The sequence below is a fragment of the Sinocyclocheilus grahami genome, unplaced genomic scaffold, assembly GCF_001515645.1.
Source record: "Sinocyclocheilus grahami isolate Dianchi unplaced genomic scaffold, SAMN03320097.WGS_v1.1 scaffold476.1, whole genome shotgun sequence".
Taxonomy (NCBI): Eukaryota; Metazoa; Chordata; class Actinopteri; order Cypriniformes; family Cyprinidae; genus Sinocyclocheilus; species Sinocyclocheilus grahami.
In genome coordinates this window covers 1,383,638-1,442,886 of record NW_015505655.1, presented here as the reverse complement: position 1 = coordinate 1,442,886, position 59,249 = coordinate 1,383,638, and the positions used below count along the sequence as shown (strand labels likewise).

Here is a 59,249-nt window from a genome sequence, read left to right as displayed (position 1 = left end):
GACGTATAGCACTGATGGAGTTTTTAAGTTACGTTTTTATAGTCCCCACAGTGTATGGTTTTGGAAAATGACATAGATAAAGTATCTATTGGTTGGTTTTTGAGTCATATTCACTATGCACTTGGGACAGTCTCATCAGCATCAGCTATCTGGACGGTCCTGTAAGTGCACATCAAGGAAAAAACCTCGTTCTTGATACCAGCTCTTATAATAATGTTTGGATGCATCAGAAGGAATTGACAGCCAGAATGACAGACATAAAATTCAACCACAGCATTCTTTTTCATATTTAATGTTCGGTTTGTGCTCGCAAGGATTTCTCCACCAGCTAGATGTAATGCACAGTCTGACATGAAGGCCTTTTCATTACTGTCGCCACAGATACAACACAAGGCTTTCAGACATGAGACATTCTTACAGTTTGTCATCAAAGATGGATTGGATTCTTCATTTCTCAGGAGAGAAAAGCAAGAAATGCACCCCATGACGTCATCATCTGTATTGTTGTTGGTATTTCTATAAAGGTTTTCAAAAATGCAGTAACTGAAAGTCAACTAGTTTCTTTGCTGTATATTGAATAACCTTTTCACATTCATATCACTATTTGTTACTAACAGGGATGTGTGCAATTCAGAATTGAATTGAAAATGCCTCTGTTTAGAGCCTTTGAATTTGATGTAGCAAAGAGATGCAGAATTGAAGTTCAAATTTGAATATTAGGAAATGGAATGAAAATGAAAATCTGTACAGTAAGCTAGAAACGAAAGGTTTATCGAGACAGACCTTGAATGTTGGCATAAATTCTTGTTTGAAAGCTTTTTAAAAAAAGATTGAAGTTTGAAGGTTCATAGGCTTAACAGATACAACTTGTGTAACTCAAAAAAGTTTTTTTTTTTTTTTTTGCACATTTGTAAATAAACTCTTTTCATATGCTAATTTGATTTTGTATTAGTAGGCAGTGTTAAATGTCATGTTCAGGTTCTGTTTTATATTAAGTTCAAACTAAATTAACTTTCCTATTGTTTTCATACTTGCTGAAGGTAATGACTGAAAAATGCTTTGACCAATAGCGTGCAGGCATTGTACATAATCAACCAATCGTGGCGTGTGAGAAGGAGGGATCTACAGAGAACGGTCAAAGCAATGCAAATACACATACAAATAGCATATACGTATAGGAACGAGCAAGTCAATAGGAAAACAAAGTCAAAACTTTGTTTAGAAACCACGGCCAGGACACGTCCGGGAAAAAGAGGACGTATAGCACTGATGGAGTTTTTAAGTTACTTTTTTTTTTTTTTGCACATTTGTAAATAAACTCTTTTCATATGCTGATTTGATTTTGTATTAGTAGGCAGTGTTAAATGTCATGTTCAGGTTCTGTTTTATATTAAGTTCAAACTAAATTAAGTACTACACTAAATAGAAATCAAAAGATAGATCCCCCCGGTAGAAATAGTTGTCCAGGGGCACCTATATCAGACCCAGCCCATTCCTGCTCTTTGGAAACAGCACAGAATGCCTTGTAATACAGGGGGATGTTAACGTTTGAAGTTATTTGAGCTATTTGATGACTGGTTCTCGTAGCCTGTACTGCCTAGGTGATGAAAGATGAAAGAAAATAGTTGTTTCAGTAGTGGAGTGAGGTTTTACACTTTTATGAAAAATTAAGACAAACATTATTTTCTATTGGAAGAACATGCACTGATGAATCATTGGTAATAAGTCCAGGAAAGTGTTTTAAAGGAATAGTTCATGCAAAAATAAAACAAATTGCTGAAAATGTACTCGCCCCCAGGCCATTCAAGATGTAGATGAGTTTGTTTCTTCATTGGAACAGATTTGGGAAAATGTAGCATTACATCACTTGCTCAGCAATGGATCCTCTGCAGTGAATGGGTGCCGTCAGAATGAGAGTCCAAACAGCTGATAAAAACATCACAATAATCCACAAGTAATCCACACCACTCCAGTCCGGTTCTTGTGAAGCAAAAAGCTATGTGTTTGTAAGAAACATTATTCTTTATGGTGGTTTAACTTTAAGCTGTTGCTTCCAGCTAAAATAGGAGTCCTCTATCCATAACATTGCTTTCTCCAGTGCAAGTCACCTCGTCTGAATCAGAAAGTTGCGGGAAATATGCACAGATCAAGAGAAAACAGTCCAAAACAGTTCTAAACAAATATGTGGGTGGATTTTGATGTGAGAGGATAACAGGGGATGAACTTTTTCACTCAAGGAAGCATTATTATGGATTATGGACTGATATTTTGGCTAGAAGCAACAGTTTAAGTGGTTTAAAGTTAAAATGTCTTAATGATGGATTTGTTTCTTACAAACATGCAACTTTTCATTTCACAAGACATTAATTGATGGACTGGAGACGTGTGAATTACTTGTGGATTATTGTGATGTTTTTATCAGCTGTTTGGACTCTCATTCTGACGGCACCCATTCACTGCAGAGGATCCATTGATGAGCAAGTGATGTAATACTACATTTCTCCAAATCTGTTCAGATGAAGAAACCAACTTATCTATATCTTGCATGGGTGAGTAAAGTAAATTTACTTTTTTGGATAAACTACTCCTTTAAGAAATTAAATAGGGAAAATTTTGAGCAAATGGTTAAGTGTCTCAGGCAGCTAAAATAAAGTATTGCTCACAGATTCATGTGCTCATGTTTGATCAACTATAATAGATTTTCTACACTGAGGATGTTCATGAGAGAGTCAATTGGCTGCATGTGCTGTATCATATGTAAGCCAAGTGTTGTGCACTTCATAATTTTATTGAGCTAATGGCTGTTTTTCAGATTTTTTTAGAATGTTTACTTTAAATAATTTATTTTCTAACATAGTGTTTAGACTAATTGTTTGGTAGTAAGCTGTGTTTACAAGTTGTGTGTACTTTAATCAGATGAGTGTAAATGCTCCACCTTGTTGCACTCCAAACGGATGAAAATTAATGTTTGTAACATTAACTGTGACGTCTAATCTGTCTGATGCCCCTCAGCCTTTACATCCCGGCACTAGGTCCAGCCTCTGCCACATTCTGTGCTACGTACAGTTACTGTCTCTGTTGTAAGAGCACCATCTACACGTGCTAAGAAACACCTTCACATCCTTAAAACACTCCATTAAAGGTGAAGTCTGCCATTTTTTTACCATTAGGGTGTCAAATTACAACAGCAATGACTGATTTCAAACAGGTTTCCCAAACCTCTGTAATTGGTCAGATAAGCAGAAAGCCCCGTCCCAAACTCACACTATTGGATGAGCCAATGCTGCTGTTTCGAGCTGGTCAGGACTCTCAAAGAAACCATGCGAGAAAGAGTCACAGCCATACAGTGTTTACACTTTTTGGGCGAATCAAGCTGCAAATGGTTTATTTAGAGTTTGCGGCATTTCAAGACTGAAAAAATTACATGCTTCACCTATAAAAAATATTTTATCTGTAGCTCTCAGCTCTCTTATTCCTTCTTTCATACGTACAAATGAAAAGATGTTTGTACAGTTTTGCAAATAAGTCTTTTTGTATTAAAAAAAGAAAAAAAAATTATGAGTTTTGCACACCGTTCCTGTGCACTGGATTAATTTGTTACATTGGTGATTTTTATTTATATACACCCAATGAGTCATTGATCTGTGTTTTGGGTAACTGAATAAAGTAAAAGCGTGACATGCCTCTGACTCTTTCTGTGACATCGTTATTAAAGGTTTTGTGGACTGCTAGAGGCCTGTTCCATTTTAGATACTATATGTGACCAAAAAGAGCCTTTTAAAAGGATTCGACTCATTATTGTGCTGTTATATAAGTCACATGTGACTGGCTTAAAGAATAGTACAACAGTATACATCTAATTCAGTGTTATATTTCTATTTGCATAAAACCACAGATATTTCATATCCATATTCAGAAGAGTTGCCTGTCATTGTGGGTTTTTTAATGGCCAAACTTTTTTTTTTTTTTGTATAATGTGATTACATCTTTGGCTTTTGTCTGTATGATAAAAGCTCCCCAGCTAATTATACGTTTGATGTCACCTATAAAAGTAGTTATGCAACAGCAAATGTTCTTTGGTCAGTAATTATGATGTCCAAATAGTTAAGGCTGGTTGAGTTAAATAACAAAAGAAGAACTATTCACTGCCATCTTCAAATGGTTACTATTGCTTGTCTATGCAATCAAATGATAGCTAAGGGGCAAAAAATAAATCAAAAATTCAAAAGCCATTTCATAAGTAAACAACTACAGACTGTTCGAGGCTTTTCGTTCTGGAAACAGTTTCAAACTAACAAATGATGGTCAATATTGCACAATACATATCAGCAAACTAAATTCTGCTGCCATCATGCTTTAATGCATTCCTCCTTAAAGGGGTCATATGATGCTATTTCATTTTTTCCCTTCTCTTTGGAGTGTTACAAGCTCTTGGTGCATAAAGAAGATCTGTAAAGTTGCAAAGACTAAAGTCTCAAATCCAAAGAGATATTCTTTATAAAAGTTAAGAGTCAGCCACGCCTACCTAAAACAGCTCGTTCTAACACGCCCCCACATATCTACCTCACTATGTGGGAAGATTTGCATAACGCCGCCCAAATGTTCACGCAAAGAAAGAAGGCGTAACTTTTATTCTCGCTGTAGTATTGTTGCCGCCGCCGCCATGTCGTGAAGACGCTGTGTGTTTCGTTGTGAAAGCGAAACGACTTTGTTTGTCCTTCCAAAAGGGGACGATATCGCTTTGTCATGCCTGGAGCTGATCCGTGCTGTTCACTGAGGAAATACTTAAACTTCGCGCTGTCAATCGCCGGATCGGCTTTCACCGTGGACGAAGCGGAGTCCAGCCTGGGGTCGTCACATGTGGTTGCCGCAGGCATCACAGTATGGTAAGGGACATAACATTTCCGTCCCCACAGGATGCAACGAATGCCTCGTTTATAATGGGTTTTCATGTTTTTGTCCCGTCGCTCCGGCCGGACAGGGCATCATCACAATATGGCAAGGGGCGTAACATTTCCGTCACACGCTTGAGGTATTTGGCCAATCACAACGCACTGGATCGCTGGCCAATCACAGCACACCTCGCTTTTTCAGACCGATGAGCTTTGTAAAAATCGACGTGTTTCAGAAAGGCGGGGCATAGAGGAGAAAAAATAATGTACAGTATGTGGAAAATAATGTGTTTTTTAACCTTAAACCGCATAAACACATTTCATTACACCAAATACACAAAATAATGTTCTTTTTAGCAACATCATATGACCCCTTTAAGGGGATTAATGTAGTGTGGCTCGGTTCACGGCATGAAAAGAGCAGATGAGTTTGTTTCTTCATCAGAACAGATTTGGAGAAATGTAGCATCACATCACTTGCTCACCAATGGATCCTCTGCAGTGAACGGGTGCCGTCAGAATGAGAGACCAAACAGCTGATAAAAACATTGCAATAATCCACAAGTAATTCACACCACTCCAGTCCACGAGTTAACATCTTCTGAAGTGAAAAACTGCATGTTTCTGCTCATCTACATCTTGGGTGGCCTGAGGGTGGGGACATTTTTTTTTTCATAGGATGCATCTTTTTTTTCTTTTTGCGTGATTTTTTCGTATTACGTGCTCTTGTCATATACTATTCCAGAAAATATACTAGAAATACAAATGTTTTATAGATAGATCTATTATTCTCTCAGACTGTGGGTTGTAATCAGTAGTGTCTGTGCGGTGGGCATGGCTTCATCAGGGGGTGTGGAGGAGGAGGAGGAGGAGGAGGAGTGGGCGGAGCCTGTCAATACGGTGAAGAAATGCAGTGTTTGGTGCAGCGGGCGCAGTGAGTGGAGCTTCAAGAAATCCTTGCGTGTTTTTTAAAGGTGGGAAATGCCCTCGCTCCAGAAGTACAGGTTTATTCGCCAGTGCGCCGCAGAGGACGTGCGGCTTTGAAGACAGCGGAGTGGGCAAAGCGCTCGCTAGCCGTCGGCCATTTAGATAAAACTGGGTTCGTGGACAGAAGAAAGCAGACAACAGGATCTGGACACGTTTACACAGACCTATGAGACTGTTCTCAGGTAATGTAGACTGTAGATGTCATTCGCACAGCGTGTGCGCACAGAAGCATCGCTCTCTGCACCTGTCACATGCATTATTTACATGGCCATTGTTAAAGGCGACAGATGAATAGAAAAGTTTAGCGCGACAGAGTTGCGTCGGACACTCATTCAAGTCGCTACGTGTGCAGAATTTGACGACGCACTGCACGTGCAACACATTTTCTCGCGTTAAAGCGGCCGTGTTCCCTGCGTGCTCGTTTGGTCATTGACGGACGGTTACGCATGTTATTATGCAGCGCATTATGACGTACCTACCGGGGTATTATGACGCAGCCGCTGTTTTTTACGTTTCAGAGAACGCGTGAATGTAGAACTCGAATTTAGAATCGGGAATTGTTGCACTGTTTTTCAGGCGAAACTGAAATTGTTCAGTGGAGTTCAAGCTTCCGCATAATTTCGTGTGCTTTTTTTTTTCTTGTCACACGTTTCTTGTCACACAGGTTCTTAAAATAGACGATATAAAATGTGTGTGATGATATTAAAGGAAATTATTTATTAAATAGGCAACATTTAAACATTATGATTGTGTACTTTTATTTGTTTGTTCGTTTATTTTTGGAGTGTTAAAAAGTAAATTCTCCTAGAATCACTATTTTGGCCTTCTCCCCTACCCAGATTTTTAACTTTTAACTCCACCCTTTAAATTTGAATTATTATTGACTGAAAAAAAAACCCCTCTTAACAATAGGACATAATACATTGTATTAATATGAGGTAATTTTCCTTTTCTTATTTCTTTCAGATGTTTTACCTTAAAATGCACCCACACTCACACACATACATTTAAGTGAATTTTAGATATGCACTTTTTACCAAGCTAAAAGATTTTTATTTTTAGATATTTATTTATTTTTAGGTATCCAGGTTTTTTGGCATGCAGATTTCCTCCACCATGTCATGTTTAGTATAATGACTTGCTGATCCTTTCGTTCTTTAGCCTATAGTGCATATAGGTGTGAAGTGATAAATAGATGCCAGTCAACCACACACTTGCTTCCATAAGACACATTTGTCAAAGTCAAGCCTCAGCTGATGTTAAAACTTCATAGTGATGGGCCTTAAGTGAAAATCTCAAGCACGGATCAGCTCTAGGCATGACGAAGCAGATTTTGGAAGACCAAACAAAGTAGTTTCGCTTTCACAACGAAGCACACAGCGTCTTTACGACATGGTGGCGGAAACAACAAAACTACAGCGAGAGTAAAAGTTACTCTCCTTCTTTCTTTGCGTGAACATTTGTGCGGCGTTATGCAAATCTTCCCACATAACATCTAGTGTATCATGTTATGGAATTTACATTAATTTGTCCATTATTCCCAAATCGTATTAATTTCTGCCATGTGACCAGCCATGAAAGTCTGTGGTTTATGTGGTGGTCGATTGTTTGTTGTTGAAAGGTTACCTGAAGCACATTCCCTCTCTTCAGTGTGCGTCACAGCTGCAGTATGCAGAATGTACTCCATACGTGCCCTCTTCTCAGGAGCTCACATGTTGCCAGTCACCTTTTTTAGTCTGTAAATGTACTTTACAATGGAAGTGTTAACTTGGGCCAACAGGAGGCTGGTTACTAGATTAAAGAAAGACATTGTGCAGATCTCATCATAACCCAATCTGCTCCTCTTTAATCAATATCTGAGTGTTGCAGTCATGCCAGTACCTGGGTAAATGATTTAAACCCTTGTTAGTTTAATCTTAATAAAGTACAGCAACATGTTTACTGGCATTTTTGGTGGGATTAGTCCGTTTAAGCCCATTGTTTGTGTGTTAGACCCAATCATGAGAGGTTTCGCAATGGATTCCTCAGCCTCTCTTCTAGAAGTTCAAGTAAATGCCTTTGGTTTGTTCCATGCATAAGAATTTGAAAAGAACAGCTGGACGTTTGTGTGGAGGAATCCAACTTATTTGGAAAATCATGCATTCTACACTAAAAATAATGCATTACTACATGTCAAAAATGTGTTTTATTTTTGGTTGGTTTAGGTTAAAAGAAGTTTGATGGAATGTTTTATTGCTGAGACATTGATTCACAGTGTAGTAGTTCTGCTGTGTGTGTGTGTGTGTGTGTGTGTGTGTGTGTGTGTGTGTGTGTGTTATAGCTTGATACAATGATACAGCTTGAAAAATACCAGATGACTCGATATGACCCTTCAGCATGCTGGGGGTCAGTGACCCACTCTATAATGAGACACACACTTATTACATTCCTGTAATAAGAGATTTGGAGACATTGACCTGAGATATTAGATGTTTCCTGTGCTTGTTTTCTCTGAAATTTCTTAGTTTTCTCTTTTTATATTCATTATTCTTTTAAGACTATTATTTTAAGTGATTTTATGTGAAAAAACTGTTCTGCATGTTAAATCCAATGAATAACATAAGTCGCTTTGGATAAAAACCTACCAAATGCATAAGTGTAAATGTTTTAGGCTATTTATTCTCTCAAATATTTTCCTAAGAACATTTAAATTTCTTAAGAATCAAATGATATTGTTAACAATATAATAAAAATGATCTGATTTCATACTATCCTGCACATGAGGTTGCATTGTTTAATACAAACAATTCAAAACTTTACACTGGTGAATCTTAACGGTACTTACCGGTATCTCTTAACTTTCGCAGTTGCAAAATTTAATGTAAAATGCATGAAATGTGTTTATTTAATGACTTTAACTATCACAGGATAACTTTCTTGTTATGTTGTAATGCACAGTATTTGAAACTACACAATAAATTAAACATTTTACCTTTCAAACAAGTTGCATTTAAGGGATTTCAGACAAATTTAAGGGTTATCAAAACTTTATTTATAATGATTTTTAAGTTTTGTTTTAAGAACAATTTAAAGAAAAATAGAAAAGAACATTTGTATTTTTTTGGAATACAAAATGTTCTTATTTGAAAATAACAGAACAATGGCAGTTAGGAAGAATTTTATTCTTAAGAATGTTACATGAATCTGGATAAAATCCTGCTAAACCTGTAACTGTAGATGTTTTTAGCTATTTGTTCTCTTTTCTCTTTTGAAAATTTGACACAAACTATGACTTTTTTAGTGCGAACAGAAACATAAAAAAAAGTAAATGATTAAAATGTCTTTCTCATTCCTGCCCTCTCATTCTCCATCACTCTTTCTCCACGTGATAATCTTCTGTGAACATTTGAAAACAATGACTTCATTCACAATATTGCACATTTAATAACTTTCTTTGTCAGACTACTTCTTTACTCGCAAACAGATTAATGCATAACACATAGTCTTTGTGAAATGAATGAGCGGTCAGTTGCTGTGTGCAGATTGCCGAACCTGCCAGAATAAACACGGGTAAGAGCACAGATGTGACTGTGTGTGTTGTGTTGTCTCTTGTGCAGGTGAGAGATGGATGTGAGAGAGGTGTATGTGGTGGCCGGCAGCTTCGTGGGGTTTCAGCTGTTCTTCAAGTGCGTCAGTCCAGTTCTGTCTTCCAACTTCACGCAGGGTTATGGGAAACTTCCTCCAAACAAACTCAACGACTGGAACTCCAGGTATCAGCCTCGTATAACTCAGCACTGCTCTAATAGAAATGTGGTTAGAAATGCGTGCATGGATGATAGAGTAAACAGTACAAATAGACATGGATTGGTAGCTAGGATGGATAAATAATCATCAAACATTCACAATTATAGACAAAATCAGGGGCACGATGTAGGGAAGTCACATTTCGAGGAAATATAACATGACAAATTAAATGGTTCATGAAAATCTTCTAAGAAAAACGTTAAAGTTCTTAAGATAGATTCTAAGATCTTTGTAAGAATGTTCTTAAATGCTCAAATAATTTCTTAAATCTCTTCTTAAATATTTTCTTCTTTTTTTTTTTTTTTAAATTAGAATAAAATAATACAATATTAAAAAAAACACCCCGGAAAATGTACTGGTTATTAAGCTTTTGTTATGTAGTAATATTCTAATGCTTAAAAATTTGAAACATCCTGATAAATTAATTGACAATCTTTCCTTTAAGACAAGTTGGATTCAAGAGATTTTAGACAACTTTGCAGGTTATCCTAACTTATTAACAATGATTTTTACGTTTTGTCTTAAGAATAGTTTTAAGAAAAATCAAAGAACATTTGTTTTACATTTCACATTCTTATTAGAAAATGCAGTTCTAATCTAAGGATCTAAGGTTTTTGAAGAAAATTATATTTGCAATGGAAGTTTAAAGGAACACTCCACTATTTTTGAAAATAGGCTCATTCTCCAACTCCCCTAGAGTTAAACAGTTGAGTTTTACCGTTTTAGAATCCATTCGGCCGATCTCCGGGTCTGGAGGTAGCACTTTTAGCTGTAGCTTAGCATAGATCATTGAATCTGATTAGACCGTTAGCATCTCGCTCAAAAATGACTAAAGAGTTTTGATATTTTTTCTATTTAAAACTTGACTCTTCTGTAGTTACATCGTGTACTAAAACCGACAGAAAATGAAAAGTTGCGATTTTCTAGGCCGAAATGGCTAGGAACTATACTCTCATTCCTGCGTAATAATCAAGGGACTCTGCTGCCGTACCATGGGTGCAGCAGGCGCAATGATATTACGCAGCGCCTGAAAATAGGCTTATTGGAGGTTACCTAGCTGGGACTATTTTCAGGCGCTGCGTCAAGTTTTAAATGGGAAAAATATAGAAACTCTTTGGTCATTTTTGAGCGAGATGCTAACGGTCTAATCAGATTCAATGATCTATGCTAAGCTACAGCTAAAAGTGCTACCGCCAAACACGGTAAACTGTTTAACAACTCGAGAGAATATATGATAATAGAATTGTATCCAGTCAAATGAGAGAATTATCTTTTTTGATGAATGTTTTCAAAAATGCAAAAAAGCTTGCAAATATCATTCATAAAGTAGTTGTGCATGAGTGTAGCCCAACACGAGTCTGATCTAGTGATCTCTGTACTGTATTGTGAAATGTAGGTGAAGGCAGTTTGGTCTAATCACCTTTCCTCTTTGTTATCTTTTGAACATGGTTAACTTTGACCATACAGCACTTAGTTAGGAGGAGATAGGTCTCTGTACAATACTTTACATGGTTATATAAAATGTCCGAGGTTAAACACATGTTTTTAACCTTGAATTGCTTTTAGAAGATGCTAAATACTGCCGCCTGTTCTTGTTTTGACAGCTTGCGTTGTTTTAAAAGTCAATGACTTTAGTGAATGAAACTGATATGATAATCTGTTAGCAAATCTAAACGCTTTGACAATGTCATGGGAGTACAGAACCAGTTGCATTGATTACTTGCACTCTCTGTAAAAATGCAGTTCTTTCCCTATAAAGACCACTTTCATTTTCTGAAAGTGTAACAAACCCTGATTTTTTTAAATGGTACAATAATATACTTGTAATTAGAGTATTTTGCACAATAGTTTGCTTAATCTCTTTTTAAATTAGTTTATGGATACCTGTTTAAAACCTTCTGCCTGAATGATGAAACATTTTTCACACTATCAAGGGTTGAAAGTAAGGCATTATCGTGCATCTGATGTAATCAGGTAATGTGATAGCAAAGCATTTCCGGGATTACTTTATTCACAAGACTTAACATGGTGGAACAGAGAATGCAAAATAAAAAAATTAATAAAACAAAAAATTGGATCATTGGTTTTCATAAAATATTTGTCCTTTTGCTTTGTTGTGCTGTCAAATAGTGGCACACACACGGGTTTCTCACTGTGCAGATAACAGATACGAAAATCTACAGTCCACAGACAATGATTTCTCACAAACACACATGCACACCACACTAATGGATCAGATCAAAACATAGTTCCTTCACTGTCAGCTATCTACCGTAGATACCATTTCCTGCAGTTTCAGCATCATGTTATCTATGTGATATTCCTAATGCTGATTTCTTTTGACCCAATGTGCAAATGATACAATGACTTTTTGTGGCCCTTGGCACAGTTATTCAATTATTGACTATATACTTATACGTGTCTATTTGGAATCTGAAAATTCAGATTCATGCATTGGACTGAATAGGCAACTGTACAGGAAGTTGAAACTGGAATGACAGGAAGAATAACAATGAGTGCCAAACTCAAACTTTGGTGATAACTGAAATGTTGTTTGAATGTGGTTTCATCTTTTATGTCCTCAGGCTTGTGTCCACAGTCCATGCATTAATTGTGGGGCTGTTCTGCCTCTATATCCTCTGGTACGACGACGCCGTCAATGAAGACCCCATCTGGTAAGTTGCAGAGAGTTCAAAAACAGGGCGGCTTTTCAACTCCGTGTACTTTTTGGATCTCATCGTGATATTTTTCTCTTCTTTTTTCAGTTTAAAAACTCAAAACAAAAAAAAAGGGGTCTTTAGCAGAACAGCTATTTTTGAATCCATAAGGGTCCTAAATTGCAAGAATCAAACCTACAATTACCAATCAATAATTGAGTATCAATATCTAGGATTATATGTTCAATTGAGACAAATTTTGCTATATCCAAAAGTTTTAATTGAAACTTTTGCTCTGTCATCATCAGTAATGTGTCCTCTGTAGTCGCCAGGGCACACAACTGCCGTCTCATTTCTCTTCTTTTCTTTATTTTTATTTTCTTCTTTGATATTTCCTTTTCTGCCTGCTGCCTGTTTGGTCTGCATCTTTGCATCCTGAAAGGGAAGAATGGTAATTTGTCTTTAGTGGTTGTCACATCCTCTGTCCTCTGTAGCTCTGGTCCAAAACCTAGTGAGCTACCTACCAAGACAGCATTTTATGGCCTAATAGTAATAATAATGATAATAATAATACTTTTAAAAAGATTTGTGTATATTATGTTTTTTATTTTTATTCTTGGTTCTGGATATGTTGCACGTGAAGTTGCTGTTTTTTTAAAAGCTTTCCAAAAAACACAGCAAGGCAGCTCACTAGGAACAGAGCACATATCTCCTTTTTCATCTCACTTCTATTCATCTCCTCTTCTTTTGGGATTTCCCTTTGCTTATTTAATAGAGTGCAACACCTTTTCTGCAACCTTGGTTCTCAAGGTCATTTTCCCCAATCATTTTCTGCAAAGAGATTTCAGGAAATTCTTTAATAAAGAGCCTTGTATCTTGTCAGACATCTTTGATTTGAAGTAAAAAAGTAAATGGAGAAGAAAAGACAAAAGTAATTACATTATTTATGAAGGAGTGCACTACAAAACTGAAAGTTTACTTAATCTCTGGCCATCCAAGATATAGATGAGTTTGTTTCTTCATCGGAACAGATTTGGAGAAATGAAGCATCACATGACTTGCTCAGCAATGGTTCCTCTGCAGTGAATGGATGCCGTCAGAATGAGAGTCCAAACAGCTGTTCACAACCTATATCATTGATATTTTGTTTTACTTTCTGAATTCCTTTTCCCAACGGTTTCTCTTTTTCTTTTGTCACATCTGCTCTCGCTTTATTTCTTTTCCGCTTTCTCATCGCCTCTGTTTTCTTTGGTCACCTGTGTGAGTCGACTCTTTCAGAGAGGGAACTGTATTTCTATGTCTCTTTTCCTCTCTCCCTTCTCGATCTCTCAGATCATAGAGTTTTTAATCTTGCCAACAAGGCGACTTTTCATTAGGAAACGACAGATTCCCAGACCCCCTCCTCTGCCGGATCATGTGACAGTCCTCCAGGCCCCCTCTCTCCTCTGATCAGTCCCTCTCAGTGTCTCATAGGCCACCTCGGCCAGTAACGCTTCCCCAAAAAACATAACATAAAGAGTATTACTGAGTAGAGAGGGAGACTGCTGAGACTTCATTCCCATCCAAACCTCATCTCATCCGCATCCTTATCTCAATACAAACGGGGTCATTCTATGATATGGATGCCTTTTTGAACAAGGTTTTTCACCATTTTTAAAAGTAAAATTTCATACTAGATAATGTCACCTCTTTGGTCTGCTTTGCTCTTTTCTTCTTTGTTTTTGTGAGACGTCTGAGTAGCCACTGCATGAGTTGTAAATATCCAGTTTCTAATGTAGTAAATTGCATTGTCCATCTCAAGCTACACTGATCAATATGAATATATATCAGTCTATAAATAATGCATTTCAGGGCAGATGGTCTCATAGGCCACCTCGGCCAGTAACGCTTCCCCAAAAAACATAACATAAAGAGTATTACTGAGTAGAGAGGGAGACTGCTGAGACTTCATTCCCATCCAAACCTCATCTCATCCGCATCCTTATCTCAATACAAACGGGGTCATTCTATGATATGGATGCCTTTTTGAACAAGGTTTTTCACCATTTTTAAAAGTAAAATTTCATACTAGATAATGTCACCTCTTTGGTCTGCTTTGCTCTTTTCTTCTTTGTTTTTGTGAGACGTCTGAGTAGCCACTGCATGAGTTGTAAATATCCAGTTTCTAATGTAGTAAATTGCATTGTGCATCTCAAGCTACACTGATCAATATGAATATATATCAGTCTATAAATAATGCATTTCAGGGCAGATGTTAACAGAGTTGGCAGTTTTACAGTTTAGCCATTACTTGCGCTTCAAGGCATGATTATAGTTGGCCAAAACCATCAAAAAAGCATTTTGTTACTTGAAATAAACTCAACTTGAAGTGGAATAAAATAAAATATAAGAAAACCTAAACTAAATGTATTTCAATTTCATCTCTATTTTTCGTTAAGTTCAACTTAAAGTACTAAAATAACAAAAACTGAAAAAAATTAAATAAAAAATAGATTAACGAAACAAATCAAATTTAAATAAAAACATAATATAAAAATTAAAAGGAACTCAAAATATTAATATAAACTACAATGATACATAAATGATATGAAAATACCTCTGAAGTTGCTGTTTTTTTAAAAGCTTTCCAAAAAACACAGCAAGGCAGCTCACTAGGAACAGAGCACATATCTCCTTTTTCATCTCACTTCTATTCATCTCCTCTTCTTTTGGGATTTCCCTTTGCTTATTTAATAGAGTGCAACACCTTTTCTGCAACCTTGGTTCTCAAGGTCATTTTCCCCAATCATTTTCTGCAAAGAGATTTCAGGAAATTCTTTAATAAAGAGCCTTGTATCTTGTCAGACATCTTTGATTTGAAGTAAAAAAGTAAATGGAGAAGAAAAGACAAAAGTAATTACATTATTTATGAAGGAGTGCACTACAAAACTGAAAGTCTACTTAATCTCTGGCCATCCAGGATATAGATGAGTTTGTTTCTTCATCGGAACAGATTTGGAGAAATGAAGCATCACATGACTTGCTCAGCAATGGTTTCTCTGCAGTGAATGGGTGCCGTCAGAATGAGAGTCCAAACAGCTGTTCACAACCTATATCATTGATATTTTGTTTTACTTTCTGAATTCCTTTTCCCAACGGTTTCTCTTTTTCTTTTGTCACATCTGCTCTCGCTTTATTTCTTTTCCGCTTTCTCATCGCCTCTGTTTTCTTTGGTCACCTGTGTGAGTCGACTCTTTCAGAGAGGGAACTGTATTTCTATGTCTCTTTTCCTCTCTCCCTTCTCGATCTCTCAGATCATAGAGTTTTTAATCTTGCCAACAAGGCGACTTTTCATTAGGAAACGACAGATTCCCAGACCCCCTCCTCTGCCGGATCATGTGACAGTCCTCCAGGCCCCCTCTCTCCTCTGATCAGTCCCTCTCAGTGTCTCATAGGCCACCTCGGCCAGTAACGCTTCCCCAAAAAACATAACATAAAGAGTATTACTGAGTAGAGAGGGAGACTGCTGAGACTTCATTCCCATCCAAACCTCATCTCATCCGCATCCTTATCTCAATACAAACGGGGTCATTCTATGATATGGATGCCTTTTTGAACAAGGTTTTTCACCATTTTTAAAAGTAAAATTTCATACTAGATAATGTCACCTCTTTGGTCTGCTTTGCTCTTTTCTTCTTTGTTTTTGTGAGACGTCTGAGTAGCCACTGCATGAGTTGTAAATATCCAGTTTCTAATGTAGTAAATTGCATTGTGCATCCCAAGCTACACTGATCAATATGAATATATATCAGTCTATAAATAATGCATTTCAGGGCAGATGGTAACAGAGTTGGCAGTTTTACAGTTTAGCCATTACTTGCGCTTCAAGGCATGATTATAGTTGGCCAAAACCATCAAAAAAGCATTTTGTTACTTGAAATAAACTCAACTTGAAGTGGAATAAAATAAAATATAAGAAAACCTAAACTAAATGTATTTCAATTTCATCTCTATTTTTCGTTAAGTTCAACTTAAAGTACTAAAATAGTAACAGAGTTGGCAGTTTTACAGTTTAGCCATTACTTGCGCTTCAAGGCATGATTATAGTTGGCCAAAACCATCAAAAAAGCATTTTGTTACTTGAAATAAACTCAACTTGAAGTGGAATAAAATAAAATATAAGAAAACCTAAACTAAATGTATTTCAATTTCATCTCTATTTTTCGTTAAGTTCAACTTAAAGTACTAAAATAACAAAAACTGAAAAAAATAAAATAAAAACTAGATTAACGAAACAAATCAAATTTAAATAAAAACATAATATAAAAATGAAAAGGAACTCAAAATATTAATATAAACTACAATGATACATAAATGATATGAAAATAACTCTGGCTCAAGGGCGTGATGCTTCAAGGTGAATTTTAGAAGATGCATTTAGTGCTAATATTTCTACAGACATCATATTTTCGAGTTTCATCAGTTGTTTACTGTATAAAATGATGGCAAGAGTGTTCCCTCTAGCAAACTTACCGAAATGTAAGATGAAGTGATAAGGATATTTTCATGTCTTCGCAGACTTCATTTGCTGAAAGTATGCATTTTGCATTTTTGAAGTATGAAATAATAGATTATTTCAATAAGGGCTAGTTATGATGGTACCTGCGGGCACAACTACATGCCTTTTAGTTTATATCTCATATATATATCTCATATATATATATATATATATACTGTATATGTATTGATCATATATATGTCAAATGTGGGATTTGGCTTTTCATTTGAACCAGGAAATAAAGTTTTAGAGGATTTTGAAAAATTCGAAACAAAGACAAAGTGTGATGTAGGTTGGGAAAGAGTCTACTCTTTTGACTTAATTTATTTTATGCTTTCTTTTGTCTGTCCTCACTCCTTTGTTTCACATTTTTTACAGTCATTATTTACATAATGAAGGACGCAAAAGGCACTCGTTTTGCAGAATGACTCAACATATTGTTGAAAGAAAGTTGAATTGTTTCAGTCGTTGGGCTTTTGTTTGCTAAATGCTCAGTCAGAGATGATAGCCTTACGCCAGTTTACTTGATCCAGTCTCGCCTGAAGAGTTACACTCCACAGAGCCTTTTCAAACCTTCAAGCTGATCTCTTTGTGTTTTATAGTAATGGCCGCATATGCTGTCATCCATCCTTACATGAAAATGGCTTTCATTAGACTCGTCTGTGCTGTAAGTCTGGCCTGTCGTGTCGGGTCAGTTTTCTGAATCTCTTCTCTAAAGCTGACCTGCTTGTCCAGATAGTGAACTGAATGAGATCAAAGGTGAAGAAACTTGCTTAGGTGTGTCCATTTAAAGGCTAATACTACGTCTGTCTGTCTGTCCAATTAAACTTTAGCCTAAATCATTTTTTCCCTAAATCAATGTACTCAGCTATGAATAAAATAACTTGATAATTATGAAAAGTTAATGTCAGGATGACATGTTCCATGGAAGAAATAGATAAAATAGGCTAACACTTATTTTTAGAAGAATTTTAATGAGAATTTATAAATTAATAGTTGAAAAAGATTCTGGTGTCGTATTTCTTTTTCCTGACAAATTATCACAAAGGTTATGTACTTAAGGCTACAGCAGTGTTATTTTACTATCATTGCTATACTATTACAGTTTTTGTTGATATTTTGAATTAGGATTTATTTTTATATTTTCTGTTTTCATTTTAGTTTACGTTTTAGTCATTTTGTTGTTGTTGTTTTTTTCTTTTTTTTTAATGTCTATATAGTTTTTATGAATTGTAATTATTCATTTTAGTCTATTTAGTTTGAGTTATTTTAGCACTTCAAGTTAAACTAAACGAAGATGACAAATGTTGCCTTGGCAACTATCTGAAATAAAATAAGTTTGTTTATTTTATATTCTATTTTATTCCAGTTAATGTTTTATTTCAATTTTTTTTAATGGTTTTAGTTTCAGTAACTATCATAACCCTAGGCAAAGTACTTATTATTATTATTATTATTGTTGTTGTTGTTGTTAAAATTATTGCATTTGATTTAATTGACATTGGTTGATATCTATGCCCCTTTTAGAGAATTGTCAGAAATATTCTATAAAATAAAAGCATGATTTAATTTCTCAATTTTGTGAGCATCTTATTAGACCACTGGTGGAAAAACTGCATTGCATTTAATGCAATTTTGTCATCACAAATTGTATAATCATCATAATTGTATATAAACTTCTCTGAAACTTTTCAAGAAGTCTTGGTATATTGTACATCGTCTACTTTATGACTTTGTAGAGTTTCTATGAAACCTAATAATCATCATGTTCTCCTGCATGATCCAGAATGTTCCATAATACAAATATTAATACTGCAATCCATTGACGTTGTTCATAAACAGATGAGCAGGTTCACATATAGAACCATGCAAGACACCAGAGATATTTTTAAATGTTAGAAAGTGCATGATTTCTTTCAGCAGATGGACAAATGTGGTCTATTAAAATAAAATATACAATTTTATATAAAATATAAAATACTGTAAATACTTCAGAACCACTTGCACATGTAAGACTTCATACTCCAGCTGTAAAATCCTGCATTTACCCTGGTGGCCAGTGAGAGTCCAGTGTTTGTTTGGCAGAGGGGTCAGAGGTCAGTGAAGGTGACAGCGGGGTCACGCTCAGGGTAACTGAGCTTCCTTCCCTAGCGTTTGAATTAAGATTGTGTTTCACACACACCTCTTCTGCTACAGGACACGCGCGACCGCCGTGCATCAGTTCCCTGATCGCTTTACAGGGTCACAGAGAGACACGCATACTGTAACGCTGGCTTGTTATCCGTTCACCGAGATATTCTTCTTCTATATGGCGAGCGCATGGGTTTGTTTAGTCATTTCATCTCTTTTGTAACTCTCAGATGACCCTGGCAAGTGCACTTGAATGTATTTTTTAAATGAAAACAGCTTAAACCAGCGTATGGTGCTTGATGCTTGTCTCGGCCAGTTTTTTTTAACTTTTACATTCAGTGCAGTGCTCTACTGTTTGAGTTACAGGAATGAATGTTTATTAGTTTATGTGCCCTTTTGTTAAATATCTCTTTTTGTTAGTAACAAACTATTAATTTTAGTTTATTTTTTTAGTTAGACATGTTGGTTACACCTCCCTGACTTTGATTTGGCTGATAAAGCTTTTTTCAGATACTAAAACGGTTTCACTACTTATTTTTAAATAATAATATACATTTTATAAATAATAATAATGATACTACTATTAATAGTTGTATATTTATTTATTTTTTTCACTTTTTTTCTCTTCATTATATTTCAGGATGGTTGGAACGCCTAAAAAAAACCCTCAAATATCATGTAAAATATGAAATAAACTTTAAATTCAGAAAATGAAAACATGTTCGTCATAGGAGAGGTATTCAAACAGTTGTCTGTATGATCTACATTTTTTATGTTTTTTATTTTTTTCCAGACACGTGGAGTGCTTCCTTATTTTGCAAACTTCCGACTGATTTCAGAATTGTCAACGCCATTTGTGAATCAAAGGTGAGATTATTCCAATGAAGAGGTTTTGTTTAGATCATTGACTCGCCAAATGCTGAACGTCTCATTTGACTTCTATTTCTCTCTCTGCAGGTGGTTTTTCGAAGCGTTAGCTTACCCTCGTACTCACCCGCTGGTTGTCACCAACGGCGTTGCCATGGCAGTCGTGTTCTTCCTCGTGCGGATCGCTGTGATGCCTCCCTACTGGGCAAAAGTGTTTGGCACCTTCGGTACGCCAGCGTTCGAAAGGCTTGGTCTGGCAGCTCAGGTGGCCTGGATCGTATCCTGCGTTTGCTTGGATATCCTAAACACAATCTGGATGTACAAAATCGCCCGCGGCTGCTACAAGGTCATTACCGGCAAGCTAAGAGGAGGCAAAGTGGACTCCAAAAAGACCAATTACATGAACAACCACACAGACTGAGAATCATCCGCGATCATGACAGATTAGATTAGACGTATTCTCTTCCCAGAATATAGCAACTTCTGAGTCTTTTTATTGCGCTCTAGATGGATGTGCTCTCGAAACAGAGGTTGAGAGGAGAGAGTTTCATCATCCCAGTGTGGTTTTAACCTCTACTTCATGTACAGACACTCGGACTTGACCTACACCGGTGAAAGTCAAGCCGATAAATTAACCTGCTATGCCTCAAACACAACCAAAGTGCCTCCAAGCACAAGGAGAAGCAATAGAACATGAACATGTGAGCTTGTGACCACGAAAAGTCCATCAGATCTCCATCAAAGCCTTAGCCAGTCAGTACCCATGCATGTTTTTCTCTAAACCAATCGTGGTTGCTTTGGGAGCCGTGTTTCCTGTGATATTTACACTGATGTGCCTCAGTGAACGACATCCTAAACTTGTTGCACATTTGGTCGGAAGTGCTCATCAACTTCACACAATCTTACGTCATTGTCAAGTCTCCGGGAAACCTCAGATCTACCTCTCACACTGTGTCAAGCACAAGAACGAACACCGTTTGGACTTGAGGAACATCTTGAAAAGTCCACAAGAATCAAACACTCACAGCCTTTGCTTTTATAGCGCAGACTTCTAGAACTCATCTTGTGTTGCACATCAAAGAGTGAAAGGTGGTTTCCTTTAGCAAATGCCTGTGTGCATGCTTCAATTCTGACCATGTGTGGTCACATTTTTTTGCATTAGATTGGAGGAAACTGCAGTGCTTTATCCATTTCTCAGGGTTCTAGCCTTTTCTAGAGCCCTCCATTTTCTCCAACATGCTTAAGGTGCATCACATGCACAGGTTTTAAACCGTTTTGTTCTCACCAAGCAGATTATTTAAACATTCAACGCCTCAAGGCTTGATGGGAACTGGTGCAAATTCACATCTCGGTCCTGTTTTTTTTCTTGGTTCTGTCATTTTCTTCCTGCCAAATTCTTTTTTTTTTTTTTTTTTTTTTTTTTTTTTTTTTTTTTTTGGCTCAAGATCTTTCACAGGTTCGCCAACCCCTGTACTACAGTATATCTAGTATATATATAATCCTTAAAAGTCAACATTGATATTGAAATAAAACTGACTGTGAAAAAGGGTCTTTGAAAATCTTGGCCTGCAGGCCAAAACTAAAATATTGTTCTACAAACTTTAATGCTCTCAGTCCGTATGCTCCCAGTGGTCTAGTCGGGATACTCTGCAGTTCTTGTGGAAACCATGTTAATGTGTCTCTCAGCCCCAGACGCACTATATAGTTTCCTCTCCAAGGGATCCAGTCATTTAATGCATGTCTTCGTGTTACAGTACTCTAGTTATAGATGTTATATTAATACACATTTTATCTCAAATGTTTTTTTTTTTTTTTTTTTTTTTTTTTTTTTTTTTTAGCTTGTTGGTCACCAGAACTTCCAGCCTGACGTTTAGGCTTTTGTCATGATTCATGAATGCTGTTGTGATTCTCTTGAATGTGACTTCCTGCTGGGCATGTCAACCCATGTTGTGTTGCGCTGTGGCATTACGATACAGTATATATATATATATATGTGTGTGTGTGTAAAAACATATGCAGTACTTATACCTGCCAAGTATTTGACAAGACTAAATCTCTCCGTAGTCAGAGCCACTGTTTCTTTTCGGAAGTTCAGGTACACTTTGAAAATGAATGATATTTTGAATGATAATGGGAGATGATTGTGGGATATGTAGTATTTTGCCTTATATCCATAATTCGAAATAACCAAATCATCCTCCAGGCCTTGAATATGTGAAGCTGTGACAATAGAAATATATTCGGGTATTGTTTTGGAGAACAAAGTGGCCAATTGGTCGTGTAATTATTATATGTATCTAAAATGTCTGAAATGAGCTGCAATCTTCGTGTTTATGGAAATGCAAAGGAGGTTAGGCTTTATGGTACGTCATCCACACAACCGTTGCACAATCGAAATGCCATTGTGGCATTGATATTGTAATATTTGTAATTTTGAAGGGCTGATCGAAATTCAAGTTCATCTACTGGACAAACTTGATTGGCGATACTCAAAATAATAAATTTGATTGGCAAAAATGGTTCAATATTCATAAAAACTGACATTTCTCTACAGTTATTGATTGTTTTCTGTAGAATGGTCACCTGTTGCCATGTAAGCTACAACATTTGAGTATATGAAATAATATAGTAAGTATAGATAGGACTGTACTAGTATAAAGCAGCTATAGAGTTAACACAAAACTAACTTTAGTACCTTGCCTTGCCTCAGATTAGCTTAAACTCCTATGTCATCGTGGATTCAAGGGTGGAAGAATGTGAAAAAAGGCTATATCCAGGATAAACTTACTAGATGGGATTCCCCATATCAAACGTCCCATTGGATTTTATTGGTACACCGTTTACAAAGACCTTTGTAATAATCTGTGCCGCACTTGCCTGCTCTCGTTTGGATCAATTCTCACGTAGAGCAGATAGACCAAGACAAAAGTGTTTTTGTGATCACAAAGAGCCCCAAATTGTTTGTCAGTGTTTTAAACTCGTGGTTTTAAAAATGAGCAGTCACCAACTAAATTATGTGGATTTATTTAGACATTTTAAATTGCTTTTAAATATTTGTTTCTGGTGATTACTAAGGAGAAATAATCTATGAAAGGATGACTAGACAGTCTCTTCTACCTTTCCAAATGTTTAGATGGGGATTTTTAATTCGTTCTTATGCTGTCTGGCTTTTGTTCAGACAGCCTGGTATTCAATGGAATTATTTACTATGTGCAATTTGGTGACTAACCCAATGCCAGTATTGAATCTCTATGTATGTGTATATACTTTCAGTCTTGAAGAAGAAGTCACTTTTAAGAAGAGTCTCCGATCTCTTGATTTGATCAATTTTACTTTTCCTTTCTTTTAACAAATAACTGTTGTGGATCCAATCATCTCTGGAAATTTTTATGTGAAAATCGACACCCAACAGAGGCCTTAGAGCCCCTGTATCTGTACACTTTGAAACCGATGGATGATATGACCACTAATGATAATATTGTATAAATAGCAGTCAAAGAGAGAAATGACAGATTAATAAATGTGAGATGATAAAAAGCAGTCCTGAATTGTTTTCTTATCGTTTGTTTCGGATTGTTGACTGACTGCGAATGCGACGGTTTACACTACTCTTCAAAATGTAATGCTTTTGTTCAACAAGAATGCATCAATTGTATCAAAAGCGATCGTAAAGACATCTATAATGTCACACAGATTTCAAATCGGCTGTTTTTTAACTTTCTTAAAGAATCCTGAAACAAAATGTTTCATGTTTCCAAAAAAAAAAAAAAATGTTAAGCATAACGACTGTTTTCAACATTGATAATAATCAGAAAGTATACTTGAGCAGCAACTCATTTTAGAATGATTTCCATTGAACGCAAACCTTTGAATGGTAATGTATTTATAAATGTGCTTCTTCAGGTTTATAGTATTTTGTGATGGACGGATGAGTGAAGTTAATTAGTTTCACTTTTTTATTTAGTTTACTCTTTTTACACATTTAAGTACATGATGGAATGGTTTCATGAATTAAATGCTTTCAATTTAGTGGGTCAAATGATTCATCCTCATGCTTTTGCTTTACACATTTCACACACTTTTTAGAAACGCTTTATCATGACATGTTTTGATGTGTTCATAAATCTACTGGAAGTTTGTTTAATGTCGGTTTAAGTAGATATTTGACTCTTGAAGTGAACGTTTTGACTATTTCGCTAGCCGTTTGTACATTCAGAGCACTTTTCTGTTGGCAGAACCGTTGGCAAATGGCAGTTGTTTGCTAATTCTTCAAGCTAACTGAAAATTGATTTGGTTCAGTGGCAACCGAACATCCTCATGTTTAAGAAGTATTGTAAAGTGAAGTATCTGTCTGTTTGTCTGTGTCTATCTCTATCTTCAGTACCTGTTGAAAATGACATCAGGTAGCTCTGCCTCAGCTCAGAGCTTACGTAATACTAGAAGACAGAAGAAAGTGGAGGTAAAGAAAGCCAAAGAGGATGACCAAGAATATTAAAGTGAAAGAATGAGAGCTCTTTGAGCCTGTAGTCTGGCTCTGATTGAATCCAGCTCTACTGCATGTACTCATGGTCAATGGGTTGGGTTAGAGCGACTGTGTGTGTGGATAACTTTTACCAAACATGGTCACAGTACATCAGAGGCTCACTGAAATCTCCCCTGGTACCCTCACACACACACAACACTACACATCATACATCTGCAGTACTGCTGTCTGTGACATTTTGTATGCCTCACACCAAGTCCAAGCATGTACTTTTCACTTTGCTATTACCTGCCAGAGATGGTTTTCATGACTTGTTTTCGGAGCGTGTACAGTATACATTTACTGTATATGCAAAGAAAGTAAAACGGCAAATCAAATGATGTTCATACGCAACTCCAGGAGTTATAAAGCAAACTGAACTGCCCTCAGATATTCATCTTGAAGTTGTTCCCAGATGTAGATTTGCATTCCAGACGCTCTATGATCTTTATATAGTTATATTTATGAGGCATTAAAGTTGTTTGAGGGTCTTTTGTAATCTGTGTTGTACAGAACATCAAGCAGATTTATGATGCCATTTGCTTGTTTACAATAGTCGTCGGTACAATTTGGTTGGTGGGTTCAGGATACGGATGACTACTGTGTGCCGAAAACCTGCCCGTGGCTGTTAGATCTCCAACCGAATTCCTCGAAGCTTTGTAGGTTGAATGAGCCATGGACCATAAATAGGCAGACAGACCTATCCTAGAAAGGAGAGAGGAAAGCAAGGAGGGCAGGGAAATCTCTGGAACTGGCGCTTTCAGAAGCTGCTGTAACTTTTCTGTTTTTCTCACAGTTTCTCCATCCTTCTTGATTTTTCTCTGGCTCATTTGAGCCCATAAACACATATACAGCAATCATTGAATCTGATGCTGATGAGTGACAAACGCTTATTCACATAAAACTACAGCTGTTTGTCTTTTTACAATCAGTATTGTCAGCTTTTCCTTTGGCTTTTTACCCTCTTTGGTTAGAGTTTTTTTAAAATCTCTAAGCAAAGATCACAGTTTCTAAATGTCCTTTCATGATATCCACTAAACATACAGTTCATTGTAAAGACATTGAAAATCTACTTAAAACTATCCAGAACATCTTAGCAACACTCTAGCAACTGCCAAGTAACCATTTAGAACATCTTAGCAACTGACTAGCAATGCCTTAGTAACCACCAGCTTCGCAAACCTCGAGCAACTGACTAGCAATGCCTTAGTAACTACCAGAACACCTTAGCAACCCTCTAGAAACTGACTAGTAACCATTTAGAACATCTTAGCAACTGCCTAGCAACACCTTAGTAACCACCAGCTTTGCAAACCTCTAACAACTGGCTAGCAATGCCTTCGTAAACACAAGAACAACTTTGCAAACCTCTAGCAACACCTTAGTAACCAACAGCTTCACAAACTTCTAGCAATGCCTTAGTAACCACCAGAATACCTTTGCAAACCTCTAGCGACTGCCTAGCAACACCTTAGTAACCAGCTTTGCAAACAACTAGCAATGGCCGAGCAAGACCTTAGTAACCACCAGAACACACCTTAGAAACCCTCTAGCAACTGCCTAGCAATGCCTTCGTAACCACCAGAACACCTTCACAAACCTCTAGCAACTGCCAAGCGATGCTTAAGTAACCACCAGAACACCTTTGCAAACCTCTAGCAACAGCCTAAATACACCTCAGTAACCACCAGCTTTGCAAACCCTCTAGCAATGGCCTAGTAACCACAGACCACCTTCGCAAACCTCTAACAACTGCCTAGCAACACCTTAGAAACTCCTATATTTATGTTCGGTTATTTGACTTTAATGGCATAGAAAAGGACCCATACATTGCCATTAAAGTGAAATTACTGAACCTAAACATTGGAGCCTGATAAAAATGCTAATTTTAGAAGAAATTTTCAGATGGCACTTAGAGGCTTATCTGAACTCTTCATTCATATACATATATATATATATATATAATACCCACTTGATGTCCACTGTAAAATCTAAAACAAAACCAGATTCCCTGAAGACAAATCAGAAGCATCCCTAATTCACTTCAAAGTGGAAACATTGGACGCGTTTAATGCCATGCCGTTGACATAATTGTAACAGAGCGGCGTGACGTCACAATTGGACGTCGGCCTCGGCCAATCAGCGCTCGCTCCGCGCACGCGCAGATGGGAAGAGTTTAAAAAAGATTGTGGAAAAGAAGATGTGTCCCAAACCTTCCCACATGATCGGACAGCTGCACTGGAGATTCCAGATCTAACATTATATCGCCATCCTCTCGTCTGAATCCGTTGAAAAGCGCAATGACAACGCAGTTCAAGAGCGGACCCGCTTTCGGACTGTCTGCGGAGGTCAAGAGTAAGGTAAGGCAGGCGTCTGCTTTGATTGACAGCTGTCAAAGATGCGCCGGCAGCACGTGCGCTACTCAAGTTAAACATTTCAGATTATCGTTTATTCTGTAATATAGCCTATACAAGGAATTTGTATACTTTTTTTAAGTGCTGCCATCAATTCAAATATGTCAACAACAGGGTGTGAATTATGAGGATCCAAACCAGCCAATTAAAGTCTGCACCAAAGTAAGATAAAACAAAAGGTTAAGAAGGAAAAGCGGGTTTAAAAGTGTAATCTTTCAAACTGAATATCAGTAACCAAAAAATTAAAGTATGCTACGTGCGCTAAAAAGAGAAGTAATAAATAACGAACGTTTCCATAGCAACACTTCACCGCTCGAACGCTTTCTTGTTGGAGTAAGTTATTATCAGACGGTAAGTCCACAGAGCGAGCTTATTTTCCCCGTATTAAAGGTTTATATTGCACACATATGATTATTGTTTTGTTTTAAACGCCTTAAAAATGTGAACGTTTAGCTAGCTGTGCTAGAGACGCCGAAAGTAGGCTATAATTCGCACTGCGATCAGAAATTACTCTGTAATATTTTAAAACAGAACACGGTCAAGTGGTAAAAAATATACATTTTGTCAATAATGTGCCATATTAAAGTGTAAAATGTGGTGACATCCATAACAAAGCTGAAATTATGAATGGATAAACTCGCCTCAGCTTCTAGCTAAACTTTACTAACGTTAACTCAGCAGAACTTTATCAAAACACGGAAATATTGTCATTGTTGACATCTAGCACTAATTATTCCTAATTATGAAATGTCATGAACGCAGGTGCAAATTGATGTTTAGTTGATTTTAGTCAAATTTGCGCATTGTTTTGATGAAGTTGCGCCTTGATCATATCATTCTGTACTAAAGTATTGTACTGATGTTGACATAATTTAATTGATTCTGCCACATTTATTCCCATTAGTGGTCCACTTTTAAAAATACCTCAAATTTGGGCTTTTTGCCTTTAGCTGTCATTGACATCCCCATCCCGCTTCCTGAGCACCACACATACACTCTTAAAAATAAAGGTGCTTCACGATGCCTTAGAAGAACCTTTTTGTCTAAATGGTTCCAGAAAGAACCTTTAACATCTGAAGAACCTTTCTGTTTCACAAAAGGTTCTTTGTGGTGAAAGAAGGTTCTTCAGATTATAAAAAGGTAAGAAAGAGATGGTTCTTTAAAGAACCTTTGACTGAATGGTTCTTTGTGAAACCAAAAATGCTTCTTCTATGGCATCGCTTGAAGAACCTTTTGAAGCACCTTTATTTTTAAGAGTGTATCTGTGTTCTCTGGTATACCAGAAGTCATGCTGCACAATTTCAGGTGTCACACTGTGGATTCTGCGTGTCATTGGTGTTATGTCAGGAGTGTCTTCCTGAGCACTAGGTATGTGGTTTTCGGTCCCCATATAAGGAAGAGTTGTGTTCACTCACAATATCTGGAAAGAGAGGAGCATGTTGTAAACAGTTTAGAATAAGGAGGAGCATTGTTGGACATCCTAATACTGGAAGATCATCTTTGTTCCAGCCAACAGGGAACGTTTGCAGAACTTTCTGGCAAGAATCTTTTAAAGTCATGAACAAACATTCTTCCAGTAGCATTAATAGAACATTAATTCAAAGTTATCTGGTCTTTAATAGTGAGAGGGAAAATCTATACACTCTTAAAAAAATAAAGGTACCAAAAGGGTTTTTTAATATAGTGATGAAATAGAAGAATCATTTTGGGCTCCCAAAAAGTCCTCAGTCAGTTCTTAAAAGCGACACTTTTTTTCTTAGTGTGATGAACATTTGAAAAATCTAAAGAAACATTTTCCGCTATATAAAGAAACTTTGGTGTAGCGAAAAGATTCCAGGGATGTTAAAGGCTCTTCACAGAATCATAGATGCAGATAAAGAACCTTTATTTTTAGGAGTTAGGAATCATATACAGTGTAACTGCTAAAAATATATGTCAATGTACAACATGCAGGTATTTCTAGTATAACCAAGGGTGTAAAGGAATGTTATCCAGGCAGTCTGTAACAGACTTTTAAAATAAAACTGGTCTTGCCCTCAGAGTTAGACTGAGGTCTGTTCCAGAGGTCCAGAATGAGAGAAAAACAATAAATCAAGCTCTGAGCAGAATTCCTTGGAAGGGTATGAGTGCTATCGGTCTTGGTGTTCTTTTATCGGACACATTTAGCGTGTGCTAATTACATCACTTCACACGAGCAGACAGCAGCGAGAAGAAACGATAGTGAGGAGCTAAAAATCAGAATGGAGGGCTGATCGGATGAGACACACCGCTGTGGATAGAGAAGTGACAGGGAGGACAGAAAGGGAGAAAAGGCCAACAATAACACTGATTTAAAGTTACAGCGTTTGTTTGGCTTCCACACCAGCGCACCAAACTTGGGAGAAACAGCTCTCTCAGATCTCTCGCTCTCGCTCTCTCTCTCTCTCTTCCTTTTTTCTGTCTTGTTCTTCCTTTATTAGAAATACTTCAGGAGTGAAAGACTGTGATCTATTGCGTAGCTGTTGGGAGTAAATATTTAGTCAACGCAGCAATACAATAAAGGAGACGATCCAAGTTTTGCATGCATGTCCCCAGCATTCCCAACCTTATATTTTATATTCCACTTCTTCTTTTCCAAAGAACCTTTAACATCTGAAGAACCTTTCTGTTTCACAAAAGGTTCTTTGTGGTGAAAGAAGGTTCTTCAGATTATAAAAAGGTAAGAAAGAGATGGTTCTTTAAAGAACCTTTGACTGAATGGTTCTTTGTGGAACCAAAAATGCTTCTTCTATGGCATCGCTTGAAGAACCTTTTGAAGCACCTTTATTTTTAAGAGTGTATCTGTGTTCTCTGGTATACCAGAAGTCATGCTGCACAATTTCAGGTGTCACACTGTGGATTCTGCGTGTCATTGGTGTTATGTCAGGAGTGTCTTCCTGAGCACTAGGTATGTGGTTTTCGGTCCCCATATAAGGAAGAGTTGTGTTCACTCACAATATCTGGAAAGAGAGGAGCATGTTGTAAACAGTTTAGAATAAGGAGGAGCATTGTTGGACATCCTAATACTGGAAGATCATCTTTGTTCCAGCCAACAGGGAACGTTTGCAGAACTTTCTGGCAAGAATCTTTTAAAGTCATGAACAAACATTCTTCCAGTAGCATTAATAGAACATTAATTCAAAGTTATCTGGTCTTTAATAGTGAGAGGGAAAATCTATACACTCTTAAAAAATAAAGGTACCAAAAGGGTTTTTTAATATAGTGATGAAATAGAAGAATCATTTTGGGCTCCCAAAAAGTCCTCAGTCAGTTCTTAAAAGCGACACTTTTTTTCTTAGTGTGATGAACATTTGAAAAATCTAAAGAAACATTTTCCGCTATATAAAGAAACTTTGGTGTAGCGAAAAGATTCCAGGGATGTTAAAGGCTCTTCACAGAATCATAGATGCAGATAAAGAACCTTTATTTTTAGGAGTTAGGAATCATATACAGTGTAACTGCTAAAAATATATGTCAATGTACAACATGCAGGTATTTCTAGTATAACCAAGGGTGTAAAGGAATGTTATCCAGGCAGTCTGTAACAGACTTTTAAAATAAAACTGGTCTTGCCCTCAGAGTTAGACTGAGGTCTGTTCCAGAGGTCCAGAATGAGAGAAAAACAATAAATCAAGCTCTGAGCAGAATTCCTTGGAAGGGTATGAGTGCTATCGGTCTTGGTGTTCTTTTATCGGACACATTTAGCGTGTGCTAATTACATCACTTCACACGAGCAGACAGCAGCGAGAAGAAACGATAGTGAGGAGCTAAAAATCAGAATGGAGGGCTGATCGGATGAGACACACCGCTGTGGATAGAGAAGTGACAGGGAGGACAGAAAGGGAGAAAAGGCCAACAATAACACTGATTTAAAGTTACAGCGTTTGTTTGGCTTCCACACCAGCGCACCAAACTTGGGAGAAACAGCTCTCTCAGAGCTCTCGCTCTCTCTCTCTCTCTCTCTCTTCCTTTTTTCTGTCTTGTTCTTCCTTTATTAGAAATACTTCAGGAGTGAAAGACTGTGATCTATTGCGTAGCTGTTGGGAGTAAATATTTAGTCAACGCAGCAATACAATAAAGGAGACGATCCAAGTTTTGCATGCATGTCCCCAGCATTCCCAACCTTATATTTTATATTCCACTTCTTCTTTTCCTTTACAACTCGCTCAGCCATCCATAATGTTTTATTTTAAGAAATCCATCTGTCCGATGAACTGAGACAAAGGGAACCATTAAAAATAAGTTATGGGGTTTATTTGGAAGAAACATGCTAGAAAATGGTCATTTTCATCAAGAAAATGTTTTGGATCAAGAGCAAATATGCATGTCTTGTCATTCATCTTTTTGTAATCAACAGCAAGATTTTATTTGTAACATGTATACACTATAAGCTACTATTCAAAAGATAGGAGTCACTAAAAAAAGATTTCTTTTGAAAGAGGTTAATACTTGCAAAATATTAAGCAGTAAAACTGTTTTCAACACTGACCAAAAAAATTTTTTTTGATCAGCAAATCAGGATATTATACTGATTTCTGAAGGATCATGTGACACTGAAGACTGGTGTAATGATCCTGAAAATTCAGCTTTGATCACAGGAATAAATTACATTTAAAAGTTATTTTAAATTATAATAATATTTTACATGATCACAGTTTTCCTGTTTTTTTCCCCCCCAAATAAATGCAGCCTTGTTGGGCATAAGAGACTTATGTCAAAAACATTAAAAAAAATCTTACTGACCCCACACGGTAAAGTGTATGTGTGAGTAAAAGTGTATATTTAAATGTTTATTTTATATTTTCAGATTTTTATTTGACTGTTATTTTTTTCATTTAACTAGCCATTCAGTGCAGCAAATTAAATAAAAGCTGTATGTGTAATAATTCTTTTAAAAAAAGTACTGTAGAGTATATAAATTCTGCAAGTTAGATGCGTGTAGTAATGTTTTGACCTTTGACCTCCAGCTGGCCCACAAATATGACCCAAATAAGGAGGAGGAGCTAAGATCGTGTTAGAACGAGCCGTTTTAGGGGGGCGTGGCAGAGTCTTAACTTTGATAAAGAATATCTCTTTGGTTTTGAGACTTTAGTCTTTGCAACTTCAGGGATCTTATCTATGCACAATCAGCTTGTAACACTCCACAAAGAGAAAGGAAAACTTGAAATCGCATCATATGACCCCTTTAATACTGTTGCCGTGGGTTGTTTTCCATGTCTGTGGGTTGAAGCAACTCCAATAACATGATATTTATCCCCTGGAATGCAATTTTTAACTGGGGATCCCCTCGAAACACGATTGGGCTAGTTTTGAGTAGAGATTGGGTGGGTTTTCTTGTGAAAACCTGGCAACCCTGACTAGGAATCATAGGAAATGCTTCCTGTCTTCAGTATTTATACTTAGGTTAAACAGTCATTTTAGAAGAAATTTACAGTCATATGAAGAGCCTGACAGTTTGGCATGAAGAAAGTTCAGCCCATAGTTTAGATGTTTGAGTGAAAACCAAGTAGTAAAACACTTTGGAGGCCCCTGAAATGCTTAGAAACACGCAGCATTACTCTGTGTTGACGTCATTTTAACTGAAACAGGAAGGCAGGGCGGGACATATCAAGCAGCCCCGCCTCTTTTTAAAATAGCCAATAGCGTTTGTTTATATCACAGCTTTGGCTAGAGCCGTTCAGAGCCGTTGAGCTCCGTAAATGCATGTCAAAATAACACATTGTCAATATTTCTTGAGACCCCCCAAAATTTCACAAATCACGTTTTCAGGGGAGCCCATGTCTTATTAAGGGGAGCCGAGCTCCCCCTAGCTCCCCCGTAGTTTGCACCCTTCCCTGTCCCCTATATAGTGCACTACGTGCCATTCACTGTACAGAAAATACTAAGTGACCGATTTCAGCCGTGGTTTCAGCGTCTATTTTATAGTGTAGGGGCGGGCGCTTCGGATTCTAGAGAGCATTTGATTGGACAGAAAGTTTGATGAGAAGCTGAAGTACGATGTGACGTCAAAAAAATCATTGAGCAGTTTTTGCGGAAGTGACGAACTGCAAGCTTTGAATGCTTATATCTTCTAAATGCGAATTTTGTCACTGTTTTGGAGCACACTGCCTTATAGATAACCTTAAGACTAACATATTGATACTAACACCCAAAAAACTTTAATTTTGATTTCATGGGGACTTTAATGTGGGATGAGACAGAAATCAATAACATCTTTTTTGGTTTCTATATTCAAAAGTTACATGGAATTTACAGAGTTACGAGTTCTTTGCGAAATAGAATGCTTGTGTCATTCATCAAATCTAATAACCGCTGATCCTCTGTTCCAAATATAAAGGGTTTCTGGTGCTGAACATTGTTCCTTTGGAATCAGTTGTGCATACTTTCAGATTTTCCAGTTTATGTCAGTTATTCTTGGTTTGGCCTTGTTCGTTGCAGCTGGAAAATATTGGTAATTTCGTCCGAGCCATTCAAGAGTATGGACTGAGGCCACATGATATATTTGAGGCCAACGACCTGTTTGAGAACGTCAACCACACTCAGGTCCAGTGCACGCTTATTACACTGGCTGGGATGGTGAGTCACACATTATGAATTTCAATACAGAAATGATAAGGACTACCTCCAGACTGAAGATTAAGAACTTCTGTAATATTCATACTTTTTAATCTACATTTCGAAAGTTCACAGTAAGGAGATTCATATGGGAGTGTTTAACTGTTAGCAGAGAGATTAACATCAAAACATGTGGTATTTGAGCTGCATGATCAGTCGTTTTTCCACAAACCAACAGTCAAGCAAACACCAAAAAAGGAATCTCTCTTCTCTTTGTGTGTTCAACATATACGTTTGTTTTTTATATGAAATAGTAGCATCCTATACTTCCACTTCTTAAATGTAAAATGTCTGGTTGCTTTATTATTGACGTACTTGTATTAATTTGTCATTATTTTGAAATGCAGGCGAAGTCTAAAGGCTTCCATTCTAAATGCGACATTGGAGTGAAATACGCAGAGAAACAACAGCGCAAATTTGCTCCTGAGAAACTAAAGGAGGGACGCAACATTATTGGTCTGCAGGTCAGTAGTTGTTCATCAGTAATGTCTTTTTCTTTGAATATAAAAATAAATGAAATAAGGGTTAAATTAAAGTCTTATGCATTGGAAAAAAATATATAGCAATGCCTGTTACTGCTATTTTTTTATCAAATCAAATTAAATTCAATGGTAAGCATTATAAATGATCATATTAATAGTATTTTATATATACATATCTTTATATTTATTTACATTTTATTTTGATGTATTTATTAAATATTGTTATATTTGATATTTATGTTTTTAAAATTACACACTACTGTTCCAAAGTTTTATTTTAAAGGAATTATTACTTTTTATTCAGCAAGGATACATTAAATTGATTAAAAGTGAAAGTAAAGAAAAGAAATATTAAGCAGCAAAAACCTTTTTCAATATTGACAATAAAAATGAATGTTTCTTAAGCAGCCAATCAGCATATTAGAATGCTGAAAATTCAGCTTTGATCACAGCACTAAATTACATTTATTAAGTTATTTTAAATTGTAATAAAATTTCACAATATTACTGTTTTACTGCTTCTTTCAAAAACATTACATTTTTAATTAACAAAACAATTTCAATTATTCCAAACCTCTGACCCATAGAGTAACAGTAGTGTATGTTATATAATTGTCAGGACATTCTTTATCTATATAATTTTCCCAGTTCTTTTTCTTTTCACTCTTTTGCATTTTCAGATGGGCACCAATAAGTTTGCCAGTCAAAAGGGCATGACGTCTTATGGCACACGGCGTCACCTCTATGACCCTAAGACGGGGATGGAGAGTCCTCTGGACCAATCAACAATCAGTTTGCAGATGGGCACCAACAAAGGAGCTAGTCAGGTGCTCAAAACGGTTTTATAATCATGCTCTTATTGTTTTACAATTCCTAGTACTGTTCGTGAATTGCACAAATTGTTGCTTATTTCTTTTCTGTTTCCTCTTCTGCAGTCCGGCATGACGGCCCCCGGCACCAAGCGCCAGATCTTCGATAAGAAGCTGGACATGGAGATGTGCGACACCTCTATCGTCTCGCTGCAGATGGGCACCAATAAAGTGGCGTCCCAGACCGGCATGACGGTGTACGGTCTGCCGCGTCAGGTGTATGACAGCAAGTACTGCTCCAGCCCTAATGACTACATCAACAACGGCCAGGACTCAGAGATGGATGGATATCAGGATTCCGACTAGGATGGACAGACAGCTGCCAGCACACTGCTTTTTAAAAGTTCACCTGCACTCTTTTTGATATTCCAAATTCATGTTGACCAGTAGGAGCAGCTTGAACTGTTTCCTGACATCACAGCCACCGATCAAAGCTGAGAACCTTCGTAGAAAACAAGCTTTTCTACTTTTCTTTTTTTACATACAGGCTTTTCCTGCTTCTCACTTTGTAGTTTTAATATGATTAAGTTTTCAATTTTATTTTATTGTTATTTTGAGTGTGCAATTCTCCCATCTCCTGCATGGCCAGATTTTCTCATATGAAAAAATAATGCAGATGATAAATATGGATATATTATTTATGATGCCTCATAGTTACATAGGCACTACTGGTCAAAAGTTTAGAATCATTTGGATTTCTTAATGTGTATTAAAAGCAGTCTCTTATGTTCACCAAGGCTGCATTTATTTGATTAAAAATACAGTAAAACAATGAAATATTATTTCAATTCAAAACAACTGTTTTCTATTTGAATATAGTGTCAAATATAATTTACTTCTGTGATGCAAAGTTGATTTTTTTTTAGCATAATTACTCCAGTCTTCAGTGTCACATGATCTTTCAGAAATCATTCTGATATGCTGATTTGCTGCTCCGTTATTATCAGTTATTGGTGCTCAGTTGTTAATAATGGTTCTTATTATTACCATGTTTTTGCTGCTTAATATTTTTGTGGAAACTGTGATACATTTATTTGAAATAGACATCTTTTGTACATTATAAATGTCTTTACTGTCACTTTTGATCAATTTAATGGATCCTTTCTGAAAAAAGGTTTAATTTCTTTAAAACGGCAAAAACATTGTTTTCAACATTAATAGTAAGAACGTTTGACGTCTGTCATTGCCAACAAAGGGTATATAACAAAGTATTGAGATTAAATTTTGTTATTGACCAAATACTTATTTTCCACCATAATTTGCAAATAAATTCTTTAAAAATCCTACAATGTGATTTTCTGGATTTTTTTTCTCATTTTGTCTCTCATAGTTGAGGTATACCTATGATGAAAATTACAGGCCTCTCTCATCTTTTTAAGTGGGAGAACTTGCACAATTGGTGGCTGACTAAATACTTTTTTGCCCCACTGTACATTCAAGTGAAAAAAAACAATTATTTAAAATAATAATATTTCACAATATGACTATATTTTTACTATATTTCTGGTCAAATAAATGCAGTCTTAATGAGCACAAAAGAATGATATCTTAATTATTCCAAACTTCTGCCCATAGTGTAATTTAAGTGGATTTGGTCACACCAGCAGCTCCTATGGTGTGCACATTTTAATAGGTTCCATGATGCTTTTTTAATTGAATGAAGGAAGAGGAAATCCACCAAAGATGCCCCACTACTGCCAATTTCTTGAAGAAACTCGGATGAACTTAACCTAACTACTGCATCTAGGAGATTGTCTGGGTTTTGGCGTTCAACTATAAGCTTCAAAACAACGTTTAAATAATGTCGAGTTTGCATAATTGTTTGAAAAGGTGTTAACCCTGCTCCAACACACCTGCTTGTAGTTCTCAAGCAATTCCGAAGGTGTTGATTAGCTGGTTCAGATGTGTTAAATAGAGCTGCAGGAACTAAGTTAGAAAGCCCTGCCCTTAAACGCTGACTCACTGACAGGAACACTATTGGAGGATGTTGATCCAGGAGCTGGGTTAAACACAGTAAGCTTCTTCATTCATCATAACATATGTATGTGGAGTCACTACTAAGAAAAGGAGAAATCCAAAATGGCCAGAGGTTCTAAAACCTCAAGGTTTCAGAGATGTCTTTTGTAGTACAGAATAGTATTTCGTCAAGCTACAGATGGTCCACAAAGCAGTTTATCTACATTCTTTTAATAAATATAATACAGTACAGTTGTTTAAAGACATTTTATAATTAATTAAGCTAGTATTATGACTGTTTATAGGGAGGATTTGGGGCGGTCTGGCCAAAAATATTTCAAAACTTTTTTTGATTCAGTTTATCCTTTATAAAAGTAAATAGACATGGACCGACAAATAGAGAACTACTGTTTTTTTTTCATTACCTAATCATACTGTGAAAAATCATGTCAACCAAAACGGACTTAAATTGCAATGGCTTTTTTTTTTTTTTAGAAAAATGACTGTCACTCCCAGACTATATAGGAATGATTCAGTAAACTTGCATATATGCGAGCGTTATTTTAGCCTGCCAAACCTGATACTCAATTATCAAAGCAACCGATCATAGCACAAGCAAGAGCTGCTCATGATTTAGGATGGTTGGGAGTCTACATATAAAATAAGTTTTAATGTGCAGAGTTAATATATTTAGCTATTTTAAACTAAATAGTTTTGACATGACTAGATTTCACCTCATCATGTAATTCAGTTATTGAAAATATTACAGATTTGTAAATTTCATTTATATATCGTTGTGTGTTAAGGAATGTCATTGTTTTGCATTGCCGCTGGGAACAGCCGAACACAAGATCATAAAACAGTGAATCTCTCTTTTGTTGATGTAGCGTGTCCCTCTTGCATCAATGCTTCTAATGTCTTTATGAGGCTTACCAACAATGGCTGAGCAAGTGAAAAACTAATAAATCACTATTTTCAAATGATTTGTCTTTATTTTCATTTAACGGAAATGTTTGTAACATTACATTTTAACTGATTGCACAACAGAAACAGACCACAGTTTTCCACAAGAGAGAATATGCCAATGATTTATTGATACTACATGGTCTTATAAAAACCTAAATTGTAAAATACACAAGACGAACTAAAAGATTAGAAACCAACGAAAACAGAAAAACGGCATCTGTTGCATTTTCTCAGCATCTCTGTAACACTAAACAAAAGGGAAAAGGCTGGATTTGAAACTATCATCTCAATGTTGCCTGAACCTCCTTCTGTGGCTTTATTAGATCATTCTTTCAGCTTCAATTCAAAATTGAACAGTGAATCAATACAGAAGTTTCAAACAAACAAAAACAAAAGTCTTTAAGTGTATTTGGTCATCTGTGACATTTGACCCTGCAAAACTACTGATTGGCTGCTTCACAAGCGTCTATCCAATCACTGTACACGTCCACCGGCTCTGAGAGATCTGAGAGAGAGATTAAGGACAAGAACCAACATCACATTAAACAAATAATTCACCCAAAAATGAAAACATGCTGAGAATGTACTCACCCTCAGGCCATCCAAGATGTAGATGAGTTTGTTTCTTCATCAGAACAGATTTGGAGAAATAAAGCATCACATCATTTGCTCAGCAATGGATGCTCTGCAGTGAATGGGTGCCGTCAGAATGAGAGTCCAAACAGCTGATAAAAACATCACAATAATCCACACCACTCCAGTCCGTCAGATAACATCTTGTGAATTGGAAATCTGCACAGATCTGAAACAATCTTTAAGTCGTTGCTTCCGGCTAAAATACGAGTCCCCTATCCATATTCTCCAGTCACCTCGTCTGAATCAAGAGAGAAATATGCACAGATCCAAGCACCGTTTACAAGAGAAAACATGATTTAAAAAAAAGTTCTAAACAAATATTCGGGTGGATTTGATGCGAGACGATAACAAGGGACAACTTTTTTCACTGGAAGAAGCGTTATTATGGATTATGGACTGATATTTTGGTCAGAAGTGACGGTTTAATTTTCAAACATCTTAATTATGGATTTGTCTCTCATACAAATACGCAGTTTTTCACTTCACAAGATAATAATTGGTGGACTTGAGTGGTGTGGATTATTGTGATGTTTTTATCAGCTGTTTGGACTCTCATTCTGACGGCACCCATTCACTGCAGATCATCCACTGGTGAGCAAGTGATGTAATGCTACATTTCTCCAAATCTGTTCTGATGAAGAAACAAACTCATCTACATCTTGGATGGCCTGAGAGCGAGTACATTTTCAGCAAATTTTTATTTTTGGATGGACTATTCCTTTATTAATAATATACATCATGCAATAAATTGTTACTCATACATAATTTATCATATACATGTCTGTTTCAGTTAGGCTTTGAGAAGGATACAGGTAATTGGCGTCTGGAATTCCTCTAGACACACAGTACAGGATATTATCCCTGTATTTCGACTTCGCTCCCTGGAATAAAGTAAAAATGTTGAGCATTAGTGTTGTTGTTGTTGTTGTTGCATGCAAAAGATCTTGAAGTAACACTTAAGGAGTTTTATTCTCACATCTTAACGTCACATGATTTCTCGTGGTTACAGAAGGGGCAGGTAAACTGGGTGTCCAGGTTTCCCGTCATCTTTTTCTTGGGAGGGGGTTTTCTCTTCGACTTTCTGCGTCCCATCTTTTACTTCATGGAGGACATAAAGCACAAATCAAATCAGACCAAATATACTTTAAAGCAATCTTTAAATACATTAAATGAAGACGCTGCTTGTGTCAAATATACACAAACAGAAGCAACAGCCTCTTGCAACCATGAGCTTTACAACATAAACACAGATCAAGGTAACCTTTATGTGATGACATTCAGCATCTAAAAATAACGTGCAATTCATATACATTCTTTCTGATATTAGATTAAACCACATTGACTGTGTATTTTGTCTCAAACTGACAAACAATAATGAAAAAGAATAATCAAACGGGTGTATTTCTATCTGATGTATTTCTTTTTTTTTTTAATTCAGATTGAACAGTTTTGTGATATTTTAAAGGTTAGGTTCTACACAGAAAAACAAACACAATCAGTAAAATGGAAATACAATGAAACCCCTAGCAAAACCATATGCTCAAAACACTCACGATATACGTTATACTTAGACATTATGCTTAAACAACAACAAACCCAAAACAAATCTCTTACCAGACTGCGATAATGAGAGGCGACTCTGAGAAAACCAGCACTCACCGTTATCCAACCTGACAGAACTGGAGAGGCTCTGCAAGGAGGAATGGCAGAGGATTCCCAAATCCAGGTGTGAAAAACTTGTTGCCTCTTTCCCAAAAAGACTCATGGCTGTATTCGATCAAAAGGGTGCTTCTACTAAATACTGAGCAAAGGGTCTGAATACTTAGGACCATGTGATATTTCAGTTTTTCTTTTTTAATAAATCTGCAAAAATGTCAACAATTCTGTGTTTTTCTGTCAATATGGGGTGCTGTGTGTACATTAATGAGGAAAAAAAATTAACTTAAATAATTTTAGCAAATGGCTGCAATATAACAAAGAGTGAAAAATTTAAGGGGGTCTGAATTCTTTCCGTACCCACTGTATATATATATCTTTTTTTTTAATTGTTAATTTTATTTCGGGCTCACCCAAGCTGTATTTCTGGCTGCTGCGTGTTCAGCTCCCATGCCAAAAACCCCAGCTTGTGTACTCCCCTATTCCTTTGCTTTATTTATTGATCAAATTCGTTAATTTAATCCCGTTTCTACTATATATTCCATTACTATACCTTCTCTTAATCGTTTTCCTAATATCCAATTTATCTTCTTTTTTTCTTTATTATTACCATTTAAGTTCTTTGTCATTTTAATTCTCTCTATATTATATTTCCGACATTTTAATATTACATGTATGGAGGGCGAAAACTGCAAAAACAATAAATAAATAAATAAATAAATACACAAATAAATAAATGTCTGTATAAATACACAAATTCTTGTTTAAATACATATAGAAATAATTAAACATGTGATTAAAGTAGGCAAATAAATACAATAAATTGGTGGGCAAATGGAAAATGTTTAAGGAAATGCTAAACTCATCCGATTTATTTTCCTTTGATCACTCATTTATTTCTGAATGTAGTTCCGCATTTATTTTTCCTCTGCACAACATGCTACTGAGAGGGTGTCAACTATGGACTTGGTCGGGGGCATGTGATAGCTGGGGGCGCAGCTTTCCCGCTGACAGGAGATGATGCATGGTGTTAATCCAGTATGGCCTACGTAAAGTCACTTTTTCTGTTCAACAGAGCAAGATACATAAAAAACTGAGCTGTATTGTCCGTACAGTGTCTGTGACTTTACAAACGACCCGACGAAATAGCCAGTGTCGTTTCCTGACGTCATTTTTTGTAACCCGATTGAGTCTCCAGCTAGAGACAACTGTAATATCAGTATCCCATGGTCATCGTGAGATGACTGGTATGAAGTGGTTTAATCAAGGAACAGACCGTTTTTTCCCATTAGTTATCAGAACAGAAAATACAGGCGACAAAATTATGTTTATTAAGCACATAACGGTTCAGTATTGCAATTAAGAGCTATGTAAGCATAAATATTTTACATTGGCCGCTTAAAATCTTTTATGATTAAAAGATCATAGCACTCAAGCTCGTCACACACGATCCGCCTACTCTTGCATAATTGACACCCTCTCATTAGCATGTTGCGCAGAGGGGAAAAAAAATGTGGAACTACATTCAGAAATAAATGAGTGATCAAAGGAAAATAGTTAGGATGAGTTTAGCATTTCCTTAAACATTTTCCATTTTCCCACCAATTTATTTTATTTATTTGCCTACTTTCATCACATGTATAATTATTTATGTATTTAAACAAGAATATGTGTATTTATGCACACATTTATTTATTTATTTGTGTATTTATTTATTTATTGTTTTTGCAGGTTTCGCCCTCCATATACATGTTCAACGGTTTCTATTACCCCACAAAAAGCACATTTACCTGTAATATGTTTACCTATTTTGTATAGTGATGCATTTAGTCCTGTGTGCCCAAATTGTAATCTATTTCAAATCACCTCATCTTTCCCACATCTTCTAAAATCGTATACTTCTTTCTTCCGCTCGGTCAAATGGCCCTTCAGTTTAAAAGCGGATCGGATCTGAGCGCCCTCTAATGTTAAACAGCAGAACTACAACAGAGTTCAAAACTGAGTTTATTTGGGGAGAGAAAACGGTGCATAATTTCAATGATTATCATTGTGTTCGCTCGGTGCGCATTGTTTTTCAGGATTCTTTGGTGAACAAAAAGTTTAAAAAGAACAGCGTCACTTTTTATTATCACTTAATTAACACATACTTGCTGAATAAAAGCATTAATTTCAGAATCCTGAAAAAAGTATCACAGGTTCCATAAATATATTAAGCAGCACAACTGTTTCCATTACTGATAATAAATCAGCATATTAGACTGATTTCTGAAGGATCATGTGACACTGAAGACTAGAGTAATGCTGCTGAAAATCAGCTTTGATCACAGGAATAGATTATATTTTAATGTATAGTAAAATGGATAACCATTAGGCCTATTTTAAATAGCAATAATATCTCGCAATATTACATTTTTTTTCTGTTTCTGATCAAATAAATGCAGCCATGATGAACAGAAGATACTTCTTTTAAAAAAAAAAAAGACAAATCTCACTGACCCCAAACTTTTGAACGGCTGTGTGTGTGTGTGTGTGTGTGTGTGTGTGTGTGTGTGTGTGTGTGTGTATATATATATATATATATACACAGGTGTATCTCAATAAATCTGCCACAGAGAGCATGCTGGTCATGCAGGAGATCGAGAAGGAACACGGTCTGGGAAATCAGGTGGGTATGAGCTCCAATAAGGAAGGCTACGCCAAACTCCGTGAGCAGGACCCGAAATACAAGGAGCACAGGACCACCTTCTACCGCTACCACGGTCTGTCCAACCTCTGCAACCTCATAGGCTTTTTCTCCACTACCGTCAATCTCATTTACCTGGCCCTCCATTTGGGAACTATATGAGTGTGTTGTGTGTCTTTGAGAAAGAGTGCAGTCTGACAGATATTTTTAGAGAATTATCCTGTATATGTTCTCTCTTTTTGTCAGACTGATTCGTATAACAATAATGCTTCTAGTTTTTATACAACAAGAGTGTTTAGTCTTCGCTAAGGTTAAAATAACCAAATTCAGACCCCTTGACATGAGACAAAAGTGAACAGAGTGAAAAGAGCCCAGTTGATTTTGTATTTACAGCCCATAAAAGTGGACTCTCACTTACAAATGTTAGGAATCATGGGGACACTTTTTGACTTATTAAAAAAAAAAAAAAATCTCTATATAAGGCATAATTCTTGTGAATTGCTTTCAGACAAAGGATAAAACACATTTTTTTTAGGTCTGGATCCTATGACTTTTTTTATTTTGTAAACCTGCTCAGCCATTTTAAATTCTATTATTATTATTATTGATTTTAACTGTATTTCTCCCTACTTTAAAATGCTTCAAAGTGGGTAATTGCACTTTTGGAAGACCAAACAAAGTAGTTTCGCTTTCACGACGAATCACACAGCGCCTTCACAACATTGTGGCAGCGGCAACAATACTACAGCGAGAATAAAAGTTACGCCTTCTTTCTTTGCGTAAACATTTGGGCGGCGTTATGCAAATCTTCCCACATAGTGACGTAGACATGTGGGGGCGTGTTAGAACGAGTCGTTTTAGGTAGGCGTGGCTGACTCTTAACTTTTATAAAGAATATCTCTTTGGATTTGAGACTTTAGTCTTTGCAGCTTTACAGATCTTCTTTATGCACCAAGAGCTTGTAACACTCCAAAGAGAAAGGACAAATTGAAATCGCATCATATGAAGGTGATGGCATATGAAGTTAATATTTTAGTAGGTCTGTATTATTAGTGTGAAATATTAAGCTCTGATTCTATGGGGTTCCATACAGCCCATAGCATTATTGATTTGTGTCTCTCATGGGACATGTGGGATGGGATTCGGTGTTCTTACTAATAGACAAAGAGCTGTGCTGAGTGCCGTTTGGTATAAAACCGTTATATTGAGCTGTGAAATGAATGGTGAGCATAGATCAGGTCTGTTTTATGGTGTTGTTTTAGGGTTTCATCCAGACGCGCATCTGAACTGCAGAAATGATATGAAATGAAGCGGTAACAAAGTAGCTTGAGAGATTTGGGGTGTCTTGTTGTTGAAGATCATGGAATAAAATCCACTTTCATTGACATCTCTGGCTTCAGTTTTAGTATTGAAAGGCCTCATGCAGCCGGTGCACATGCTCAACATGTGACAAGACTTTTCAGCTTAAGATCCTTTGAGAATATAAGACCTTAGAAAGTACAGTTTTACTCAATTTTAATGTTTTATTTGAACAACAAGGCAATAACAGCAAGTGAAAACATTGTTTAATGGAAACGCATGCATGTAGTTTTTGCATATAACTATAAATGTATATAATTGTGAAGAAAAGGTGATTCTGAGTTTTGTGATTTTTGACATTGAATCATTGTTTGCAAAATTACTTAAAGTGATAGTTAACAAGAAATATGTTGATTGATGTTGGTTTAGTCATATAGACTACATTCACTTTCACTGTACACGACAATTCAAAAGTTTGAGTTCGGTAAGAATTTTTAATGTTTTAATCTCTTCTGCTCACCAAGGCTGCATTTATTTAGTGGAAAATACAGTAAAACAGCAATATTATGAAATATTATTACAATTAAAAATAACTGTTTTCTATGTGAATATATTGTAAAATGTCATTTATTCATGATCAGAGCTGAATTTTCAGCATCATTATTACTCCAGTCTTCAGTGTCACATGATCCTTCAGAAATCAGTATAATATGCTGATTTGCTCCTTCTTATCATTATGAAAACAGTCGTGCTGCTTAATATTTTTGTGGAAACTGTGATACATTTTTTCAGCATTCTTTGATGAATACAAAGTTCAAAAGAACAGCATTTATTTGAAATATAAATCTTTTGTAACATTATAAATGTCATTACTCTCACTTTTGATTGATTTAATGCATCCTTGTTGAATAAAAATATTAATTTCTTAAAAAATAAAGAAACTGAGAAAACAGTCCCTTTAACACATTCTGTGCTTGTTTTTATCAGAGCAATTTTCCTCTTAAAATAGGAAGACGTTTCAAAACCTCTAAAGTGTTTCTTGTTGCCTTACCCAATGATTTTGCAACCTTAGCCTACACTGTAAACCTGACCGTTAGGATTAACCACCAGTTACAGACTTCTCAAAGCAGTGAGCACATGATCATCAGAATCATTTTTCACCAAGTGAGCGAGAGACCAACTCCTCCAACTCACAGACTTGCCGTTCTAAATTACTATTGCAGTTGAGTTAAAAAAGATGCTACCTAACACGTGCTCTCGTGTCCTTGAGACAATATCTGCTGTGGGCAGTCACTCTCTTTGTTGTAACATCTCACCTCTGGGGAGGAGTGGTGTTTGGCGCGCACCGCTCCCCTTTTAATGGGTCTGCGCGCTTTGTTGGTGGGCCTGTCACCATGGAGACCCTCTCCATCAGGCCCGTGAGGGTCTGATTGATCGACTGGATGGTGGAGGGGTTTTATTTCTATTCCCAAGAGTTTGCCTGTTAGTTTGAGCTCTCGTGTCGGTGGACTGAATCCGATACAGTATGTGTTTTCAGACCAGAACAGGGGATGTGTTTGAAGTCAACATGAAACGGCGTTCACAATCCTATTTTACTTCCACAGTGTGACGTGTTTCAGAGTGAAACTGGTGTTATTAAAGAAAACATCTCAGAAAGCCATAATTATCAGGTGCAGGAGGGTGTGTAGATGTGCTGTAATGTCAGCTGCCGGCTGGTACGGTATTGTGAGTGGGAGTGAAGTCAGTAAATTCCTCCACCGCAGAGATGCTGCAGTGATCTCTAAAGCTGCAGACTAGCTGCATGCTGCTGTCTGCCTACTATTAACTACTAGTATGCATAAACAATAAAAACAGTAGCATAGTATTCTGTATGTGACAAAGTGCATACTACCTGTTACATACTATACTGTAGTATGCTATATGTTTATCACATGACATGTGTAGGGTTATTTTAGTATCATTAAGATTTTTTTTTTTAGTAATTTTGTTTGTGTTTTTGTCATTTTTATTAGTGTGCTTTTTAATGTCTATATAGTTTTCATTCATTTTTATTTCAGTTTTAGTGCATCACGATACACTAAATTAAATACAGTATGTTTTTAAAATAGCCTAAGTTTAGTTTTATTTCAATACATTGAAGTAAAATATGTTTTTTAATATATATATATATGAATCTAGTTGAAATTTTTTTTTAACCCAGCGCTGGGTTATATTTAACCCAGGATTTTTTAGAGTGTAGAATGCTATTGTGAATGTTAAATTAGTCTAACTGGGGGGAAAATGGTGTAGAAACTATTTTCACTCAGCAATTGCTTGTAAATTTCATAAAGAAAGTAGTGGCAAGTAACACATTGAATTAAGCATGACATTTTGAAGTAGTTTTTACAGTGTGTTTTAGTTTAGAGATGAATGTGAGCTGGATGGCATTCAGTGTGTTTCGTCTTAATGTGTGCTTTGGCTCTGATCCAGTAACAGAAAGGCTTGCGTGTTTTAGTTTGAGCCTCATGGCCACTCTGAACCTCTGCATCTGTCGGCTGTTGACTGTCTGTCCAACAAGACCCTGAGTTAGAAAGAGTTCTGCAGATGCACTGAAACAATTTTGATAGATAAAAAGGTTGCAATGCATTTTTGTAGCTCAGTCTAATTGAAGAAATGTTTCTTATGCATAATTTAGAAATGGAAATAGGCTAGTGGTTGAAGATCTTTGAGGTTGTGGGTGCAAATCCTAAAAGGGGATATTATAGGGACATAGTGGACTGTGATTCATACTTATGATTCATAAAGCATACGTTAGCCGAATAGAAAATCATTGCATTTGTTTTGCATAGATTTTCTTTTTCTTGTCTCTTTGCACTTTGGTCTTTATAAATAATTCTAAACAAGAGAATGGTAATTGTGCTTGCATAATTATTGATCTAAATACATATTCATGCAGGGCACGTTTATTGTTTATTTCACCACTCTGTATTCTGATAAGTCTCACAGTTTTTTGTCCATCTGGCTGTTGACTGGAGCTCGTCTCTGCTGTTTGTCACTCTTGCCAAACATTAATGGATCATGTGTAAACCTGTGTGACCCACTGGTTGCCTAGGCAACACGTTCTCTCCTCCCTCTCTGATGATGGTCTGATGATCATGCAAATAAGTTTGGCCAGCAGGTTTCTAAGCGACGGCGCATAGTTGCTGTGCCAACCCAGGCCAATAGTCCATATGACTATGATGATTTTTAATTCCATTATTTGTATTTTTTTTTTATTTGCATAGATAGATAGAAAACACAAATTAAAATTTGAAAATAATTTTTAATTTGTTTATATACTGTGTGTGTGTATATATATATATATATATATACACACACACACACACATACATTAATATACATACTTCACATAACAATAATATCATATATTATTCACATATCATAAATATGTGTATTATTTTTATCTTTATAAATATAAAATTCAACAATTTTATGTTATTTTATGTTATTTATATATTTATTTTAAATATATTACATAGAAATGTAAATAAATATGCAATTTTGTACGTACAATTAAATATACATGGATTTTGTGTCTATGCTATAAATCATATAAATAGAAAAGATCATATTAAATAACATTTAAAAATTTAATTGATGCTAGATTGTTTATAAATATTTATATTGCATTTTAGAAAATATGAATCAGTTATTAAAAATGTTTTTATTTTATTTATCTTATTTAGTTTTTATTTATATACACATTTTAATTATTATAAATTATATAAAACATTTAACATTACAATATACATTAATATATAAATTTATGACTGAATTTGTTAAAAATGTATATTCTATGACTTATAAAGTAATGTATTCATACCTATATTATTTTATTTATTTATTTTGGTAGTTATTTTATCATCATTTGCATAAAGGTTATTAACAAGTTTTTTTCTTTGAGGATTTAAAAACAAAATATGTTAAATGGATTATCATAATATAACGCAGGATTTTTAGATTTGACATCAGATATAGTAGTGTTTCTTTGAAAAAACAACAACAACCCTTGTCTGCCATCTACTGGTCAATATAGGAGATCAAGACCATTTATCTCATCATCAGCCTCACAACTCAGGATGTTGAATCCATGCATATAATTAGGATTATTGTAATGATTATGTTGTTCAGGACACAGCCGGACAGGAGCGCTATAGAACCATCACTACAGCGTATTACAGAGGAGCCATGGGCTTCCTGCTAATCTACGACATCACAAACCAGGACTCGTTCAACACTGTTCAGGACTGGTGAGTGACACACATACACACACACACACACACACATGCATCTGTACATTATGTGTGTATTAAGAGTGTTTAATGTTCACGTCCTGCATGTTTGGCTCTTAGGGCCACTCAGATAAAGACATACTCCTGGGACAACGCACAGGTGATACTGGTGGGCAACAAGTGTGACCTGGAAGATGACAGACTCATTCCGACAGAGGACAGTCAGAGATTGGCTCATGAACTCAGTGAGAAGATGCACATTACAACTTATTTTTAGCCTTTTTGCTGATTGCTTATTTTGATGACTTGAAGAGGAAAAATCACAAGATTCAAACTCATTATCCATCTGATTCTCAATGTACACTAACTGCCATGCCACAGTTGCAGAAGTCCATTACTACATCTATTTCTATATCTACATCTGTATCTGTTTAAAAATAAGTATATGTAGTAGAAAATTTTACTTGGTTACCAGGGAATATTTCCACAAAATTGGTCCCCATTTATTTATTTAACATATTTTGTTTTTAAATCCTCAAAGAAAAAAAACCTTGTTAATAACCCTTATGCAAATGATGATAAAATAACTACCAAAATAAATAAAATAATATATGTATGTATACATTATTTTATAAGTCATAGTATACATATATTTTACAAATTCAGTCATAAATGTATATATTAATGTATATTGTAATATAAAATGTTTAAAATAATTTTTAATCATTAAAATGTTGTGCATATAAATAAAAACAAAGTAAGATAAATAAAATAAAATAAAAATTTTTTTTATAACTGATTCATATTTTTTAAAATGCAATATAAATTATTATTAAATATTTATAAACAATCTGTTTGATTTATTTACCTCCCCACACTTCAATAATTTCCTTAAACAATCTATAGGTTAAAAATATTTTTTATTATTAATTAAATTATTTAGAAATAAGAGTAGTTTATTAATAAGTTAAATATGTATAAATATATGTAAATAAATATGTTTCATATATAAATAAATTAAATGTGTAATTTTGATTGTAAAATTGTAGGTAAATGAGTTTTAAAGTTAAACATATCATACATGGATCTTTGTATATATCATGCTATACATCATACAAATATTAAATATCATTACATTTAATAATAATAATTAATATTGTTTTTTTTTTCAGTTTTAGCTATTTTTGTACATCAAGATAAACAAAATTAAATTGAGGAAATTTTTCCTCGGCAACTAGCTGAAATAAAAAGTTTATTTTATTTAACAAAAATGTTTTTTTCATGGTTTTAATTTTGGTTTCTGTTAACTATAATAACCCTGGCTTTGCTTTTTTTCTGGTTTCCTCAGGTTTCCAGTTTTTTGAGGCCAGCGCCAAAGACAACATCAACGTGAAGCAGGTTTTTGAGTGTCTGGTGGACGTGATATGTGAGAAGATGAATGAAAGTATGGACGGAGATGGTCCAGTGTCCAACCACAAAGACTCCAGTCCGCAGGACACGTCCTCTGAGGGACACACCGGCTGTGCCTGCTAAAACACACTCTCTCCGTCTTTATCACATAGAGAACTTCTCTTCACCTATTCACTGCTACTTGGGATAATCTTTGCTTTCCTTCTTTTAACCCAAACAGCATCTGCTAAACGCGCTCAGTGTTGTTTGTTGATGTGGATAGTCGAGATAGGATGGCGTGGATTGAAATCTGACTGCGCTAGTGACCTGCGTGTCTCCCCATACGTATTCACGCGTGTATGTGCGTTTTAAAGGTCCATCCACACCCATTGCTCACGCTCTCACCCCGTTCTCCAGCTTTTCTCTGTCTTTCCCTCAAAAAGGCCACGTTTGGATGAATCTTTGTGGTTTTAGCACATGTTCTCTATCTCATCAGATAATGTAACACCCACAGCCCTGAGCGGGCAGCTTCTGTATTGTCTATCTGGGTGTCCATCTGCTTTAAATTACAGTCCTAACAGCTCATTCGGCACTATTATGGAGATAAATGCACTGTGCTATTCTGATATGTGCAATCATGGGCTGTTGTTTGAAACTTATGAGAAATATCCACTCAAATCAATGTTTTACTGTTGTTATTTTTTTTTGAATAAGCGTTTTCTTAAATTATAATATAGCAAATAAACTATCTGCAACCCAAAATGTCCAGTATGCTGTCACAATGATTTATAATATCTTGTTATTCTTTTCGAACATACTTATAAAGGATTAGTTTACCCAAAAATGAAAATATGCTTTAATTTTATTCGCCCTCAGGCCATCCAAGCTGTAGACGAGTTTGTTTCTTTTTGGAGAAATGTAGCATTACATCACTTGCTCACCAATGGATGTTTGCTTCTTCACTGAGTTTGTGTTGTTATTAAAAAACTCCATTAATTATTTTTTTTTAGCAAAATGTTACGTATTATGTAATATTTTACATAATATATTTACATAATTAAATATGATGCAATTATGGTTCAAATAATTCTTAAATATTAAAACTAAACAATTCCTAAAATGAAAGCCTATTTTCTGCTTTCATTTTCGTTCTTGTAGCATTACATCACTTGCTCACCAATGGATGTTTGCTTCTTCACTGAGTTTGTGTTGTTATTAAAAAACTCCATTAATTATTTTTTTTTTAGCAAAATGTTACGTATTATGTAATATTTTACATAATATATTTACATAATTAAACATGATGCAATTATGGTTCAATTAAATCTTAAATATTAAAACTAAATTCCTAAAATGAAAGCCTATTTTCTGCTTTCATTTTCGTTCTTGTGTTTTCGTCATTTTTAGTAGTTTTGGGGGGTTTTAACGTCTATATAGTTTTTATTCATTTTTATTTCAGTTTTGGTTATTATACATCAAATTAATATTTCAGATAATGGTTTTAGTTTTTCATTAGACTAATGGGAAATTAGGGGAAAATGTTACCAAGCAAAAAAAGAAAACCTTTAATGATCCTAAACATAGGCCTCATTTAATTTCTTTTGATTTTGGGGTCAGATGTGACCTGGACATGCTCTTGATCAGTTTTGTGAGATTCATTCAGCAGCAGTACAGTGGACACGGCAGAAACGAGTTTTGGCCATCTAGAACACTCTCTTGTCTTCTCTATCTCTGTTTTTGCACACTCTCCTGGCTGTCCGTTATGTCCAGTGTTTCTTCAGAGTAGACAGATAGTGGCCTTGCTGAAGCTTTTTCCCGCCTGTTCTCATCCTGTCGGATGATATCAAGCCATGTCACTTTTCTGTGAACCAGTGACAGGTTCAACTTAATTAGATGTCTTTATAAAACCCTCCCGTGCAATATATGCATTATTAAAAGACCCCTATATATATATATATATACACTCTGTCATAATGTGCAACACAAGTTGATCTGTAAGATTGTTGATTAGTTTCCTTTTGTTTTATGTCGCTTTCTCCATTTCCTGTCCCTTTATACCAAACATTTTTGCTTATCTGCTTGTTGTTTTTATTTCATATTCATTAAAAGGCACTGATTGTATTGCATTTTTAAAGAAAATGTTTGCTTGCCTGTTGCATAACTAAGGAGTTAGTGAGAGGTTCTTAATGGTTATAACATTGAAAAAATGATTGATGCAGTTAGCTATCGCAAAAAATTTGCATTTAACTTGTTAAGATTACTCATACACTTCACATTTTACAATTTTAAGGCAGCACGAACACTTTGTTGTTTTTACAGTGCATGCATTTACACATTTATGCATCAACATTGACTTACATTGAATTGAATGCATATATTTTATAAGTTCGTATCCATGACTGTGTGTTGCACGCTCTTAATTTTTGAGTCCCAGGAATGCTTTTTAGCATTGCATGGTTACTAGGGCATTACTGGGTGTTTGCTAGGTTGTAGCTTGCTGGCCTTTAATTTTCTGGTCTCTATATATGGCTTGAATCTCTCCTTCACTCTTAAAAGTAAAAGTCCTTTATTGGCATTGTTGGTTCCTTGAAGAACCTTTAACATCCATGGAATCTTTCCATTCCACAAAAGATTCTTTAGATTATTAAAATGTTCTTAACACTAATAAAAATGGTTCTCTTAAGAACTGTTCACTGAAAGGTTCTTTGGGGAACCAAAAATGGTGTGGCATCACTGCAGTTGATGCTCCGCTTGAGGAAGTCGGAAGGCTCTAGTTGTCTTTGCACTAAAAGGAAAGTGACTTTGTGCACTTGCTGGAGTTGATAGCATCTGTAATTTATGACTTTATACCTGTATCTCTGCCAACTCCTCTGCTTTTATCTGCGTACCCAGAAAACTATAAGAAAGGGGGCTTCCTGAATTTCATTTTCCTGTTACACACCACTAACCCACAACCACAAGAGCCAGAGGAAATGAAGGAAATACATGCACCAATGACCTGAGTGTCACCGTTTTTTTTTTTTTTTGGGTCAACAGTATCTAAACATGGAGGCCAGTGAAGTAAGCGTTTGCACGTTCATTTCTTATGGAAGGTGGACGGGGCCGAAATCCTTTAAACGGAACATGTGAAATTTGACCATGTCAACACGCACCGTTCGTCCATGTTAATGTGGCAACACGCACATCAGCCAATTATATTGCTGAATTTGAAACTAAATTTGCATATGTGATGGGATGGTACGTTGGTATATACTTATGCAAACATTATACATCATGTGTATTCGTGAAGGATGTCATAATGGGACACTGCTTGTATGCAAATATCAGATGTTTGTTCATGAGGGATAATGCATCAGTGCTTTGTGTGTGATGTCAAGCGTATAAGCCTTTTTAGTTGTTTAGTTTAATGTTCTTTCTCAAGTAGAAAAGTCTTAAAGGGGTCATATGATGTGATTTCAATTTTTCCTTTCTCTTTGGAGTGTTACAAGCTCTTGGTGCATAAAGAAGATCTGTAAAGTTGCAAAGACTAAAGTCTCAAATCCAAAGAGATATTCTTTATAAAAGTTAAGAATCAGCCACTCCTACCTAAAACTGCTCGTTCTAACACGCCCCCACATAACTACGTCAATATGTGGAAAGATTAGCATAATGCAGCCCAAATGTGCACGCAAAGAAAGAAGGCGTGGTTTCAGGAACAGCAGTCATGCTGATGCAGTATGTCAGGGAGACGCTGTGTTTCAGTGCGAAAGCAAAAGCACTTTATTTGGCCTTCCGGAAGTAGATGCAATTAGGAATCATTGGTTAAGATTTATTTACAACAGAACAGCACAACCCAGATGTTCGAATTTGTGCAACGCATTTTATGGACGACAGTTTTTTGATCCTAGAAGAGCACAAGGCTGGCGACCTACAATAATGTACAGTATTTGAAAAATAATGTGTTTTTTGAACATTTAAAGCATGTCAACATATTGCGTTACACCAAATACACAAAATAATGATCTTTAAAATAGCATCATATGACCCCTTTAATTTACATTGTAACATTAATTAATTTACTCTAGCATAGTAAATATCAGTAAAGCAATGCTGCAATAAACTATTTCTATTTTCTATGTCTACACGTATGGAAGAAACCTGTTCAAATTTCAGAACTTTTGGCCCCATCCGCCTTCCATATGTTGCACATTTATTCCACACAATGACAAGGATGGAGGATTAATTGACGAGAGACTAATTAGAGAATTAAAGGCCAGAGAAATTACTGATGAATTGAAATTGGAACATTTGGCCATCACAGTAGGAGTCGTTATATATGGGTCATCATTATTATTCTGCTTGTATGGCCATGTGTTATGAAAATGATGAGAAATTCCAATAAAGCTAAATTTATGATGTATTGATGGTTTGATAAATTATTTGCTCATATCTTTAATAAGCTTGCTAATATTACAGGGGTCTGTCCCCTTAAAAACAGCCTCAGCATATCTCCAGAGTGAAGCCATGAATCATAAATGACTCAAAGTGGCCATTGTTAACATTAATTCAAGGCTTCACTTTCTGTCCATTTGTTTCTCCAGCAAATGCACTTCATGAACTTCTTCTTTTACACATACACACGGTGCTAATGCTATTTCGGGTGAGAAACTGAAACCACCCCTAGACAGCTAGACAAATGCAAATGCACATTTTACACCTTACAATCAACAAATATATTTCTTTCCTATCCATATAAGGTATCATATAACTCCTGAAAACTTTGAATGGGTGTCTGAGACATCCGGGCTGATGTTGTTTGTATAAATATGACTTCCTGAATAAAGTTGAGAATGCTTAAGTAGTGCACCAACTCTCTGCTCATTCATTCTCACAGGTCTGCGCGGCAATGGAATGGATTGATGATAGGGATAAATAACATAAGATAAACTTCCAAAGAGTTCATCTAACACTAAGATTATTGGATATATGTCGATTTCATTTTTTCTACTTCAAAATTTCATTCATGTGTCTATGTAATTATTTGTGCAATTTACTAGCAATTTCTGGGTGAAAATTATTTTTACACCAATTCTTTTCAGTGTATTTTTGAAGACCATTTAATGAAGAGGTCTAAATTGGTTTGGAGTGCATTAAAGGACCAATATCGGATCATTTCTGTTCATTGCACATGAAATTAATTCTTTACTAAAATGACAAAGTCTATGTATGATTAAAACCACCTGTGAGCCTAATCGGGTGTCACATTTCTCATCTTAACAATGTGTCCCGGGTTGAAATAACGGTACAGTGCTCAGCACTGAGTGCTGTCATAGTGATAATGGACAGTGAGCTGCAGGCTGACTGGATCGGGTCGCAATGCTTGCGCTTATCTGTGCGTAAAAGGAGCTCAGCGCTATGCTGATAACGCAGGTTTAGCATAAAAAAACAAGAGTGGCAGGCCGTGATAAAAAGAACCGGTTACTGTGTGCCGAACAACACCAGTGCAGTTTGCACACTAAAAACTCTTACAACTGAGCACCTGTTGACTGCACTTCACATAATGAACATGCATCAGTGTTTTAGACCCATTAAAAATCATATTATTTCCTATTCAAGCCTCAAGGTCGGGCTGCATGTAATGATGTACATTAAGAGTGAAGACTGAGTACTTCAAACAGTCACGACTGCATGTTCTCACTCAGGCTCCTCCCAGTAAACAGCACTTTTTGCCACTCCACCTCCAAAGAGTAAACACACTGTCTGAACACACTATCAGCTTATCGGATGAGATGCACGTAACTGTCCATGGTGTCCGCAAAACAATTTTTTGGTCGAAAAAGTTTTCCCACCTGGAAAGGAGGAGAGACCTTTTGGGACTGTTACGCAGAACAGTGATGCATTTGTAATGTAAATGGATGACAAAAATGAGGAGTGACAGATTGAAAATTGTTTTCATGTTGTGTCTTGCTTTCATCACTATAGGAGGACAGCATTTTGAAAGTAAAGGTAAGAAAAGCGACTCTTTCTTTCTGATGTCTTTTAATTGTTTTCATTATGAAGTTACATGCATGTTTCCTGACTTTCTAGATTTAAAACAAAAAATGTGGAGGTATAATTAAAAACAGTATATGCAATATACCTTTTTTAATCAATATACCGTCTCTGATGCTCACCAAGGCTGCAATATATGTGACCCTGGAGCACAAAACCAGTCTTAAGTCGCTGGGGTATATTTGTAGCAATAGCCAAAAATACACTGTATGGGTCAAAATGATTGATTTTTGCCAAAAATCATTAGGATATTAAGTAAAGATCATTTTCCATGAAGATATTTTGTAAAGGTCCTACTGCAAATTTATCAAAACTTAATTTTTGATTAGTAATATGCATTGCTAAGAACTTCATTTGGACAACTTTAAAGGAAATATATATAAGAAAATATATTTTCTCAATATTTAGAATTTTTTTGCACCCTCAGATTCCAGATTTTCAAATAGTTGTATCTCGGCCAAATATTGTCCTATCCTAACAAACTATACATCATTGGAAAGCTTATATATTCAGCTCAATTTTGAAAAATGTGATGCAAAGCTGAATTTTCAGCAGCCATTACTTCAGTTTTCAGTGCCACGTGATCCTTCAGAAATTATTCTAATATGCTGATTTGTGATTGAAGAACATTTCTGATAATTATCAATGTTGAAAATATTTATAAGGTCACAAAAGATTTTTATTTCTACTTCATTCATGTGGTTTACCGAAAAGTATTAAAGGGATAGCTCACCTTCCCCATTGACTTGCATAGTGTTTTTTCCCCCATACTATGGAAGTCAATGAAGACCAGCAGCTGAAGGGGAACTATCCCTTTAAGCAGCAAAAACTTTTCAACATTGATAATAAGAACCATTATTAATATTTGAGCACTAATAATAACTGAGCACCAACAAACAAAATAAAGAAAGTCATAAAATATGCAACTTCTTAAATATATATTATCATACATAATATATATGTAATTAATACATTTGAAAGATTTTATATTTATGTTGACCTGTGCTTTGTGTACTTGTGCTTATTACAAAATTGTCTTTGAATAATGCTTGCAACATAATGTGATATGATTATTCAGTGGCCCAGTTACTGCGAGACGAAACAGAGGATATTAAATGTTTTGTGGAGGTGAAGGATCTCACTTGCTTTTGGGAAGAGGAGGAAGAGAGGAATAATTTACATGATCAGTATACCTTCACATATTCATACGAGTAAGTGATTGATTAGTGCTTTGAGGCTGAAAGCAAAGATGAATCTTTTTTCAAATTTATTTAGTTTTTTTGTTGTCGAAAATTATGCTTAGAAACTGATATAAAAAGTACTGTCTCTTTAAAGACAGCATTAAATGTTATTCACGGCATTTTAGTTAAATTGTCCTGTGAAAATGTCAATCAACGTAATTCCTTATTTTCACATGTCTTCAGGAATAAGAACAAGATGGCTTGTGTGGTTTCATCTCTGTCCTTACTGGGCAGTAACAAAACCGTCTTCTTCTGCAAACTGCCCAAAACCCCATTCTTCACGCCTCTTGATGTGCAGGTTTTTCGTGATGGCCGGGTGCTCTACAGTCGTAGCCTTAACGCTGAGAATTTCTGTAAGTCTTTTAACGCATTAAAAAAGTAATAAGTGAGGAAAAGGGCAGTGAAATCCTCACTAAGCAGCACGCAGATGCAGTGCTGGGTAGTAACTGATTATATGCAATCTGAATTATGTAATCTGATTCCAAAAATGAAGTACTTGTAATTACATTATATTATGTTTTAAAATGTTCATAATCGGGTTACAGTTACTTTTTATGGATTACACGATTACATAGTATTTGCACAATAAATTATTAATTCCCTTACTCATTTGTTCTCTTTTGCATTTATTTGTTCATTGACATGCAGGTAAATATATCCTTTTAGTAAGTGTTTTTTTATTATTTATCTATCTACCTCTTTGTATTTGTATCTACGTGGTGCAAAACAACATCAAATATATGGGATAAACGAGTTCGGTCAAAAGTAATCCGAAAGTAATCTGACTAGATTACCTAAAGTGTGTAATGTAATAGATTACGTTACCAACTACAAGTTACATTACCAACTACAATATCTGTCATGTAATTTGTAATTAATAATGGACTACAATTTGTAAGTAATCTACCCAGCACTCTTCCGGCAGTCCTATGTGAGATGTTTTACAATGCTTTTCCTCTCACAGGGTTTCTAGATCCTCCCAGAAACCTCACGGTCATGACTTCAGGGAAGGAAGGGCAGTTGAACGTGAGCTGGCTGCCTCCTCTCCTCAAATACATTGATGACAGTTTGATATATGAGGTCAGATATGCAGTGGAGGGAAGTAACATGGGCAAGGTATTGCACTTCATGAGACCGTTAGCGCTACTTGAATGAGCTGTTGTGTTTTACTTCTTGTTCAAACTCACTGGTGAATTATCTTTTGAAGGTGGAGGTCATAAAGGTCAGCACGATGCTGGTTTTGCTTGGCTTACAGCCCTACACCAGATACAAGGTGTGGGTCCGTGTCAAACCCGATGGTGTTGCCTACAAAGGCTACTGGAGTGCTTGGACTGAGCCTGTGCTTGGAGTCACACAGCCCAGCGGTACATGCTTTTTAATGCTTCTTGAAAGTACAATCAATTTATGAAACATTTTAAATCAAGCAAAAAATTTGTGTATAGCGCTTTTCACAATACACATTGTTTCATCGCAGCATTACAGAAATTCATGATGTTAATGTTTATACTTCATGCCATATAATCGCTTTTAGCAGAATATAGTTTACATTTTGCAATTGATCAAGCAGTTTTGATGTGCTTTATAGTATACATTCCCTATTAATATATTTAAAATACATTTATTTCATACTAAGTATAGTTCAAATCTATTACCATAAGTATTTACTGACATATCGTTCAAGACTTAATGATAATTAACCTTTATTTGGAGTATTTGTGCACAATGCACATTTTTTTTATATTAAGTCTAAAATGTGATGAGGACTATTGATGAGGATTGAATGATCTTAGAATAATATCGGTCTTAATATGTAATATATTTAAAGGGGTCATATGATGCGATTTCATTTTTTCCTTTCTCTTTGGAGTGTTACAAACTCTTGGTGCATAAAGAAGATCTGTAAAGTTGCAAAGACTAAAGTCTCAAATCCAAAGAGATATTCTTTATAAAAGTTAAGAGTCAACTATGCCCTCCTAAAACGGCTCGTTCTAACACGCCCCCACATATCTACGTCACGATGTGGAAATATTAGCATAATGCCGCCCAAATGTGCACGCAAAGAAAGAAGGCGTGGTTTCAGGATCAGCAGTCGTGTTGATGCAGCCATGTCAGGGAGACGCTGTGTTTCAGTGCGAAAGCAAAAGCACTTTATTTGGCCTTCCGGATGCAATTAGAAATGCAATTGGATTGAAATTGTAGATGCAATTAGGAATCATTGGTTAAGATTTATTTACAACAGAACAGCACAACCCAGATGTTCGAATTTGTGCAACGCATTTTATGGACGACAGTTTTTTTAACCTAGGAGAGTACGAGGCTGGCTGTGCACAAAGGCTTTTTCTAAAAAAT

The 59,249-nt window shown here is 35.9% G+C and overlaps 6 protein-coding genes across 6 annotated transcripts in view; 5 read left to right on the top strand and 1 right to left on the bottom strand.

Annotated features, from left to right (window-relative positions):
- Positions 1 to 849, top strand: part of LOC107553681 (phospholipid phosphatase-related protein type 5-like) — a 28,124-nt gene extending 27,275 nt beyond the window's left edge. Inside the window, exon 6 of the mRNA XM_016235976.1 lies at positions 382 to 849. Coding sequence (XP_016091462.1) covers positions 382 to 522 — 141 coding nt within the window. The 3' untranslated portion in view covers positions 523 to 849. The remainder of the gene's footprint in view (positions 1 to 381) is intronic.
- A 4,932-nt stretch (positions 850 to 5,781) lies between these two features.
- On the top strand, positions 5,782 to 21,270 carry LOC107553641 (transmembrane protein 56-B-like). Its single transcript, XM_016235925.1, has 5 exons — positions 5,782 to 6,061; positions 9,476 to 9,628; positions 12,248 to 12,337; positions 19,755 to 19,853; positions 19,944 to 21,270. The coding sequence occupies exons 2-5, from the start codon at positions 9,483 to 9,485 to the stop codon at positions 20,272 to 20,274; spliced, it is 666 nt and encodes a 221-aa protein (XP_016091411.1). The 5' UTR covers positions 5,782 to 6,061; positions 9,476 to 9,482; the 3' UTR covers positions 20,275 to 21,270.
- A 5,301-nt stretch (positions 21,271 to 26,571) lies between these two features.
- Positions 26,572 to 35,499, top strand: LOC107553640 (calponin-1-like). The gene is made up of 6 exons (XM_016235924.1): positions 26,572 to 26,735; positions 31,775 to 31,818; positions 33,116 to 33,383; positions 33,770 to 33,886; positions 34,585 to 34,731; positions 34,840 to 35,499. The coding sequence occupies exons 1-6, from the start codon at positions 26,676 to 26,678 to the stop codon at positions 35,077 to 35,079; spliced, it is 876 nt and encodes a 291-aa protein (XP_016091410.1). The 5' UTR covers positions 26,572 to 26,675; the 3' UTR covers positions 35,080 to 35,499.
- Positions 35,500 to 37,702: 2,203 nt separating this feature from the next.
- Positions 37,703 to 56,565, bottom strand: LOC107553680 (transcription elongation factor 1 homolog). Its single transcript, XM_016235975.1, has 5 exons — positions 56,550 to 56,565; positions 39,946 to 39,993; positions 39,308 to 39,429; positions 39,142 to 39,212; positions 37,703 to 38,200 (listed from the first exon to the last, which is right to left on the bottom strand). The coding sequence occupies exons 3-5, from the start codon at positions 39,421 to 39,423 to the stop codon at positions 38,136 to 38,138; spliced, it is 252 nt and encodes an 83-aa protein (XP_016091461.1). The 5' UTR covers positions 39,424 to 39,429; positions 39,946 to 39,993; positions 56,550 to 56,565; the 3' UTR covers positions 37,703 to 38,135.
- On the top strand, positions 42,605 to 50,390 carry LOC107553639 (ras-related protein Rab-3D-like). Its single transcript, XM_016235923.1, has 5 exons — positions 42,605 to 42,746; positions 45,260 to 45,393; positions 48,113 to 48,258; positions 48,361 to 48,485; positions 49,589 to 50,390. The coding sequence occupies exons 1-5, from the start codon at positions 42,605 to 42,607 to the stop codon at positions 49,771 to 49,773; spliced, it is 732 nt and encodes a 243-aa protein (XP_016091409.1). The 3' UTR covers positions 49,774 to 50,390.
- The window catches only part of LOC107553679 (erythropoietin receptor-like), a 7,908-nt gene continuing 4,027 nt past the window's right edge, over positions 55,369 to 59,249 (top strand). The window contains exons 1-5 of the mRNA XM_016235974.1: positions 55,369 to 55,614; positions 56,738 to 56,870; positions 57,084 to 57,253; positions 57,865 to 58,016; positions 58,108 to 58,264. Coding sequence (XP_016091460.1) covers positions 55,524 to 55,614; positions 56,738 to 56,870; positions 57,084 to 57,253; positions 57,865 to 58,016; positions 58,108 to 58,264 — 703 coding nt within the window. The 5' untranslated portion in view covers positions 55,369 to 55,523. The remainder of the gene's footprint in view (positions 55,615 to 56,737; positions 56,871 to 57,083; positions 57,254 to 57,864; positions 58,017 to 58,107; positions 58,265 to 59,249) is intronic.

Excerpts from the sequence above, each read along its gene's own strand:
- LOC107553680 (XM_016235975.1), bottom strand. The coding sequence starts at position 39,423 with ATGGGACGCAGAAAGTCGAAGAGAAAACCCCCTCCCAAGAAAAAGATG. Across the intron at positions 39,213-39,307 it reads AAATCATGTGACGTTAAGAT|GGAGCGAAGTCGAAATACAG; the intron begins GTGAGAATAAAA and ends ACTTTATTCCAG. Across the intron at positions 38,201-39,141 it reads ATTCCAGACGCCAATTACCT|ATCTCTCAGAGCCGGTGGAC; the intron begins GTATCCTTCTCA and ends TCTCTCTCTCAG.
- LOC107553640 (XM_016235924.1), top strand. The coding sequence starts at position 26,676 with ATGACAACGCAGTTCAAGAGCGGACCCGCTTTCGGACTGTCTGCGGAG. Across the intron at positions 26,736-31,774 it reads CTGCGGAGGTCAAGAGTAAG|CTGGCCCACAAATATGACCC; the intron begins GTAAGGCAGGCG and ends TTTGACCTCCAG. Across the intron at positions 33,887-34,584 it reads GCAACATTATTGGTCTGCAG|ATGGGCACCAATAAGTTTGC; the intron begins GTCAGTAGTTGT and ends TTGCATTTTCAG.
- LOC107553641 (XM_016235925.1), top strand. The coding sequence starts at position 9,483 with ATGGATGTGAGAGAGGTGTATGTGGTGGCCGGCAGCTTCGTGGGGTTT. Across the intron at positions 9,629-12,247 it reads CTCAACGACTGGAACTCCAG|GCTTGTGTCCACAGTCCATG; the intron begins GTATCAGCCTCG and ends TTATGTCCTCAG. Across the intron at positions 19,854-19,943 it reads ACGCCATTTGTGAATCAAAG|GTGGTTTTTCGAAGCGTTAG; the intron begins GTGAGATTATTC and ends CTCTCTCTGCAG.
- LOC107553639 (XM_016235923.1), top strand. The coding sequence starts at position 42,605 with ATGCTGGTCATGCAGGAGATCGAGAAGGAACACGGTCTGGGAAATCAG. Across the intron at positions 45,394-48,112 it reads TCTCCATCAGGCCCGTGAGG|GATTATTGTAATGATTATGT; the intron begins GTCTGATTGATC and ends GCATATAATTAG. Across the intron at positions 48,259-48,360 it reads TTCAACACTGTTCAGGACTG|GGCCACTCAGATAAAGACAT; the intron begins GTGAGTGACACA and ends TTTGGCTCTTAG.